At 59.3% G+C, this 67501-nt stretch overlaps 3 protein-coding genes and 1 long non-coding RNA gene across 24 annotated transcripts in view; 2 read left to right on the forward strand and 2 right to left on the reverse strand.

The window, feature by feature from the left end:
* The first annotated feature begins 1541 nt into the window (after positions 1-1541).
* CEL (carboxyl ester lipase) lies at positions 1542-9294 on the forward strand. The gene is made up of 11 exons (XM_036914029.2): positions 1542-1732; positions 3721-3871; positions 3957-4079; positions 4257-4454; positions 4932-5062; positions 5224-5331; positions 5422-5539; positions 6571-6757; positions 6911-7114; positions 7984-8181; positions 8476-9294. Exons 1-11 carry the CDS (start codon positions 1670-1672, stop codon positions 8987-8989), a joined length of 1995 nt encoding a protein of 664 aa, XP_036769924.2. The 5' UTR covers positions 1542-1669; the 3' UTR covers positions 8990-9294.
* Positions 9295-15199: 5905 nt separating this feature from the next.
* Positions 15200-55892, reverse strand: RALGDS (ral guanine nucleotide dissociation stimulator). Of its 11 annotated transcripts, XM_057499176.1 has the most exons (19): positions 34706-34979; positions 27632-27742; positions 26562-26755; positions 25902-26033; positions 24879-25072; positions 24406-24645; positions 24128-24357; positions 23234-23449; positions 22806-22909; positions 22422-22506; positions 21436-21504; positions 20976-21062; positions 20493-20525; positions 20096-20217; positions 19811-19906; positions 19282-19483; positions 18876-19118; positions 17596-17710; positions 15200-16241 (listed from the first exon to the last, which is right to left on the reverse strand). In XM_057499176.1, the coding sequence occupies exons 1-19, from the start codon at positions 34886-34888 to the stop codon at positions 16066-16068; spliced, it is 2832 nt and encodes a 943-aa protein (XP_057355159.1). In that variant the 5' UTR covers positions 34889-34979; the 3' UTR covers positions 15200-16065. The 11 variants fall into 11 exon arrangements, with proteins under 11 accessions (XP_057355159.1, XP_057355160.1, XP_036769337.2 ...); XM_057499177.1 differs by lacking the exon at positions 34706-34979 and adding an exon at positions 55634-55892 and having other exon boundaries at positions 24128-24645; XM_036913442.2 differs by lacking the exon at positions 34706-34979 and adding an exon at positions 41152-41387 and having other exon boundaries at positions 24128-24645; positions 25902-25997.
* Positions 55893-57980: 2088 nt separating this feature from the next.
* Positions 57981-66300, reverse strand: GBGT1 (globoside alpha-1,3-N-acetylgalactosaminyltransferase 1 (FORS blood group)). 10 transcript variants are annotated; one of them, XM_036913433.2, is made up of 7 exons: positions 66150-66300; positions 65487-65600; positions 64667-64732; positions 61154-61204; positions 61036-61071; positions 60322-60456; positions 57981-59302 (listed from the first exon to the last, which is right to left on the reverse strand). In XM_036913433.2, exons 4-7 carry the CDS (start codon positions 61198-61200, stop codon positions 58618-58620), a joined length of 903 nt encoding a protein of 300 aa, XP_036769328.2. In that variant the 5' UTR covers positions 61201-61204; positions 64667-64732; positions 65487-65600; positions 66150-66300; the 3' UTR covers positions 57981-58617. The 10 variants fall into 10 exon arrangements, with proteins under 10 accessions (XP_036769328.2, XP_057355163.1, XP_057355168.1 ...); XM_057499180.1 differs by having other exon boundaries at positions 65487-65879; positions 66150-66299; XM_057499185.1 differs by having other exon boundaries at positions 65487-65594; positions 66139-66292.
* Positions 66301-66420: 120 nt separating this feature from the next.
* LOC118926510 (uncharacterized) overlaps positions 66421-67501 on the forward strand; it is a 4032-nt gene continuing 2951 nt past the window's right edge. For both annotated transcript variants that reach the window (XR_005030495.2, XR_005030494.2), the window contains exon 1: positions 66421-66724. This is a non-coding gene — a long non-coding RNA (uncharacterized LOC118926510). The remainder of the gene's footprint in view (positions 66725-67501) is intronic.

The raw sequence follows: 67501 nt of genomic DNA on the forward strand, positions 1-67501 counted from the left end.
GTTTAGGGATCACCTGCTCTGCGCGGGCCCACGTGGAGCCGCTGGTTAAATGAGTCACCGCCCCCTATTGTTGAAATGTCCGCACTCCTCCCTCTGCTCTGCCTCCGGCCCACTGCCCCTTGCCTCCTGAGCTTCTATAAATGACACCGTGCTGAATACCCTTGAGCCCACAGGGTTCCTCCTCCCCCCGATTCAGAATCACTTCCTTTAGAACAGGTTCTCAGAAGTGGAATAACCAGGCAAAGGTGTGAGTTAACCGATGCATTTCCTTGATGGGGGGACCATCCCCATCTTCAAACCCTTTGCAGCCCGACTACAGCCGCATGGGCCCCACCCCACCGCCTGCTGGACCCCTCCTTCCCAGTGTCTAACTCCTCCCTCCCACCGCCCACTGCCCCTACCTCCTACTTTCTGTGGCCTCTCTCCATCCACCCTGCATCACAAAAGATCCAGCACTGGATCAGGCAGATGTGTGTCAGTAGATCCCTGTGGTCTTGGTGACAGTCGCAGTGGGGCTGTGTCCTGTGTTAGAGGCACTGGTTCCTGGACAACAAAGGGGCTGCAGGGCCCTGTCCGAGGGGCTGTTGGCCTGCAAGAGCTCTGGCTGTCCCCTGGCTCCTGAACGTGTCCCCATCACTGCAGTGGGCTGTGCAGTGGAGCATGAGTGTCCCCTGTGAGAGGCGACCTGGGACATAGCTGAGCTCAAAGGCGCAGTCTTTAGGCTTTGTCCGTGTGGTTTTCCCTTATAAACCACCTTCTCTGGTTACCACGGTAACACACATGCACAGAAAGGAGCAGTGGCCTTCTGCTATGTCTCACACCTCCGTGCTCCGTCTGCGCTCTGCCTGGGTCTCTGCTTGCCTATTTCTGTGGCCAGAAAGCCCTCCTTTCCTTTCCCTCAGTGAAGCCCTCAAGGCCAGGCTGGAGCCCCCACTCCCTGCCTCCCCTGTGTCCCAGGACTTGTCATGCTGAGGGTGAGGTCTCCCCGGCACCCTGAGGGCAGTATCGCCTGTGTTGCTCTGGGTCCCCACATCTAGCTCAGACTGCACCCCCAGTGAGCCCCTGGGAACAAGGGTCAGCTGCACTAGCTGTCCGGCAGCCCACAGTCATCTCTGACCCAGAAGTCACATGCCAGGTGCCCTATAAACTCCCTCTGTTGAGCTCAGGGGGCAGGCAGGGCATGGAGACGAAGCATGCCCATTACTCTGAGGGTAAACCCAGCCCTCGTAAATAAATGAGCCAGAATGCAGGACACCGTGCACCCAGCCAAGCCCCAGCCCTTGCAGCCCCCACCCCGGGCCATCTGCCTCTGTTCCCAGGTAGGCAGTAACCTGCACAGGTGCACTGTGGGACCAGGGCACCAGGGTCAGCCGGCCCTGGGAAAGATGGGACATCCCTGCACGTGTGTGTGTGTGTGTGTGTGTGTGTGTGTGTGTGTGTGTGTGTGTGTGCGCGCGCCCACACGTGCTCAACCTTGGCCAGCCTGAGCCCATTTGGAAACAGCAGGGTATATATACTGCCTGGAGTGCAGCCAGCCCGGAGGAAGGGGCAGAAGGTGGAGGGGGTGAAAAGGACACTCAGCAGGCAGCTGCCAACCCAGGCAGGCTCCCGGCTGCCCCATAAATAACCGCAGGCCAGAGAGAGGGCCACGCAGAGGCAGGCACACAGCATGGGGCGCCTGGAGCTGGTCTTGAGCCTTACCTGCTTCTTGGGGGCAGCAAGTGCGGCCCAGGTAAGGGAGAGCCCAGCAGAGGGGTGGGGGCTAGGGCAGAGGCCCCTAAACCAGGTCCAGGAACTGGAGGGACAGGACCTAGCCAAGGAAGACAGACAGACAGACGAGTCACCAGTAGAGAGAGCCAGCCTGAGACGGGGAGCCTAACGACAATCAAAACAGCATGTCTGGGTACCCACTCTGTGTGTTGGGCATTTTCTTATCATATGATGACTAAGGCTGCCAGATAAAACAGTGCCCAGTTAAATCTGATTTCATAGAAAGCATGAATAATTTTTGATATAAGTATATCCCATGCAATATTTGGGACATACCAAGAGTAAAAAAAAATTCATTGTTTATTTGAAATCCAAATGTAACTGGGCATCCTCAATTTTCACTTGTTGAGTCTGGCAACCTGACCTATAACACCCCCCTAGCTCCTTTCTCTCACCAGAGATGTCGATGTTGTCCCCTTTACATAGAAGAGGAGATGAGCCCAGAGCAGACAAGCAATTTCGCCAACATCACACAGCCACCAATGGCTGAACAGAAATCTGGAGCCCGGTCTAGTCCAACCCCAGGGTCTGGCTGCCAACCTAACCTCCAGGGGCCATGAGAGGAGTCAATGCCCACCTGCACAGGAGTGGCAGGTCCCCCTCCAGGGCAAGGGAGGCAGGAGGCCTCCTGGGGTGTCTATAACATCTACCCTCCCTAACAAGGTGGGGTAAGTGCCTCCAGGATAGAAGCCCTGACCACCTGCACAGGCTGGAGTAGGGCCCTGGTCCCCCTGCCACCGAGCCCCCCACACGCTGATGCTCCACCCCTCATCCTGCTCTCTCAGCCCTGCCCTTCACACCCCTGCTGCCCCTGGAGGTTCAGGCACTGGTGCTGGGCCCCTTCTGCGCCCCGGAGGAGGATACACTCTTTTGCCAGGGGAGTCTTTTCCGGGAGCTGAAGGACAGGGTTTCCTCTGTGCTCCTCCAGCAGGCAGTACCACCCCTGCCCATGCTGCCAGGATGGCCAGGGTCCCCGTGCCCTCCCCCCGCCCCTGAGGCCAATCTCATCACACAGAGACACTTCTGAGAGGTGACTTCCTAGTCCCCCAGGCGCTGACCCGGCTGGCCCTCTGCCTCCTCCCAGCAGCCTGGAGGCTGGTCAGGAAAAATGCCTGGAGACCTAAAACAAGGAGGCTGGCTCATCCTGGATGAGAGAGAGAGAGAGAGAGAGACAGGAGTGGGAGAGAGGGGCCAGGCCTGCGGCTGCCCAGGGCCCCCTGACCCACCAGAGGCACCTGGCAGCTGCTGCGTCTGGCGCCCCCCTCTCTCCACTTGCAGCCCTCCGCATCCCGTTAGCCCAGACCTTCAGGGTGTCTGGGATTCCAGCTGGGCCTGGGGAGTGGGGCTGTCCTGCCCCTGCCCCTCTGGAACCCAGCACAGGGCAGAGCCAGGAGGCCGGGACCCACACGAGCGCCCTGGGCAGGTGGGGGCAGGGGTTTTTCCCAGCAGGGAGCCCAGGGACTGTGAGGACTTGGCACTGGGCCACCAGCTCCAGGCCAGCCCAACCCCATGGCCGGGGACAAGGGGAGGAGAAAGAAGAGTGCCAGGCGCAGGGGGCTCATGGTCGGGCATGAAACATTCAGTGTGACCAGAGCGTCCGCACTGCTGGCGGCTGGATAAGCAGAGAGGGAAGGAGACACTGTCAGTGCCCATCTGACGGATGGGGAAACTGAGGCCCATGGGCCCGAATCCAGACCTCCAACCCCGCCTCTCCCGGCCTCTGGGAAGGCTTCCTGAGTGAGCACACACTGGCTGAAGCAGTTTCCTCTGAGACTGAGGAGGCAGGACCCCAGTGAGCTGCTCCCCCAGCAACGTGGGCAAGTGGCAGGGGTCTTGGTCTCAAGAGCACATTGGCCCTCCTGAGGCTGTGTCCGGGGAGGCTCTGGGCACCCCCGGGCCTGGCCCGGCAGACTAGCTGAGCCTCCTGAATCTGCCCACCTCTCACTCCAGCTGGGCGCCGTGTACACGGAAGGCGGCTTCGTGGAAGGTGTCAACAAGAAGCTCGGCCTCTTTGGCGACTATGTCGACATCTTCAAGGGCATCCCCTTCGCTGCCGCCCCCAAGGCCCTGGAGAAACCCCAGCGACACCCTGGCTGGCAAGGTAGGAGCAGGCGGTGCTGGCCAGGCCCACGGCCAGGGTGGTCAGGGGCTGCCCTCCTCACGCCCGCCCCTCTGGCCACCCACAGGGACCCTGAAGGCCAAGGACTTCAAGAAGCGGTGCCTGCAGGCCACTATCACGCAGGAGAGCACGTATGGGGAGGAGGACTGCCTGTACCTTAACATCTGGGTGCCCCAGGGCAGGAAGCAAGGTCTGCTCCTCTCCTGAGCCCCCTGCCCCTGGCACTCTGGCCTGCAGGAAGCCCCTCCAGGCCCTGCCCTCGGGTGTGGCCGGGGGCCCAGAGCTGAACTTCCCTGAAATCAGAGGGTGGGGAGGTGGGGGGGAGGTGGGCCTCTGGGGTCACCAGACCTGCTCCGTCCTGCCTCAGTCTCCCGGGACCTGCCCGTCATGATCTGGATCTACGGAGGCGCCTTCCTCATGGGGGCTGGCCACGGGGCCAACTTTCTCAAAAATTACCTGTACGATGGGGAGGAGATCGCTACGCGGGGCAACGTTATTGTGGTCACCTTCAACTACCGCGTCGGCCCCCTGGGCTTCCTCAGCACTGGGGACTCCAACCTGCCAGGTCTGTTGGGAGCTAATGTGCCCAACCCTGCGAGCTCTGAGCCCGGTGGGGATCCCCTCAGTGCCCCTGGGCCCCAGACAACTTCCCAGTCAGCCCCCAGGAAAGGCCCAGAATCTTATTTGCAGAGCCAGAAAGCCAGAGACAGACCATGAGAGGCAGGAGCACCTTGGCAGCTGTAGCAAAGGAATAGGGCTACCAGCCCACCAGAGACGCAGACAGAGGCCACAGCACAGATGCGAGGACTGTGGGAGGCAGGGATGGAGATGAGCAGGCTGCCTCCTGCCCCAGCCCCCACCCTCCAGCAGCCCCCCAGGGAACCCGCCACTTGCCATCCTGGGGCTCGGCCAGGTGTCCACGCAGCCAAGGACATTCTCATCCCACCCACGTGGCCTGCGCACCTTGTGTGGACCAGGCCCCTAGCAGCCCCAGCCTGGGCAGAGGGTCCCTGACGGAGCCCCTCCTCCTGCGCACCCCCAGGTAACTATGGCCTTTGGGATCAGCACATGGCCATCGCGTGGGTGAAGAGGAACATTGCGGCCTTCGGGGGGGACCCCAACAACATCACACTATTTGGGGAATCAGCCGGAGGCGCCAGTGTCTCTCTACAGGTCTGGGGACCCCAGGAGGTGGGGAGACCTGCCCTCAAGGGTGCGGGAGGGGGCCAAAGGGGACGGAGAGGAGCAGGGCTGGAGCTGACATCCAGTGGATCCTCGCCTTAGCTCGAGGTGGGCAGATGGGGCTTTGGTGACAGGATCTCTGTGTGTTGCAGACCCTCTCTCCCCAAAACAAGGGCCTCATCCAGCGAGCCATCAGCCAGAGTGGTGTGGCGCTGTGCCCCTGGGCCATCCAGAAGAACCCCCTCTTCTGGGCCAAAAGGGTAAGGAGGAGCTGCAGTGGGAGGGGTCGCGTCCTGGGTGCCACCTGTGCCCAGAGTGCCGACCTCATCTGCCTGCCCCCCCCCCCCCAGATAGCTGAGAAGGTGGGCTGCCCCACAGACGATACTGCCAGGATGGCCGGATGTCTGAAGGTTACCGACCCCCGTGCCGTGACGCTGGCCTATAAGATGCCACTGGCAGGCATGGAGTGTGAGTTGGGGCAGCTGGGTGGAGGCATGGGGGCTCCATGTGGGGGCGGGCTGGGCTTCTGGAAAAGAGGGAAATGCCAGGTCTCAGGCCTGGTTCTGTCACCTGCTTGCTGGCATCCCTAGGCAGCTCACTGCCACCGCCATCCTGGCAGACCTCAGGGGCCCTGGCTGCAAGTCAAGGAGGAGGGCCATTCTTCCTTCTCATCCTCCATGGGTCATGACCCCTTTGAGAAACTGATGAACCCCCACCAGTGCATACATACGCAGTCGTTTGCACATGATTTCAGGGAGATTCATGGACCCCAGGCCAAGAATCTTTGTACTAGGTGACCATTCATTCTTTCTTTTACTCATTCATTCAACAAACACTCAACACTTGCTGTAGCATTTCGCCCTCCTGGCTCTGCATCTCTGTACCCCAGGAAGGCTAGGGGGACACTCTCAGCAAAGGCCTGAGTGTCTGCGCCATCCACCCAGCGGGCTGGGCCTCCCTCTTGCCCGCGAGACCTCATCATTTGCATCTTGGCCTCATGTGCACTAGCCCGTCAGTGCTATAGGAAAGACAAGATGAAACCAAAGCAAACAGCACGGCCCCCAGTGCAAGCCAGCTGTTTCCCTGCATGACAAACTAGAGGGAAGATGTGGGCTGGGCCGCCACCTGGCCAGAGCCAGCTCCACGGTTCTTCCGGGCGAACGCACTAGTACACAGCCCCGAGGGGCACCTCTCTCCATTGGCCCATTAGTTACTTCTGGGTCTCCCTTCTTCCTGATTACGGCCCAGCAAGTAAGGCAGGGAGAGGAGGGGGAGCCCGCCGCTGCGAGAGGGCAGCTGCTAGACCAGGGGCACTCAGCCCAGGCAGTTTTGCCCCCAGGGAGCAGGTGGCAGTCTGGAAACAGTTTTGATTTTCCCAACTGGAGAGGGTCTAGATCCAAGCAGGCAGGTCTCCCCCATGGCTTCGTCGGGGTGGGTCAGCTGCCGCCCCGGAGGCTGAGAGCGATGGGAGTGCGAGACCCCGCTGCCCTGTCATCTAGACCCCTTGCTGCACTACCTGGGCTTCCTCCCTGTTGTTGACGGAGACTTCATCCCCAACGACCCCATCACCCTGTATGCCAACACCGCCGACATCGATTACATAGCGGGCACTAACAACATGGATGGCCACATCTTTGCCAGCATTGACATGCCAGCCATCGACAAGGACAAACAGGTCGTCACAGAGTAAGCACGGGTGCAGGGCCCAGGGAGTCCTCAGCAGAGTGGGGCTGTCGGCACCATGTTGGGGTGGCCACCGATGACCTCAGCTGGGTGGGGGTGAGGACACCCTCCTGCTGGCACTGGGTGGAGGGTCCAGTGCTGACACTGTCCCCACAGGGAGGACTTCTACAAGATGGTCAGCGGGCTCACCATTACCAAGGGGATCATGGGCGCTAACACCACCTTTGACATCTACACGGAGCCCTGGGCCCAAGACTCGTCCCAGGAGACCAGGAAGAAGACCGTGGTGGACTTTGAGACCGACATCCTTTTCCTGGTGCCCACAGAGATCGCTCTGGCCCAGCACAGAGCCAACGCCAAGTGAGGACCTGGGCAGGGGAGGCTGCCTGGAGAGACCCACCTGGGAGTATGCCCCTTCCCACTGAGGCCTCCCCTGCAGTGGTTCACAGTGTCCAGGGGGCCTGGTGCAGCTGTGTGCTCGGGGCCACCCCCGCCTTGTCTGCACTGTCCGCTTTGCCCTGACGAGACTTTAGAGGCCCCTCCTCACCTCCCCACTTCTCCTTTTATGGAGAGGTCTTTGTAAAGCCCCCCTGTGACCCTCTGCCCAGCCCGGCCCTGCACGCACCCCCTTGCCTGGCAGTCCTTCCTACTGAGGAGAGCTTGGCCCTACCTTCCACACCCTGATCTATGTTAGAGAAAACACCGCATGAGTCTCTGTTGCGGGTATCAACTTTGCCAACTTTCAAAATAACTTAAGCCTGTGGCTACATTAAAAACCTCCATATAATAATGTTTAAAAAGGAGGAAGATCAAATTATGTCTGTAAGTCCAGGATGAAAGCTATGCAGCTGCTAAGCCCTATGTTTAGCTGTGAGCTTCCTGTCATTCAGAGCAGAAAGAGAAACATCCGAGGGCATATACCTCGTCCCATCACATTAAGAACACAAATTCACTTGTAGAGAAAAAAAACAGTCTTTCTTGAGACTGAATTATGGGAGGAAGGTGCCTCAATATATTCTGTGGAGGTGAAATATCAATACAGTAGAAATCATAGAACCATGAATCCATGAATGTGGTCCACAGATTTCCATCCCCTGGTGTCAGGCTCAGTTTCTTCATGAGTCTCGTGGGGATTCCCAGGCCTTCCCTGGCCCCTGGTGGGCCCATCTCTGGGCCGGGTGGCTCCAGGCAAGCAACCTGCCAGCCCGGGTGGTCTCTCTTCTCCCCAGGAGTGCCAAGACCTACACCTACCTGTTCTCCCAACCCTCGCGGATGCCCGTCTACCCCAAGTGGGTGGGTGCGGACCATGCAGATGAGATCCAGTACGTCTTTGGGAAGCCTTTCGCCACCCCCCTGGGCTACCGGCTCCAGGACAGGACTGTCTCCAAGGCCATGATTGCCTACTGGACCAACTTCGCCAGGACTGGGTAAGGCAGGGGAGGGACGAAGCCAGGTCTTCCTGCCACCTGAGCCTGCAGGCCCCTTCCCCACACCCAGCCTCCCCGAGCCTTGGTTCCCCTTCTGCATGTGGGGACAGAGCTACTGGCTGGGCCGCAGGATGCGCACTTCCTGGGGCTCCACATATCCTAGGACACAGGGCGGTACCCTGATAGTTCTGGTCAGTGCAGAGGGCAGGGCACCGCCAGGCAAGCCAGGACTGAGCCTGGCCAGGGACATGGGTCTCCAGCCTCCCATGAACCCGCCCTTTCCTCACTCTGCAGGGACCCCAACATGGGCCACTCGGCTGTGCCCACACACTGGGATCCCTATACCATGGAAAGCGGCAACTATTTGGAGATCAACAAGAAGATGGACGGCAACTCCATGAAGCAGCACCTGAGGTCCAACTATCTGCGCTACTGGACGCTGACCTACCAGGCACTGCCCACGGTGGCTGGGGAGGGGGCTGCCCCCGCGCCCCCCGTCGAGGACCCCGAGGCCGCCCCCGCGCCCCCCGCCGAGGACCCCGAGGCCGCCCCCGCGCCCCCCGCCGAGGACCCCGAGGCCGCCCCCGCGCCCCCCGCCGAGGACCCCGAGGCCGCCCCCGCGCCCCCCGCCCAGGACCCCGAGGCCGCCCCCGCGCCCCCCGCCGAGGACCCCGAGGCCGCCCCCGCGCCCCCCGCCCAGGACCCCGAGGCCGCCCCCGCGCCCCCCGCCCAGGACCCTGAATCTCCCCCGGCATCCCCCACAGAGAACCCTGAGGGGGCTCAGATGCCCGCAGTAATTGGCTTCTAATGTCCATGGCCCCAAGAGGCCACAGGGTGAGCCCCACTTGCCCTCCGGAATAAAGCGTAATCTCTCTCTGTCTAGTGTCTTTCTTTGCTCCCAGCTGAGGAAGGAGGGCCCTCAGCTCCATCACAGCCCCAGGCACGGGGCTCAGCATGTCTCCGCACGGGCCCCTTCAGTGTTCAAGCTCCAGGAGGCGGACAGAACCATCCTCACTTTAGAGAGGAGGAAGCAGGGTTCACGAAGTGGAGGGCACCTGGACGGGGCTCAGGTGCAGCTCCCTGCACCAGGCTGCCGGCTCGGAAGGCTGGGCTCCGCCCCTGGGGGAGGGCTGGGCTCCGCCCCTGGGGGAGGGCTGGGCTCCGCCCCTGAGGGAGGGCTGGGCTCCGCCCCTGGGGGAGGGCTGGGCTCCGCCCCTGAGGGAGGGCTGGGCTCCGCCCCTGGGGGGGGTGGGCTGGGCTCTGCCCCTGGGGGAGGGCTGGGCTCTGCACGTGGACCAGTGGAGCCCAGCCACACCCAAGTTCTCTTGAGTGCGGGAGTGACATCTGTGTTGTGACCAGGGAACCGGCCTGGGAAGAGGAACAGGTTCTGCTTCCAGCTGCTCCAAGTCCAAGAGACAATAAAGCATTACAGTGGAAGGTCAGGGACAAAGAGCCAAGGGGACTGGGCATTGAGTGCCCTGCCAGACAGGGGCCCCTGGGCAGCACCTGATGGCTCTGGCAGAGTTGGGGGCAGGAGGCAGAGGTCAGAGGCAGGGCCATTCCCGCTTCTGGGAGTCTGGGCCTGGGCACAGTGCCGAGAGCTTAACCAGCCTGGCCTCACTGCTGCTGCATAAGGTGGGCACTGTGAACACCCCCATTTTAGACGATTGTAGACATTTACAGGGAAACAGGCCTTGAAAGGGGTTCAGGTGCCCCAGGTCATCAGAGCAAGGATTCAAATTCAGAGATTCCAAAGCCAGAGGTCAGAACAAAGTTGTGGGGCTTCTTGCCTACCCTCGGCCCTTTAGTCACACGCGGGGGTGGTAAGGGCTTGGAGGAGAGAAGATTCTGGAGTCCTGAGCAGCAGTCCTGCTGCATGTGGGGGGGAAGCAGCAGCACCAGGGACAAGCCGGCCACTCTCTGTCCCTTTCCTGCCAGAGGAAGACAGGCCTGGAAAGCCAAGTGCTGCAGCTCCGCACGGCGCAGCCGAGCCGGGGCAGACCCATCCACCGGGGAGCAGGGGCACCAGGCTGGCCTGCGATGCTGTGGCTGCCCGGGCTTCACAGCTTGGTCAAGCACTCCCAGGCGTGACGAGGGGATTGCCTGCCAAAGACTGAGGGGAACAGACCCACCTCTGTGCAGGCCTCTACTGGTGACCGTCCCTGCTCTTGGCCAATGGGAGCCCGAAAATATGAGGACTCAGAGTTGCCCCACAATGCATTTGGCTCTTGCCTTTACAGGCCGTACCCAGGGGGTAAAGCTGAAAAACTCACCGAACCACAGCTGGAGGCCATCAGGGTCCTGGGGGCGCCTGGCCGGGCCAGGTGTCAAGCATTTAGCTCCCGTCGTGGTGAAGCCCAAGGGGTGCTTAGGGGAGCTCAGGGCAGCGTCTGTTCAGCGCCGTTCAGTATCCGTTGGTAAGGCTGTTTAAACCCACAGGAAAGGTTTAGACCACCACCACGGCCTGACATAATCAAAGCACAGGCTTGGAGGAAGAACGCAGCGTCCCAGGGCCTGAAGCTCGAAGGGCTGTGGCCCAGCTACCCCGGACAGCAAGTCGGTACCAACGACCGAGTCTGTAAAGTGGTGACTGTCCCAGCCGATGAGCCTCAGAACCACACAGGCTGGGATTCATCTTGGCCAGAGGGAGAGGGTGGGGGTCTTTCACTGACCGGAATTAGCATTCTGATCCTGGCAAATGAGCACTCACCCAGATTCATCAGAGCCCGGCCCAGATGAGTGGCCATGCAGGCCCGTGTAGAGAAGATGGGAGTTCCTGTAGCGGGGATTCTCACCTGACCCTGGTCGGCTCGCCCACCGCACACCTGTGGGCAATACCTTATAATTGCCCTATATAAAGAGCTGACTCTATATAAAGAGCTCCGCCCAGTGCTCGGGCCGCAGGGGAGCAGAGGCTGGGGTGGTGGCGGCTCCGAGGACAGAGACTGAGATCCCGGCTTGCTGCAGGAATTCTTGCTCCGAGGTGGACGGGACTCTAGTGCTTACGGGCCACCCTGGAAATGAAGTTGGGTATAAACTCTTTCACCCCAAGAACATTCCATTGTTCCATTGTCATTATTTGGTCTCACCGAATCAACAGTGAACTTGCCTGGGGCTGAATTCACTGGCAGGATGGCCTGGCAGAGAGAGGGGAGCCTGCTAGCATGTTTCTGGGGGAAATCAACTGTATAGTGCTACAGCGATGCTGCAAACACTTGCCACAGGAAGCAGAAATGCTTGTGGAGTCCTAGCCTTAAAAGCTGCCTCATCCATCTTTCCTCTGGATACGAAACAAGCAGGAACAGGAATTCTGAGGACAGAGACCAGGATCCCAGCAGGATTCTGATCCAGGTAAAGGGCCAACCCTGGGCCCCTAGAGAGAACTGAGGATGCGCAGTCCTGCCTGGCCAGAGGCTAATAATCTCCCGTTGGCCTTTTCCTTCCTACTTCTGCAAATTTTGATCTGTTTACAATTTCCCTCCCCATAGTCGGCCAGAGTCTGACCTTGAAATCTACAAGTTACTAATTGATGGGCAACAGAAACCCCAAGACAAGCAGAAAGTTCCCTGTTCAAAAAGCTGTAGAAAGGTACCTGCTGTCCTGGGTCAGAACATGGTGTTTGCAAATGTTATTTTTTTAAAATCAGGGTAAATATAAAATATGACCATATAACCATTTTTAGGAGTACCATTCAGGGACATTACTTCCATTCACACTGTTATGCAACCATCACTATCTAGTTCCAAATTTTTGTGTATTACCCCAGACACTTTGTACCCATTAAGCATTAACTTCCCTTCTCCACACTCACCCTCATAATCTATTCTACTTTCTGTCCTAATCAATTTGTCTAATTTAGATAGTTCTCCTAAGTGGAGTCATTAGTTTTCAAGATCTACGCACATTGTTGCATGTATCAGAATTCCATTCCTTTTGGTGGCAGAATCATATTGGTGTATGTGTTGGCATAAGATTGTGCACAGTACTCTGTTACAAGCCCCTTGATTCCTGTGAAGTCGGTAGTCATGTTTCCACTTTCATTTCCGATTTTGAGTCTTTCCTGCTTTTCTTCCTAATTAGTCTTAGTTTGTTGATCTTTTCAAAGAACCAACTTTTGGTTTTGTTGATTTTTTTTCTCATGGTTTTTCTCTATTCCATTCATCTCCACTATCGTCTCTAGTATTTCTTTCCTTCTGCTGGCTTCAGGTTTAGTTTGCATTTTTTTCTAGCTTCTTAAGGTGTATGGTTAGGTGTTTGATTTGAAATGTTTCTTTTTTAATGTGTTTACAGCTATAAAGTGTTCTCTTAGCACCGCTTTTTGTTGCATCCCATTAAGACTTGGTGTGGGGTTTTTTTGTTTGTATTCATCTCAAGGCATTTTCTCTCTCTTGTGATTTCTTCTTGACCTGTTGGTTAGAGTGTTGTTTGATTTCCACATGAGTATTCCAGCTTTCCTTCTGCGGTTGGCTTCTGAGTTTATTTCTCTGTGACTGAAAAAGATACTTTGTGTTTTCAATCTTTTTAAGTTTATGTAGACTTGTGGCCTAGTAAATGGTATGCCTTGGAGAATGTCCCATGTCCCCTGTGAGGTGTCTTCTGCTTGCAGTGTTCTGTATACTCTCGCGGGGCCTCTCAGGTTGGAGGTGGTTCAAGCCCTCTATCCTTAGTGACCTTCCATCTGTTTTTCTTCTAGCCATTACCAGAAGTGAGGTATTTGTCTCCAACTCCCTTCAATTATGTCAATTTTTGCTTCATATATTTTGTGAACAGGTATGTTTACAATTGTTATTTCTTCTTGAACTGAACCTTTTATTAATATATACTGACCTTGTCTCGTGACCTTTTTGACTTAAAACCAATTTTGTCTGACAATAATAAAGCCACCCCAGCTCTCCTTTACTGTTTTCATGGATTATCTTTCCCTGTCCTTTTACTTCCAACCTTTTTATATCTTGTATTCAAGGTGAGTCTCTTTGAATACAGCATATAGGGAGAGCATTTTTTAAAAAATCCATCTTGTCAAACTCTGTCTTTTGATTGGAGTTTAGCCCACTTATATTTATAGTAATTACCGACCAGGACTTGCTTCTTTCATTTAGCTATTTGTGTCTGTCTGATATGCTTTTTGTTCAATTCTACTTTTACTGCTTTTTATGGATTTAGTTTATTTTCTACAATGCACCATTTTCATCCCCTTCTTTCCTTTCCTGTATATTGCTAAAAAATATTCCTCATTGGTTATCTTTGGGATTACAATGACCATCTTGAACTCAAAACCACCTGGTTTGATACCAACCTTGTTTCAGTAGTGCACTCTCGGCTCCTACGTACCACCATCTCTTCTTGTGTTGTCACAGATTCTATCTTTATTAGTGCTGTTCCCATTAACATAGACTTATACTCATTTTTTGTCAATTTGCCTTTTAAATCATATAGGAAAAAAGTGGAGTTACAAGCCACAAGTGCAACAATACATTTATAATTACCTATTGGTTACCTCTACTACAGTAGTTCTTTCATTCAGCCTGAAGGGCTCCCTTTAGTACATTTGACAGGTGGGTCTAATAACAAACTCTCTTAACTTTGCTTACCTGGGAGTGTTTAAATTTCCCTTCATTCTTAAATGTAAGTTTGCTGAATATAGACTTGTTTTTCTTTCAGCTCTTTAAATGTAAACACGTCATCCCACTGCCCTCTGGCCGCCTTCGTTTCTGATGAGAAACCTGCTGTCGATCTCATTAGGGAGCCGCTGTACGTGATGAGCTGCTGCTTGCTGCTTCAAGACTTTTTTCTCTCTTTTGACAATTTGATTACACGTCTTGCTGTGGCTATGAGTTTATGCCGGAGTTCACTCGAGTTTCTGAATGTGTACATTTATGTCTTTCATCAAATTTGGGGAGTTTTCAGCCCTGAACTCAAATCTCTCTGCTCCTTTCTTTCTGGACTCTCATTGTGTGTATGTTGTTGGATTTGATGATGTCACCAAAGTCCCTCGGGGCCTGCTCATTTTTCTTTTTTCCTTTCTGCTCCTCAGGCAGAGTAATTTCATTACTTTTTAATCAAGCTCATTAATTCTTTCTTCTGCCTGCTCTAATCTGCAATCAAACCCCTCTAATGAGTTTTTCATTTTTAGCTATTATATTTTTCAGCTCCAGAATTTCTATTTGGTTCCTTTTAAAATTCTTGTATTTTTATTCAATTCCCTATTTGTACCTCATTCTCTTGATTTCCTTTAGTTTCCTGTCCAAGTTTCCTTTAGCTCATGGAACATTACAGACAGTGGACATGTCTTTTTGACTAGTATTTTCAACATCTGGGTTTCTTCAGGGATAGTTCCTGTCAAATTCTTTCTCTTCCTGAAAAAGCACTGTTTTTCCTGTTTTTGTAATTTGTTGAGAACTGGATATGAATATAATCTGGAAATGAGATTCTCCCCCTTCTCAGGGATTGCTCGTGTTGCTTGTGGAGGGCTGTAGTCTTTCATTTCTATAGTGACATTTCCAAACTACTTTTGCAAAACCTGCGTTCCTTGCGGTGCACCGTCACTTTCGCCTCTGCCCGTTGTATGGTGGCCAGTGTGTGACCTGGCAAAGGTTTCCTCAACTGTAGAGGTCCAGCAGTCCTTCATCAAGTGGTTGTTTCCATGGTGAGAGACTGACCTCTGGAGCTTCTGACTCCACCATTTTCTGTCAAAAATATTATTTTCAAAGACACTGAAATCCCAGAGGTTGCTGCTATGCCCTGCAAAACCGCCTCTGACCTCTGATGCCAGGGGCTCTGGGGGGCTTTCTGAACTGTTGTCCAGTTTAGTGACACGCAGGGGAACACCTGCTCTCTGAAAGGCAGACTTACATGCTTCCATACGTGAGTCAGAGAAGGGCGGCCGGCCTTTCTCACTTTCCCTGCATAAGATCCAGTGAACTCAAATAGCCGCAGTTCCTGTTTGAACATGGAATGTGAGACTCTTATTGCATTTAAATTAGTACAGAAGGTGAAAGAGCAAAACCGTCCCAGGCTATAGTAGAAACAGGATTTTAATATAATATTCAAGTCTAGCATTTGCTATTTACAACAAATAAATATTGCCCCTCCCCAAGTGGTAAACATTTTTTCTTTTGTCTTTTATACAAATATTCAATCCCCCTCCCCTTCCCCCAAATCCCCTTTCCCACTGACCCCCGTCTCGAGTGGTCTCATGAAGCCCAGGATACAGTGGTGAACGGCACTGTGTTGTGAGATTCAACATCAACGGGCCTCAGCTGAGACCACCCTCACCCTCCAGGTGAAGAGTGTGACCCAGGGAGAGGGTCCCTCTCCACCAGGGGAGGCGGGGAGCGTGGGGGTGGGTGAGACTCCCTCTCAGTTGGCCCTGACGATGGAATCTTTGGTGCAGCCTGAGAAAGGCTAGAGTGGTGGGAGGAGGGACCGGGACCCCACGAAGGGCCTGGGCCGGTGCCCGTGGGCATGAGGAGAGAACTGCAGTGGTCAGACCTGGTAGATGAGGGGTGCCCATGGGCACAGGTGGCAGTGACTCACACCTGGGAAGGTGGAGGGAGTGCACAGAGGGCAGTGCCCGGCAGCATGCAGGGCTCCACGCCCATGGGCAGCGCTGCTTGGCAAAGTCAGCTAGTCCTCTGGTTCCAGAGAGCAGAAGGCACCTGAGGCAGCAAGGGGTCCACAGGAGGCCAGGTCAGCCTGCCAATGGGCAGGCGTCAATCCCGGCAGCAGGAGAGGTCGGGGTGAGATGAGTCTGGAGGCGGCCTGGGCTGGCAGGGTGGGCGGGAGGTGCCTGCCCGGCCTGGGCCTCTGGGGTCTAAGTGCTCAGCGGCTGGCCGGCAGACCCTGCAAAGGGCAGTCCTGAGGCTGGCCAGCACCTAGGACCAATCAGAAGATGCCCTTGGCGATCCTGAGTCCCTTCTGCTTCATTCGAGGGAGGGTCGAGCTGGCTCCATGCCTAACCTTTGTCCCTTTGCTGAAGGCCCGTTTCTTTAGGACAAAGTCATAGTTGGCGGCAGAGTTCATGGCGTAGAACACGTTGGCGTTCTCGGGGATCTTCAGCTCTGGTGGGGAGGGGCAGAGAGAGTCAGCGGGGTTTACAGGGGCCTCACAGGACACCCACCACTTGAGAGCCCCCCACAATGGCAGGCCTGAGCCAGAGAGCTGAGACGCCCTAATCCAACCCCAGGAATGTACCAAGGACCCCTCTGGATGACACCTGCCTGAGGACACTCTTCTGGAGCACTGCTTCTAAGGGGACCCTGGCTCCAGAAGTCCCCACCTCGGCATGGAGCTGGAAAGGGGCCGTGCGTCCCTCCCCTGCTGCCCTCACTCATCGGGATCTTGGGCTGGAACAGCCTTTCTAGAATCCAGAACACCTGCCCCCCTCATGACAAAGACTCTGGGGCCCAGCCAAGGGCAGGCCTTGCTCCAGGCCTCCTGCGCCAGGATCTAGGGGGGCCTCTGTGTCCCCTGGGTACCAGGCACCCAGCAGTCCTCACTCTCGGCTCCCAGTTTGCATCCATTTGCTCTGTACTGGAGTCTACTATAACCCCAAACGGCAGGAATTCATGCTTGGGCCTCCATGTGGCTCCAATTCTAGTTTCTCAGCCTGTCTGTAAGTGGAGGGACCACCTGCCCTGCTCACCTCACCAAAATGGTGCAAGAAGGTGAGAGAGGATTTAGAAAACGTCCAGGAATCGTGGAGTCGCTACACACTGTGCTAAGGGCTGAGGTGTTAGGAAGTAGGGCCTTTGGGTGGCACACAGGTCATGAGAGCAGAGCCTCAGGAATGGGATTAGCACCTTAGAAGACAGCCCCCAGAGAGCCCCCGCACCCCTCCACCACGTAGGACACAGGGGAGCTGGCCGTCTGCACCCAGAAGAGGGCCTTCCCTAGAACCTGACCAGGTGGCACCCTGACTATGGACTTCAGCTCTGGAACCGTGAGAAATACATTTCTGTTGTTAACAAGCCATCCAGTCGGGGCTATTTGTTACAGCGCCCAGGGCGGACTAAAAACAGTGTCATGTGTGTAGGATTTTAACACATTTGGTGCTTAGTTCATGGCAATCCGACTCTTTCCAAGGCACATGTTTCCCATCCTAGCCAGAAAGTGTCCCTTTGAACAGTCTGTGGCTTGGCTGGCTGGCTGCCTTATCCCAGGAGCAAAGCCTTCTCTCCTCGCCCCTCAATGCAGCCAGCTGTGCTCTAGGTCCCCCAGAGCCTGTTCACGCCCAGGGAAGGGCACAGGAGGGGGGTCCAGCAGCCCCCGGGAGGAGAGGAGACAGCGGGTGTCCAGAGCTGCCCCAGGGGAGGGTGGTTCGTGTACAAGGCCTGCCCCCAGCCTGGCGGTGCATTTTCTGGCGTGATGCTGACCCCTGCAGCACCCCCACCTCACTCCAGGACCCTAACTTACTACGTTCCTCCGAAATAACCTGCACCAGTTCATAGTCATCCGGCACATCCCCATCCAGGTTGTGTTTGTCCATGGCCTTGCGGATTACGGCCGGAGCCTTATCTTGGCTGGTTACCTGGATCAGGGCAGGGGGTAGGCCATCAGGGCAAGGGTGCTGGAGCAGCTCCCCCAGACTGCAGTGGCCAGGGGCCCTCGGGGCTGCCTCGGTACTGCATACAGGGGCTCGGCCTCGGGCTGGGTGCTGGCTCCATGGGCCTGGCCACTTTCTCAGGCCCTTGGGGAGGCCTCCATGCAAGTGAGGGGCCTTTCCCAATTGTACCCACCGCCATTCTCCCACAAGCCTGCCCCCTCCTCCCACCCCACCTAGGGAAACCTCCTGCCCCCAGGGGCTGCCCCCCTTGACCCTTCCCTCACAGGAAAAGGGTATCAAGGAGCCCAGGAACAGCGCTGAGGCCCGCCTGGAGGAAAGAGAGGAGGAGCGGGCCGGACACCCGGGGACTGGCTGTGTGCTAGGCCTGAACTGGCTGGCGGCTGCAGTGGTGGCCAGCAGAGCCCAACCCCTGCCCCCTTGACCCTGAGGGCCAGCATGCAGGCAGGCCTCAGGCACAGGGTCCCACAGGTGACTGTGTAATGACAGCTGGGCTTGCTCCTGGCGGTCAGCACAGGGTGGATATGTAACGGGGCACCTGACCCAGGGTGGGTGGACTGGAAGCATGTGGGGAGTGCAACTGGCTCCCCTGCAGCCTGGGGTCTGGGGATGAGGACAGTGCCCCCCAACATACAGTGCCTGTGGGCAAACTGCACTGGCTGATCTCTGCCTTCAGGTCACACCCAGTGTCTGAACACTGCTGGCCACCTGCTCGGCCGCCTGCCTGAAGCAGCCGCTGTCCTCCTGCCTGGACTGCAGCATAGCCTCCGACTGGCCCCATGGGGTTGGCCAGGCCACACGCCCCTCTGTCACCGCTCCGTCCCCCTCTGTGCTTCCCTGGCCCCTTGCCCTTCACCCTGGGCCTCCCCATTGCTCCTCCAGCCTCCAGGAAGCCCCTGCCTCAGGCTTCACAGCTCTCTCCTTCCTTGCCCCCTCCCCTCCTGCAATTTCTCCCTGAAGCCTCCCTGACCCTTGATCCAATCCTAAGGTCCTGCCCTTGGCACTGACCCTCACCAGCGCACGGGCTGTGTTCTTTCCCTGTCTGGCTGCCCACTGGTCCTTCCCGCCTCACTAGGTCGGCCCCAGGAGGGGGACAGGACAGGGCACCCCATGGATCTGCCCTCAGGCTCACCAGGATGCTCTTGTACATATTGCCGTTGTCCACGTCCAGGCTGACACGGATGATGCAGCAGTCGCCCACCTGCTGGTTGTAGAGGGGCAGCGATGAGCTGTGGCTGCAGACCCCTGAGAGGGAGCGCTGGTGGGCGCGTGCGGCGGCCACGGGTGGGGTGCAGGCTGAGGAGGAGGAGCTGCTGCTGGAGGCCGAGCTGATGCCAGAGGTCTCCGGGGACGACTGGGAGGCTGACTCCCAGAACTGTGGGGACGGCACCGTTAGCAGGAGCCCCGGGCCCTGCAGGGCACCTCTGGGAGCTCTGCTCGGGAACCGGGCTTCCTGGCCCCTGGTGGGTGTGCAATGGGGGACGCTAGCCCCAGGAAGGGCGGCTGGGGGCCATCAGGGAACGGGGTGGGGCAGTCACCTTCTTTTCCTGGCCATCAGGGGACTCTGGGACAAAGCTCATGTTGCTCTCTTCCACGTCAGAGCTGGAGGAGCCGGCCGAGTGGATGCTGAGAGCGTCAGCAGTGTCCCCGCTGCTGAGGTAGGGGCCGCACCTGAGCTGGTCGCAGGACTTGGAGTGGGAGCTGCCGCCGGTCCTGAGCTCCGTGCTGGGGGCCTGGCGGCTGCATGGAGGGGCCAGCTTACTTGGGGGCCTCCCCTGAGATGCATCCCACCCCTGCCCCCTGCACTCTGTGCTCCAGGCCCTGGACCAAGTACTCAGTCAGTCCCCAGCACCCCATTCCTTCTGGACGTCTAATCGATCACTTAGCATCACTCCACCTCCTAGGGAGGAAATGGAGGCCCGGAGAGGGAAGGCAAACGGCCCCAGACACAGGGCCGCTCAGCAGAGGGGCTGGGGTCCCAGTGCCCACTGTCTGTCCCCCAAAGCCCGCGCTCAGCCCAAAGCTTCCTTCAGCCCCCGGGGAGCCCCCGCCCGCCTGGGCACTTACTCGCTCCAGCGCTTGACGATGGCTGTGTTCTTCTTGGCCTTGAGGGTGTTGCTGGCTGACTCGGAGGGAGGCTCCAGCTCACAGGACAGGTTGTAACTACCAGGCAGAGCACCACTGAGCCACCGAGAGCCACATTCAGGCCTCCCTCCCCACAGCCGGAGGCCAGGTGCCCAGCCAACAGCAGGCAACAGAGTCCAAAGCTACCAGGAGCCTGTGCACAGGCTCTCTGGAGCGGGCCCCCATGGATGCCCGTCCGCACTGAGCCCAATTCCGGCCCGGCCTCACCTCTCAGTCTCGCTGAGCGGCTCCATGGTCCGGAACCAGGCCCTGAAGTGGTCCTCGGGGGCAATGCTGTAATTGTTGCAGGCCGACTGGAGCAGCTTGATCTGGGCGATCACTTCGAATTCCTGGGGCCAGAGGGAAGGACAGGACTGCGATGGCTTTTGGGGGGGGGCTGGGTGTGGCCTGCATGGGGGGGCAGTCCTGGGAGAGCTGGGTTCAAACAGCCCCTCCCCAGAAAGTCCTAGATCCCGCCCTCCTGTCCCAGCCCCCAGGGGGAGAGGTTCCCCCTTCTTTCCGTATCCAATGTCGCCACATACATATAATGGAAGGTGGGGAACAAAGTGTCCCGCACAGCTGGGTCTCTGGCCCCTGCCCCTGAGCAGGCGCTGCACGTACTCACCTTCCTCCTCTTCTCAAAGTTGATCAGCCTCCCCTGGAAGGCAGACAGCCAACACCCATCAGAGAGTGTCCCCTTGCCCATGGCCTCTCCCCCCAACTCAGGCTGCACTACTGAAAGCACACACCAGGGGGCAGGGCATGCACATGCGCCTGCACCTCGGTGGGTCCTGGGTCTGGGGGCAGGTGGGCCCAGCCTGGCCCCCATGTGCCTGACCCTGGAGGGCACGGCCTCTCCGTCCATGGCCTCTGCCTAGGGGAGAGCTGCGTCTGGCTGGGCCAAGCCCTCCTGCAGCTCTGAGCTCGCCCTGCCAGTGCCAAGCTCTGCTTACTCAGTGGTGAGATGGGCAGGTGCCCAGGCACACAGGTGTGTCTGGGGGCTCCCGAGAGGCCAGGTGGGCCTGAGGCTCCGGGGTGGGTGAGGAGGCGCTCTCCACTCTGGCTTCAGGGCCCGGCCCACCCCACCCTGGCCCCTGGGCTCACTCACATACAGATAGTCCTTCATGGCGGTGTCCAGCATCACCAGGTCTGTGAGGAAGGTGCCCAGGTAGGGGACGGTGCCCTGGATGACCCCCTGGGACATTGGGGCAGAGCTGATGAGCAACGCCCAAGGCCGCTCCCATGGAAACCCCTCAGCCTCGGTCTCATCCAGGCGCCCCTGGAGCGGTCTGGGACCTGGAGCCATCTCCCCCAAACCCCCTCCCAGGGCCCATGGACCCCGGCCTGCCTCTGGTCACCTTCCAGGCCTGGTGTCTGGCAAATCCCCGAGGTGACATGGTCCCTGGGCCCTCCCCGCCCCAAGTCCGCTGTGAGCCGCTCTTGCAGGCCTCTGCTCTGGTGACTGAAGCTAGGCCCCCGGGACGCCAGCTGGCAGGGCGCCGTGTGCTAGGGCTCCCGTCCCACCCCAAGGCCGGCTCCCTGCCCCGCTGCGGCCTCACCGCACTCACCGTCTCCTTGGGCCGCTTCTCGGCTCTCTTGGGGTTCATCTCCAGGGTGGCGAACTTGGAAGTCCCCTCCTGCCAGGGTCAAAGATGGGATCAGAGAGGCTTCCTCCCCTCGCCACTTACCCCTCCAGGGGACCTGACCTCGGGCCTGGGTCACTGGTACAAACATTGGGCCCACTTGGGTGGGGCTGTGCACAAAACTCCCATACATACCTTTTCTCCCCCATCACCTCCCCAGCAGGTGGGCACCCTGGGTCACCCCTCCTCCACTTCCCAGAGAGGAAATGGAGTTTTCTATGCCCCCTGCATAGAACTCTGCGCCCATCCACTGAGGAAGGGTCTCCTTGGGGCCACCTCCGGCAGCCAGGAGCCATGGATGGTGACTCTCTGCTCGCCCTTTTATATGGAAGCTTCTGCGGAAGGTGGATTCCTTACTCCCATACTGTTCCCACAAGCTGTCGGCATTCGTCACAGTTGACTTGAGGCTCCCAGGGGAGACTCCACCAAGATCCCCGGGGATTCATGTGCGGCACCTGCCCGAGGGCACAGGTGCTCCCAGATCTGCCTCCCAGGTGTGGTCGTGTGCACCCACCACGGCCCCCCTTGGGGACCTGCCCTCTGGGCATCCCCCGAAGTACACTGTCCGTCGGCAGGCGGGGCCGGGCCATTCCCTGGGAGGTGCAGCGCAGACGGAAGGGGCAGCACGACCTCGGCTGTGCGGGGGCAGGCGGCCGGGAAGGACGGGACCCCGACCCCTGACCCCAGCCACGAGGAAGCTAAGTGCCAGTGGGAGGGACCGGCCAGGACGACCTGCTAGGGCTGCCGGCTCAGCACCCCTGTGGGAGCACCCTGCTGCTCCCCCTCCGTCCCGGCACCAGGGCCTCCTGGACCAGACAGCCCACGCTCTACGGAGTCCCCACAAGACAGGGCTGGCGTTTCTCAGGGAAACTCACTTGAGAGGCCAGCCCCCTGCCCACCCCCGACTTTACCTTAATGAGCAGCTCTCTGCTCAGAGAGTAGTTGTTCTCGTCAGAGAAAATCTCAGACAGTTTCTGAAAGACTCGGAAGCTGTCCCTGGGGAAGGAAGGAGAAAGTTGGGAATGGTGGGAGGGGTGTGCGTGCAAATCCATTTTACTTTGAAACCAAAGACCCAAGCTGCCCGAATGGGTGGTTTTCAAATGGGGTTCCGCTGGGCCCAAGGACTAACAGATAAGAAACAGAGTCCTGCGGCAGACGGCAGGCCGAAGACGGTGGACCGTTCGAGGCCCTGCCCACTGGCGGGCCCTGCCCCGGGATTCCTTGTCTCCTGGGAGGTCCCGGCTCATGGCGGGGGCAGGGCCCACCCCAGAGCTCCCAGAGAGAGGCCTGCCCACCTGGAAACGTCTTCCCACATTTTCTTCAACCGGTGGATCGAGTTGCTCTGCAGAGCAGAGAGGATGGCGTAGAGGGAGGAAAAGTTCTTGAGGACTCGGCACTCCTGGGAGGGGACGGAACGGGCCATGAGGTGGGCAGGAGGCCCCCGCCAGCTCCTGCTGCTGCAGCCCTGAGCTGGGACCCTCCCGCAATGAGACAGCCGCCCGGGTTCCCGGACGGCACCCCTGGGCCGGACAAGCAACACTCTGTGGAGGCAGATCTGAGCCAAAGCCGAGGGAGGAGCTTGAGGAGGGAGCGAGCGGCAGGGCAGTGGGGTGCATGAGCCCAGGCCGGTGAGGCCCTGGCGAGGGAGGGGTGGGGTCTCCGCAGGGGCCTGGACCGGCCGTGACCCTGGGAGTGGACAAAGGCACGCCCCTCTGGGACCTACCCTGGCCACCTCGATCCAGTGCTCCACCACCCTGGCCCTGTCGCGGGCTGTGGCGTGCCGGCCCCTCAGGCAGGTGGTGATGACGCAGTTGGCCACATTGTTGAACTGGGTGACAGTGGCGCGGACGGTGGGTGCCAGGTGCTCCTTGCCCTTCTTGTCCCGCTGGGACCAGATGGAGCCCAGGCAGTGGTAGGGCACCACCCTTTTGAACAGTTCCTGGGGAGGAGGGGAGGCGTCACGCGGCCTGCCACGTCCCGGCTCGGCATCTGCAGTCCCCCAGTGCCAGGCAGGGGCCCCGGTCAGAGCGGAGCTCAGAATGCTGAGGATGTAGCTCAAGCCTTGTGGCGGGGGTGGGTCTCTGGGTTTTGCTTCCCCCCACTGTGGGCGCCCAGCACACGAGTTACCCAGGATGAAATGCGGGCGGGAGAGAGTTCAGCATTTTCACCAGCCTGGCCTCACTAACGCAGGGCAGCTCCCACCTGCACACACCAGGTGGCGCCTTTAGCCCCCAGCACGCCTCAGGTCGCCCCCCCACCCTTCACTCCGGGTGCTACGACGAGAGGCTTTGTCCTGTGTCTGCCACGGACCCAGCACACATCAGGGCCAGGAAGTGACGCGGCTGCTGAGGCCTCCTGGGCAGATGGGGGGGCGACTCCTGAGGCTGGTGGCGCCTCAGTGAGCTCCCCTCCCCCACCGAGCAAGCCCCCTCATTTAATCCCATCACACTGTGTGGGGGCATGGGATCGTCACCTCCTCGGTCTGGAGGTGACACGGCATGTAATGGGGGAGCTGAGATCTGGGCCAGGATGTCAGCTGTGGACCAGGGATAGGTGGGTCTGGGCAGATGCCAGGGGCAGGTGCACCTGGCCCAGCAGGCTGAGAGGAGCTGCTCACCGCATCCATCAGCGTGAACTGCTCGGCCACCAGATCGGGAGGGAACGCCAAGACGTGGGGCTGCTCAGGCAGCTCATTCTCTGCAGCCCCAGGCGAAGACCAGGAAGGCTCTGGGGCTGGGGCTGAGCCTGACTCGAAAGTTTGCAGGAGAACCGGCCCCGCCTCTGGAGTGGGTGCGGGAGCCGCCGGTGGGGCTGGCAGTGGCTCTGGCTCCGGAGCTGGTAGTGGGCCTGGTTCTGCAGCTGGCAGTGGCTCTGGCTCCGGAGCTGGTACCGGACCCGGTTCCACAGCCGGCAGTGGCTCTGGCTCCGGAGCTGGTAGTGGGCCTGGTTCCACAGCTGGCAGTGGCTCTGGCTCCAGAGCTGGTACCGGACCCGGTTCCGCAGCCGGCAGTGGCTCTGGCTCCGGAGCTGGTAGTGGGCCTGGTGCTAGAGCTGGCAGTGGCTCTGGCCCTGACACTGGCACTAGCTCCAAAGCTGGCACAGGAGCTGGCTCTGGAACAGGATCTGGTGACAGAACTGCAAGAGAGGTTCAGAAACATGCCAGCGCTTCCAAGACAGAACACGCGCCACTGCCTTCCAGAGATGCCAGCCCAGGAACCCACCCAGGAACCATTCTCTGGCTGGAGCCCCAGATGGCGGTCTGACACCAGTCTTTCCTGCCAGCCCTACAGTAGCTTCTAGAGTCTCCTTGCTGTGTGTCCAGCACCGCCCCTCCCCATGCGCTCATGTGCACGCAGCCCTGCTCTCACCGTCTGGCTCGGCCCCAGTGAGCTCCGCGTGTTCCAGCTGGGCCAGCAGAAGGTGGGCACGGCGCTCCAGGTCAGAGCCAGGCATGTTGAGCTGCACGTAGGCCACCAGCTGCTTGAGGCAGGGGAAGTCCGGGGGCTGACAGAAGTCCTCTGAGTACTGGTCCAGCCAGGTGCCCAGGATGGAGGAGATGGCACTGGAGGTAAGGGAGGGGCAGCAGAGTCAGAGGCCTGGCCTCTCCTTCCACGTGGCCCTCTCATGGTGGCCCTGTGAGGCTGGGCTCCTGGGCCCTCTCCACCCTTCCGGGGCCCCTTGGCTGTCCAGCAGGGTCAGGCCTGGTCAGCAGGCACGCTGGGAGTCCCCGCAGGAGGGAGTCCTCCACCAGTGGTGACACCACCTCTCCCTTCCTCGGGGAAGCCTGGCTCCTCCCACTGGACCATCAGCTCCAGGGGGGCAGGGAGGTGCTGGCCGGCTGCCACTGCCCTGGCTGGCACTCAGTGGGTGCTGCATAAGTACGTGAGGGTGGAGGGATGAGCAGAGAGCATCCGTCCTGCCCCCGAGCCTGCCTGGGGACTCAGGGCCTCAACCTGCAGCTCATTGCCTTATGCTCTGGGGGCACATGGCGGGTCTCGTCTTCCCACTGACACTCTTCTCAGCAGTTTGGGTCCAGCCAGCACAGGCCCGTGGGCAGCTGGGCTCAGGAACTGAGGTACGAGGTTGATGTGGGAGCAGGTGGCTCCCACACCTTCTGGGGCCCCCAGATTGGGGCGGGGTAAGCAGTGCTGGCATGGGCCATGGTGGGACAGACTCTCAGGGGCCAGGGACTCTGCTGCCTGGGTCCCGGGCCTGCAGTCTCAGCTCTCTGACTCCCTTCCTCCAACAGGAGAAACCCCCAGTCCTCAGCCCTCTAGCAGGAATCACAGGATGTGTGGGAGCTGATGTTCTACTCAGGCCCCCACCACTAGCCCTAAATTCCCCCCACCTTGGAGACAGGAGGCCCTCCCATCAGACCACAGCCCACTCACTCCTTCAGCTGGTCCTGGGGTCCACCGTCCTCGCTGGAATACGGGAGGATGCATCCGTATCTAGAGGGGGCCGTGAAGGTGTCACTTCTACTGTACCTGCTATGATGTCCAGAGTCACTGGCTGACCCCCGACTGGAATGGAAGCCGGGAGGGCAGTGGGTGTTGTCTGTCCTGATCACGGATTTCTGCTGAATGTCAGGAAGTGCCGTGCGGAGGAGGGGCTCTGTGTGCATTTGTCCAGTGAATGAAGCCCAACCAGCCCTTACAGACATCTGAGTGGGCCTGGGGCCCCTCTGCCAGCCCCCGGGACCCCTGCTCTGGGAACTCCCAGGAGGGGGATCCCCAAGATAGAATTGGCAACCTCAGAATGGAAGACAGCTCGGCCCAGGGCCACAGGACATGGAGCCAGAGGCAGACAGCTTCCTCATGGGCGAGGGGAACCCTGAGGAGCACAGCCTGGCCCTCGGCTCTCTCCCCAGGCCAGGCACAGGCTCGGCTCTCTCCATGATTGGTCCCATCATCCCCACAACCCACGAGGGGGGTTCCTGTGGCACCCAGAGTTCACCGGAGCAACCTGAGGCTCCGAGAGGCGAGCGGCGTCCCCAAGACACACAGTCAGTGGGTGGTGGGAGCCGTGTGCACGGAGGGCTGGGCGCTCACCTTCTGAACAGCAGGTCCAGGACCTGCTGGGTGGTGGTGAAGGCCCGGTAGGTGCACAGGAAGATGGTGACGTAGGAGAGGTCGCTGCCCTGGAAGGCAGGCACCAGGTGCTCCACCAGCTTCTCCAGCGTGCCGGCCTTCACAGACCGGACCTTGCAAGTCTCATACAGGCTCAGGCCTGACTCATTTTCACACTGGGGTGGGACAAAGGGGGACGCACAGTCAGCGGCAGCACCATGGGCCACCAGGAGGGTGGGGGCTGGAGCTCAGACCCACTCCCCAGGGCTTGGTGACCTGTGGCAAGAGCTAGGACATGACGGTCCCCAGCAGAAAAGTTCTTAGATTTAAAAGCAGAATTTGAGGTGGGGGACGGTGACATTCTGACACCTTTGGGTGGCTGCTGGCTGAGTTCACTGGCATAGTGGAACCCTCCCCCCCACCATCCCCGGGAGCACACCCACTCCAGAGAGGAGGGAACAGCCTGGCTGGGGACAGCAGGGGGCACTCTGTGGGGACACTCTGGAGGGTCAGAGCAGCACCGGGCACACAGCCACAGAAAGGAATCACGGCCAGGTCCCAGGGCAGTGACAGCCTGCATCTCCGTGGTGACCGGCCTCCCTTCTGGAATGTGACGCGGCTGCAGCCGGCCCAGCTTGGACCCTGGAAGGGTCAGGGCCTGGGCCCCGCAGGACGGTAAGCTGCAGAGAACTGTGTCTAGCAGCCTGAGCCCCTGCCCCTTTCGGGGGGAAACAGCCCTCAGCGTAGTGTGGGGGAGGCCGGGAGGTGTGGGAGGACAGTCAGGCTGATGGCTACATGGGCAACAGGGGCCAGGAGTTAAAACAAGAAAACGGAGGCAAAATACCAGCTACTCACTACCTGGTGGGAAGTGACAACACTGTAAAAGGGTCTTTTTATGTTTGTACAAATGCGTGAACAGCGACTTTGCACCTGGCCAAGTCCAGGGCTGAACAGTGGAGGAGGGGTGGGGGCCAGACACCCTGGGGAACAGGACTCTGGGGGCCCTCAGGCAGGAAAGCCATGGGGTGGAGGCCTCCCAGCCCTGCACTCACTGCGAGCCAGCGCTGGCCCTTGTTTGCGCCGTGGTGCACCTGGGCCTTGCGCAGGGAGATGGAGTAGATGACCCCGTTGACCAGCTCCTCGCCAATCTCCTGCGTGGAGCTCTGCAAAGACAGTGCCCAGCCACCGGGCAGGGCGTCAGGGGCCTGGCCGGCCCTCGCTGTAGAGGAATACCCCCACGCAAACTGCCACTCCCCAGGTGAGGCACAGAGCAGCGGCCACACAGACCTCCAGATGGGGACTAAACAGGGATGACACCTCGAGAGCCTGGGATTAACATCAGGGCAGGTGGGCATTGCACCCAGCACTCCCCTTTCCCCCATCAGCCACAAGCTGGCTGTGAGCAGACCAGCCCTCCTCTCCCCACAACCTGCTCCTGCCCAGGGCAACCCACTCCCCACCACCCCCAAGTTGGGTACTGTAATGCAGTCATTTTTCAGATGAGCCCATAGAGGCCAAGCAAAGGTGATCTGAGTGAAGTCACACCTCAGGGGACAGCCAGGCACGGACATGCAGGGTGCTGGGACCCCAGAGAGCATCTCCCCAGAGCTCGAGGCCCCCTCACCCTCATCCCTCCGCTTCGCCCAGCCCTGGAGCCAGCATCACAGGTTCAGGTAGGCACGGGGTGCCCCCGAGGCCACGTCGGAGGCCACTTCCTTCCCCTTCTGCTCATTCATGCCCTTGTGCTTTCTTGGGCAACAGAGGATTTTCCAGTTCCCCGTCCATCATCACGTGCCCGGGGAAAGGGTGAAAATAGTGACAGTGCTGGTATCTTGGTTGATAACTGGGGTTTCCCAGAATCCCAGAACCATGGGAAGTTGGCTGAGACAGGAAGGGGGGTCATCTGGCTGCTTCCTGGACTCCAAGCATAAAGGCAAGGCCCTCATTTTGAGGGCAGGCCCGCCTGGAGGCTGCATCATCAAGCCCTAGCCAAGGCCACTTAGCCACATCACACTGGGCAGCCACGTGCCACCTGCCCAGTCCAGGTGGGGAAAGCAGCCTGAGAGTAAAGATGCCAGCCTCTAAGAGTTTAGGGAGGAGCAGGGAGGCACCAGCCAGCACAGGGCCACCAGTGGACCTGTCAAGGCCAGCAGCTGGGACCCCAACTCTGGGTGGGCCCAGGACTCAAAGAGAAACCCAGGTGAAAGCACCGACTCCCCCTGGGCCCTACCAACAGCCTCCCTGAAGCCCCTGGGCCCCAGCCGGGCTGCTGAGTAGGGACCAGGTGCCCAGTGTCTGCTGGGCTGCACCCCCAGATGTCAGCACCCCAGGGGGTGGAGACAGGGGCCTGTGCTTCTCACCTGCCCACCGTTCAAGGACTCTGGGAGGCCTGGGAGCCATGTGGAAAGTCCACGTCCTTTGCCCTGAGTGCGCTGCCCCCACGGTGGGCATGGCACCATGGGGAAGACCGCTGCAGCTGCACTGGGCTCCCGGCCCTTCTCTTCCTCCAGAGAGAGTCAGCCCGTTTCTCGCAAGTCAGCAGGGAGCACACAGGCAGAGGTCCCCATGAACAGCACCCCCACACCCAGACCCACCAGCAGCCCACACTTGTGGGTGTCCAGTCCTTCTACTGAGAGATGGGACTCCTCCTGAAGCAGAAAACCTGAAACATGCTCACTTTCCCTCCCCTGTCTGGCTGAGCGCCGTGGAGAAGGCAGGCCGGGGTCTGGCTGTCCAGCCGGCATCCCCTGGGGGTTCTGAGACCACTCCCTGCGCAGGCCGTCCATCTGGCTGACAGGCCTGTCCCTCTCTAGAGGATTTCAGTCACATCTGGCCCTGCTGGGAGCCAGGGTCCTGAGTACCCAAGTTGACAGCAACAGTTCAGAAGCCCCATGGAGGACTAGCCTGCCAGAGGGCACTAGACTTGAACACACAGCATGTGGCTCTTGTGGGGCCCCACCAAGGCCTGCTGGACAGAAGAGCCCTGGCCAGCTGGCCATGGGTAGGGCTGCGGCCAGGCGGCTCGCCATCCCCTAGCAGGTCTAAACAGTGGCTGCAGCTCTGCAGAGCCAGGGGCCTGGCGGGCAGAGCAGCTGGCTGGCCGGGGAGTGTCATGTGATCCCTGAGCCCATCCCCCACTGGAGGGGCCCCTCTGCCAGCTGGGGGGCAGGACGTGACACTGAGAGCCACACATGGAGATGGGGAGTCACCCTGCCACACGGACGCAGAGCTGCTGTATCCACATGGCATCCCCCCCACCCCCATCCTCTCTGGTTCCTCTTCACGGCAGCGGGGACAAAACCAGACATCAGAGCAGGGCTGAGCATGGGCACAATTTAATTTGTTCACCAAATGATGACAGATGGTGGGCCCCGAAGTAAGCTGCCTGGGGCCCTGGCAGCAAGTGGCAGAGTGGGACATCTGTTCCCTGCTCCCACCCCTTCCCAGGGACAGAGAAGGCAAGCAGCCCCCAATTCCAGGATTTGCCCCCAGACCTTCTGGGGCAGGAAGGGCAGGCCACCCTGGGCCATCCTGTTAGGTCCAGGAACACGCAGCCCATGTGATCAGTGCCAGGCCCCCAGGGATGCTCTGGCAGGGACTGGGGAGCCCTGGGGCAGAGAAGGGGGCATCCACAGGGCAAAACTGAGCCGATTGTTAGGGAAAAGAAAGCCACATGGGTGGCTGCGTCCTCAGGGGACAGATCCTCCTGTCCCGCCAGAGGCAGGCAAATGCAATGTCCCCTGTGCCTCAGACTTGCTGCCTGGCCTTCCACCAGCTGGGTCAGGTAGAGTGCGGGGGTACTGGCACCCCCAGGCCCTGTGAGCAAAGGTCAGCCCCATGCCCAGCTGTCCGTCAGCACACAGCTGGGGGCCCCAGATGCCAGGAGAAACAGTCCAGGGGCATCTGTCAGTGTGTCACTTGACTGGCCTTCTCTAGGTGTGCAGGATGCTTGGTCCCAGTGACTGCAGCTGAGTCCTGATTCCAGGGCCTGGTCCCACCCACTTTGAGATAGATCCAAAGGGACCTACTGGGTCTTTCCTCAGCCCTGTTGCCTCACCCAGTGATGGTTCATGCCTGCCCATACGGAGATGGCCCCTCTGCTCCCACCCAGATGTACGTCTCTCTGGAAGCCACAGCTAGGGATGGCGAGGGACAGAGAAGGGCTGGAGCCCACACCGTGGGGTCCTCCCGCCTCCTCCCCGGCTTCCCGTGGGGACTCGGCCCCTCTCAGGTGGTGTGGGGTGGTCATAATGCCTCTGTGTGCAGATCGCTGCTGCCCAGGCCCGCCGAGTCACAGAGGTCACCCCAGCGCCCTCACCTGGCCATCCTTACTTGGTAGATAAGGAAAGAGCCTACTGCCAGGCACTCTGGGGACTGTGTGTCAGGCCGCGTGTCTCACTCAGCCCTCACCAGAACCCTATGGGGAGGAACTGCCATCAGGTCCATTTTACAGATGAGGAAGCTGAGGCACGGGGAGCGGGAGCGGCGCCAGAGCTGCAGGGGGCTGAGCTGGCGTCCCAGGGCAGCTCTCTCCCGCTCAGGCCTCAGCTCTTGACCGGCACGCAGCACCTGCCCCTTAGTTCAAAGGACATCATGCCTTCAGGGGCAACTGCAGGGCAGGCCATGCGGCACCCAGAGGTTCCCAGAGCAGGAAGAAAAAACGCCAAGGTGGCAGCTGGGCCTGAGAGCTCCCCAGACATAGACCAGGGCCAGATGCCCCTGCCCTGCTCGCCGAGCAGCCCTCTGGCGATCGCCTGCTCACGCCCAGCCATGCGCTGGCCAGGGGATGGAGGGCAGGGTGGTGGGGAGGGCGTCTGTTCAAGGTCCTGCTTCCCCTCCTACACTAGGCTGCAGGGTTCAACTCCCACCTCCTCAGACGTGGATGGGGGAGTTGCTTCGCCGGAGCTGTGTGTCCAAGAACACGGAGTTTCTGGGTCTGCGAGGGTGGAGGCCTGAGCGTGGGACAGGGTGGCCACAGCACAGTGTCACACTGTGGGACCCGTCTGCGCAGCCAGCCAGCAGCCTCCTGACACCACCACCTCCACTGGCTTGCTCAGAGGCTGCGGAGGGCCAGTGCTACATCTACTCCAACCTCTCTCGCCAGCAATGAAGACAGGGCCGGGAAAGGCCTAACTTCCAGGCTGAGGACTGGACCACAGCCCTGCCCGCACACTCCCAGGGTTGACCCCCACCCACATTGCTGCTCCAGGGCAGCCCCTGTGCCTCCAAGCAACCAGCCTAGCATACTCAAGTATCTCCCAACTACAGCGGGACCCAGGAACCAGCACCAGCCAGCCTGGCCTGCTCCTGAACCGAAAGGTCCTGCAGCTGCTGGAGGCTGCCACCTTGCAGGCGGCTGAGAAGCCCTCCTCGAAGATCACAGTATATAGACACAAACGTATGCACATGTCCCTAGGGCCATGCCTCTTGGGCCTCCAGTGTCAAAGGCTAACAATCCCTAGAGGTTAAACTGAAGACCTGCACACAGCGTAATCAGGGTTCGAGACAATCTGGAAGGAGGCAGGGAGACTCTCCCCGGTGCCTCTCCTCCCGAAGAAGAGAGAGGCCCTCTGCATTGTCCGGCCCACTGACGGCGCTCTGACCTTGCAGCCATTACTGCGTGGGTCAGATAACTGCCTCTGCCACTTACTCGCTTGGTGAGTTGTGCAATCTAATGAACCTTCAGTGCCTTGGTTGTTTCATCTGCTAAATGGGTGGTGGGTAGTCCTGCCTGCTAAAGGCCAAATGCAGGCAAATTAGTTAGCACAGGGCTTCCCACAAACTGCTGGCTCACATTAGCTCTTACGTTACACCTCTGGGTTCCAGCTGTGGGCTTGGTTCTTCCAGAAGCCTCTCCCTAGTGTCCCCCAGCCCAGAGCAGTTCCACCTCGCTGTCTACAAGCATCCCTGCCCCCACTCACCCACGGGGCTCTGGGCGGCCTGGGCCTGCTTCCAGCCCCACAGCTCCTGTCCTCACTGCGCGCTTCTAATTGCCTCTGCAGTGAGCTCTGTCCTCCTCCTCTGATCCCTGTGAGCTCCTGCGCACAGTAGGTGCCCAAAAGAGAACAGCTCATGTACAAATCCTGGCTGCGTCCTTCTCGGCTGTGTATACATTTCTATCAGGAACTTCACTTCGAGGAGCTCCTGTCTCCAAAAAGCGGGGTTGGCAGCTACTCAGGAGGGTTGGCGAAAGCCAGCTGGAAGGAGGCGTCTGCAACCAGTAGGCACTCCAGACACGAGAGCGGTGGCCTGCCTGGAGGGCGGGGAGGGGTCGGGTGAGCTCCAGAAAGCACAGGACTGGGCAGGCCAAGCTCGGCGAGCAGCAGCTTGGCTTAGAACCAAGATGACGCGAGGATGCCCAGATGTGCGAGGACATCTGGCAGCCCAGAGAGGGAAGGCCTGGGTGGAGGCTTGGTAGGGAAATGGGGACGGGGGAGGGAAGGCAGAATCTGCCTGGTGGTTTCCAGGCAGGACAGGGACCACAAGCAGGGCCGCCTCGGCTCTGGCACACTACAGTGACCAGGAAATCAGCCCCAGGATGGCGGGGGGGGGGGTGTTGGCAGGAGGGACAGGGACTTCCCCGCCCTCTCCTCCAGCCCATGGTAAATGGTCATTGTGTTTGGTTTCCGGCAGTGGCCTCCTCTCCTGCCAGGACCCTGGTTTTCCTGCTCCAGCCAGAAGCTTCCCCTTTGATTTCTAAACAGCGGCCATGGCCTGGCTCTCAGTGCTGAGGCCGGGTGAGGGAGGGCAGCAGCCGCCACCGCAGCAAGGGAGGGACAGAAGGCAGACCCAAGGGCGGGCACCTGCCTCTCTCAGGTCCTCAGGGGTGCAGACGGGCAGAGAAGGAAGAAGCGGCTAAGTAGCCCACCCTGGCCAGGAACCTGCCCAGCCCCTTGCAGTGCTCGAGCCAGACTCTCCCAGCACACAAAGCCCGAGTCACTGCCAGACATAATGAAAGTCAGATGAGCCCTGGGCTGGTGTCAGGCTTCCCCCCAACCCTCCTGGGGGTCCCATTCCAGCTGCCAATGAAGACAGAGCTGTGGGTGGGTAAGGATTCTGGGAAGACGCCTGCCTGGGCCACCCGCCAAGCTCAGGAGGAAAGTACCCGGGGCCCAAGGTTCCCCCACCAAGAGCTCCCCGACTCCTCACCCTCACCCTCCGCTGAGCAGGGAGATGTGCTTTATCCTCTGGCAAATACTTATCCAAGCTCTAAGACCCAGGAGCACAGAGGCGCAGGACCCACGCTGGCAATTACAACGTACTGGGGCCTAAAGTATAAAGCAGGGGAGCAGCACGGGGGCCCTACCCAGCACAATGGCTCAGCCTTGAATCCCTAAGCCCCCCAACCCACAGACAGCCTCTGACCCGGTCTCATTCCCAGGCAGAGTGGGGGGAGAGGGCTGGACCCTGGATTCTACCCCCCTCTGGTGCATGGAGTCAGGCGCACAGGCAGGAGGTGGAGGGCAACCCCATGACCGACTGGGCCCCGCTGCCCCGAGGACACCAGAAACAAGTCCCCCCAGCCCGCCCCTTGCCACCCCATTCCCACCCGTGACAGGCATTCCCCCTTTTCTGAATCCTCCCAAATCCTTACAAATATGGGGTGTGGCATATTTTCTAATCAAACAGAAGTGAGTCACCCCCTTAGCCTGAGAGGCCCTTGTCCCAGTCTCATGGCCCCGACACCTGGCCCCACAAGCTGTGGGCCCGCCTCCCTCCACCCCCTCCTGGGGACAGCCCTGCCCGGAAGGCCCCTGTGGTCCCAACTGCCTGCAAGGACTCTAGGAGTTCGCCCCCTGATCACCCGCTCACCACGGGCACTGGGAAGCCTAACCAGCTAAGCGCCGGGCCCCTGCTGTCGGCAAGCTCGCAGATGTAAACAGTGACAGCGGCGGGAACAGGTCTAGCTGGGCTGCCGGGACGCGGCGCTGGCCCACCTGGGCTCCGTGGGGCCGGGCGCTGCGCTGGACGGGCGGGCACGAAGATCCGGCTCTGGTCCCTGAACCGGTGAGCCGGTTGTGCGGCAGCCCCCACGCCCGCCGCGCTGCCCCGGGGTGGAAGGAGCGGGGATTCCCGCGGATAGAGGCCCCCGCCCGGCCGCGGATCGGCCGCCCTGGCTCACCCACCTCCAGGCGCGGCAGGTCGGGGTCCAGCTGCGTGAAGCTGTGCAGCACCACCGGGCAGCTGCCGGGGCTGCCCACCTCCAGGCGCACCGCGTCCCACACGCTGCGGCTCCGCCAGGAGCCCGGAAACAGCGGCTCGGCGCCGCCCGTAGGCCCGGCCGCCTCGGCCCGCATGCGCTGCACCATGGGCGGCTTGCGGCGGCCGCCGGGCCGCGGGAGCCGGGGCGGCGCGGGGGCGGCCCGCGCGGCTCGGCGCTGCCAGCGCTCTGCAGCTGCCGCCGGGCCGCGGAGAGGTCAGGCCGGGGGCGGGCCGGGGACGGCCGGGAGGGGCGGAGCCCCCGGGCGTGGGCGCGCGCGCGCGCGCGCCCCGTGCGGCGCAGGTGTGTAAGTGGGGCGCGTGCTGACGCGCGGCCCAGCGGCCCTGGAAGCCAGCCCCACCTCCCAGGAATCCCAGGGAAGCCCCTCCCAGGCTCTGTGCTCTCGGACAAGTTGCTCCGCTTCTCTGGGCCTCAGCTTCTTCAGAGCGGCTCACAGCAGGAACTGTGTCTGATGTACAGCGCTCGCGGCGGGCGCGTGCTCCTGAGTCCTGGGACATGCGTCCTTGGTGCACCGGCCCACTTGGAAGTCCTCAGCGTTGACGTGTGTTTGGTGTGGAAAGAGGGACACTACCCTTGGGGTCCTGGCCTGCACTGTCTCGTTTTGGTCCTGTCTCACACACCCCTCCGCTAGAGGAGGTGGTACAGGCAGAAGTGAGGCAGGGAGAACGGAGACTGCACCGCTGTCATCAGGGTTGGGGCCTACAGACAGACATTCAGGAAAAGGTAAGGGACAAATGCCAGCAGGGGCACCTTGAGTGCTCAGGGTGCCAGGGCAGCCATCAGGGCAGAAGTGGGGCTGCTGATGCTGGGGAGGGACAGGGCTAGGGAGCCTCAGCTACTGTCTAGAAGCAGGTAAGGAAGAGGGTCAAGAGGGTGTTTGCAGACCAATGAATGCCCTCCTGCATGCCCAAGCCACTGCTGGGACCTGACTGGCCTCAGCCCTCAGGCCTCACAGAGACTGGCCATCTCCGTTAGCAGCCCTGGCAATGCCACCAGCCTCCCCAGAACCGGTCCCGTACCACTGGGCCTCAATTTTTCCATCTGTAAAATGAGAGGGCAGGACCAGACTACACACATCCCCTAAGCATGTCTTGCACACCCACTGTGTGCCAAGCCTCAGATATCCACGGGCAGTGGGGTCCCAGCAAGCCCCACCCACTGGCGTGCCCATCTAGGCAGCTTGTTCACCCACCAGGAAGTTTTCCACCTGGGCATAAGGCAAGGCCTTGACAATTTGCCAGATTCTATAAGGGGCATTAAAAACACTCACGCCCTTGGACTTGATTAATCCCAGTCTTAGAAATTCACCCCAAGGAAGCAATCAGAGGTGTGAACATGGATCTCTAAACACGGATGTATATGGAAACCTATTATAGCTCTTCTAATGGGATCCACTCAAATGCGCCCCGTGCATTTCTCGCCCCAGGAGAACCGGAATGAGGGGCACCCTCTGCTGTAACTGAGAAGCGAGAGAGCCAGGATGCAGACCGGGCTCAGACAGACACGCGCACATGCATAGGGGCAGGGGGACCTACTGGGCAAAAGTAAAGGTGGCAATTTCTGGGTGGTATTATACACTTCTTTTTACTTCCAGAATTCTCTGATTTTTCTAGAATACTTTAATAATCAAGAACATGTAGTAAATGCTGAGTTTTGTTTTGCAAAGCAAGGTGAGTAGATTTGGTTTGGGGTGGAGACCCCTAAGAGGCTGCTTAGGGAGCTTCTGGGCCCTGCCCCCAGGGAGGGGGTGGTGGGCAGGGCACATCCAGAGGAAGGAGGTCCTCAAAGAGCAACAAAGGGTGACCTAGACACTGGACACTGTCCTCTGGCCAGAAGCTTCTCCCACTCCTCCTCCCAAGGCCAAGATCTCAGCGCCTCTGGGAATTCAGAACTTGCCCAGTGAATCCAGCACTTGCCTGGCGCTCCCTTGTCTCTTTGCTGTGCTCTTTCTCTCTTTCTCCCCGGGAGGAGCCTGAGAAGCGAGCTCATGCCCATTTTATACCAGGGAAGGGGCCCGTGCAGGCCAAGTGATTCATGAGAGCCGGCGGAGAGCGCCCAATGTCACCACCTCTCTGACCTTGAAGGTCTGGGGTGCCAGGGTTGGGGGGCCCAGGTAGGTTGGAGAGGGGAGGGTGGGGAATTCCATCACTATGCACCCCCAACACGGCTGGCCAGGCTGCCCCCCAACAAACTGCCTGGAAATAATCTGTGCAGAGGGGGCAGGGTGGATATCCTTTACCTAACCAGTCCCTCTGGTTAATGTCTGTCTGTTTTTATAAACATTAGGCTGTGGGAACCATATGGTCTCTGTTCTAACCACTCAAGTCTGCCCTTGCAGCATGAAAGCAACCACAGACAATATATGAGTGTGGCTATGTTTCAGTAAAACTTTATACATAACGACAAATGGGTTTTTTTTTTTTAATACAATTCATACAAATGTATGTGACTGTGTTTCAGTAAAACTGCAGGTACAAAAGCAGTTTCCCTTGTTTGCCCCTTCCTTGGGGCTCCCGTCCTGGGGCCCTGGCAAGCCTGCTAGCCACTCCAGTGGCGCCCCCCTAAAACACTTAGTTCCCAGGGGGTCAGAGTGGCATGGAGGTCAGACTCAGGCACTGAAATGCCTGGGTTTGAAGCCCAGCTCCACCCCTGTGTTACTTCGTGACCAACTCTCCCCCAGACAAATCATCCCACCTCCAGGGCACCGTTTTCTCCTGTGTGAAGGGGGCATAATTATAGAGACAGCACAGGTTAAGGACCTCGCATTTGTGCTCGGTGACCCCAGCCAGGCAGGCCAGAGACTGTCCTCACTGTCAGTGACAGGGGCTGCCACTCATGGGTGCCTCCCATGCACAAGACCCTCTCCTGAGTACTCATGTACTTCCCCTCATAATCCTTCCCCAGAGCTGTGGGGTCGAGAGGACCAGGACAGCAGGTGCCACCTGACAAAAGAACACAGAGCCCCCCATGAAGTGTTCTTGCCAAAACCCAAATGTGATTCCAACCCAGCCTCTGCATGTAGTGATCATATGGGGGATTACAGGGGACAGAGGAGCACGTTAAACACACCCTGCGGATGCAGTCCCCAAATTCCAGCCTGTGGGAATCTCTGTGGGACAAACCACCCAGTTTCTCCAACAAATACACTTCAGGGAAAAAAATAAGGGGGGAAATAACTGACTAAAAGAAAGGTAACAGACATCACCAAACGCTACATGTAGATCCAGGATTGCATTTGAACAGGGCAACCATTAAAAAAACAAACAAACCTAAGATACTATTAAGATTATTTTGAATAGCACTGGATTATTTGATGCAATTTGCTTTATTCTTTGGGCTTGATCATCGTATTGTGGTTATTAGAGTAACATACTGGAATATTTATAAAATAATGCGCTTGGGATTTGCATAAACATTATCCACTAGGGGAGAAGACGGTGGGGCAACAGGAGCAGAAACAAGAGTGGCCCTGCACTGGGGTCGCTATTGCTGAGGCACCTTTATGCCATTACCCTCTACTTCTCTACTTGGAATTTTCCACAGTAAAAGTTAAAAAAAGAAAAAGGACACAGTTTGAGATTCATCCTCAAAGCCATTTAGACTCCCAGCAACCAGTGAGGGAGAACAATGATCTTCAGACCCTGGGCCGTGACAATGACAGCTCCATTTCCCGTGCTCCTCGCCCCATGCTCACACGCACTCCGCACGCACAGAGGCACTGGGCTTCCTTTGGGGGTTGAGGCTGTGGGCAGCTGGGAGACTGAGTCACACAGCTCATACGGGGCTGGAGTGACCTTGGGCGAGTGTGAGGATCAAGGCTGGGATATGCCCCTGGAGGGTCTGCTGGAGAAACGGGGCCCAGAGCCCTGTAGAAAGGGTGGTGTTCCCTGGAATCCTGCTCCCAGCTCAGCCCGCCGCCCCGCCGTCCCAGCCCCCAGCCTCTCCCGGGGGAAGCCCCTGAGAACGGCACCGGGCTGTGCAGGCTCTGAAGCTCCTCGCAGAGGCGGCTTACAAGGCAGGCTGAGAACTGACAGCCGGAGACGAGAACCAGGCCAAATCCAGCCCACATGTGTGTTTTGCTTGGCTTACAAAGTGTTTTTAAATTTTTGAGCCAACAGTAAAAGGTCAGGTGATTTCATATAAAAATCCACATTTCCGTCTTCTCCTGCAACTTCAGACAACCTGGCCACACTGGGTCTGCGTTCCCACATGACAGGATGCTGGGCGGGGGCTGGCAGGCAGCTGTCCCCTTAGCCAGGGCATGTGCTCGTGGGTTCACCACAGCCCCCCCAGACCTTCAATTACTCCCTGGATTAGAAGCCCCTGAGCAGCCACCCCACATCTGTGACTCAATCCTTCCCACCATTGGTCCCCAAGGTGCATGGCAGCCAGAGGGGTCTTGACCCTTCAAAGGCCCCCGGCACTGCCCTCAGGCCAAAGACCAGCTGCTGGCATGGCCCCAGTTTGCCTCCCGGGCACCCTCTCACACCACGCCCAGCCAGGCTCACTACTGTCGCTACAGAACCGCTACAGTCCCTGGAGCCACAAGTCCCATGCTTCCAACCTTCCACCCATCTTTGACCCAGTGCGTGACAGGCAGCTGCTGCTCCAAAGGCCGTTCAGATCAAGATACAGCCATGCCTTTGCACAGGGCCCTAGGGAATGGGGTGTGGGCTCTGGGTGCCGCTCTGGGGAGGTCTGCCAGGCACACAGCAGCTCCTCCAGGCAATGCCTAGGCAACCACAGGCCTGGCGGGCCCCTCCTTCAACCTGGGCTTGGCTGAGGCATGGAGGGAGCTGGTGGCCCAGTGAGGAACTGCAGCCAGATACCCCGGCTTGGGTCAGGCCTTGGCGGAAAACCTCTCACCTCTCTCTGGACAGGTAGAGATCACCCGGTCTGTCTGTCTGTCTGTCGTTTGTGGTCTATAATTAGGGTTGGGGGAGGATACTGAGAGGGTGTGGCCTGGCCAGGCTCCTCAGTCATTTCCCAACACCCCCGTCACCATTCCTGGCCTGCCTGGGTCCTGGGGTGGCCCTCTGTGGGCAGATGAACACACCCCTTGGCAGGAGGTGACGTACCTGGGGAGGGCGTGGGAGCTGCTGGCTTAGCCCCGCCTCTGCCACTGGTTCCTGGGAGCCTTCAGGGCTGCCCCCTGCCCCCTCCTCGTAGGAAGGAGGGGGTTCCTACAGGCTGGAGGCTGAGCTCAGAGGTAGTCAGGAGGCGGGAGGTGAAGCATCCCAACTTCCAGGAGGCCATCCTGGGTGGAGGGAGGTGATATCAGCATCACCCCAAACCTCTGATCTCACAGGGCGTTGCTGTCCCAGGGCAACTAGAGCAAGAATGCGTGAGCCACGGAAGTAGCCCTAGATCGGGATGCCGAAGGCTCTGGATCAGCCATGAGCTTGCTGGGCGGCCTCACTGTCCTCCCCAGAAGCAGGTGCTCGTGGCCCCTGACTTATTTAACCCCCTGACATTGGAGGGGGGGCACTCACAGGGGCCTCTGTGCATCCAGGGTCACTGTGATAAATGCTGTCCACAGCAGGAAGCGGGGCCACTCTGACAGCTGTCCCCCAACTCCTGGGGCTTTCAGTGCCTGACACCCAGGGGTCACAGACCCCTGCCACCTCTGAAGGCCACCAATCCAATGTGTGATGGTCTGAGGTGGAGGGCGGCAGAGGAGAGAGGAAGGGAAGCAGAAAAGGAGACACAGACAGACAGATGGACTGAGACTCTGCCACTGAGCCCTGAATATGGAGAATAACAGAGACAGGAACTGTGGGAAAGGGGAACGGTCGGAGCCGGAAGGTCCCAATCCCCCAATCCCTCCCAGAGCCGTCACCGGCGGAGCCCTGGGCACACATGGCCCGGAAGGGAGCCTAGGTTTGGGAAAATCTCTCCAGGTTTGGAGCCTGGGTTTGTGTTCAGGTCCCAGCTCTGCACCTCCCCAGCCTCAGTTTCCCCATCAGTAAGACAGGAACAATAAGAATACCAATAACAGTACCACCACCTGGTTTTCGGCGTTCTCAGGGGCAGATGATAAAACTATGTACAAAACCCTCGGTAACTGCAAAAGCACCATGTGAGCAGGAGCCGCTAGGACAACACACAGACGTCTGCCCCGACGTGCCCTGGCGAGGAGCAGGGAGAGAGGCTGGCCGGGGCGGACGCACCCCCCCAGCCCCCACTCACACCCAGAACGGGAGATGGAGACTCCCCGCGGCTCCTAGCCCAACTCCTTCAACCAGTTCTGAGAGCAGGCCAGAAGTCACGGGAACCATCCCTGGGGTGGCGGGCGCTGGCTGTGACCCACCCAGCCTCTCAGCAGAGGCTCTGGCTGCCCCGGAAACTCACCTCAGTGGCCAGTACCGGCAGAGGTGCCGGGCAAGGCGTGGGGCTCCGGAGAGTGGCGCGACGGGCGATGGCCCTCCGCCTGGCAGTCACCACAGAGACACAGGCAAAGAACACCCAGCCCTTCCTGACCCTGGGCCCGGTGGGCCCGGCTTCCCAGGCCATGGCAGGGCAGGAGCCAGGGTGGGCTCCGAGGGAGGCCCTCTGCCAGTCTGCCCGTCTGTCCACTTGCCCCAGTGGAATTGAGCACCTGAGTGCCTAGGCCTGGTGTCACCCGAGTGGCTGTCATACCTGTCCCCGTGATGGGCAGGGCCAGGAATTCACACATGTACCAGGCCATGGGCTGGTCAAGGATGTGTGGACAGGGCTCTGTCCCAAGCTGGGCAGCAGCTCCTGTTCAGACCTGCCCCTCTTGGGGTGGACCCAGCTGTCTCCTCTGTCACCCCAAGGACCCAGCCTCATTGCCCCTGCCTGCGAGGAAATCACGAGAGTCACAAAGTCGCAGGTACAAGTCACTGAGCTCACAACAAGGCTCAGCCAGCAGGGTTCCCCTGTGGGTGCAAGCCCAGCCAGGTGCCGTGGGGACAAAGGATTCCCCTGGCTCACTCCAAGCCACCCACCTCATTCCTGAAGCCTCCCCTGCCACTGGACCCTCAGAGAAGCTCCACCTTGGCCCCCAGACAAACTTCATTTTAAACTGCAGGGACCAGCCTAGGGTTGCCAAGTATTTATTTTGCCAAGAAAGGTAGTAAAAAAAAATAATACCATCACCACCACCACTGTAATAATTTCTGAGAGACACGACATGCCGTCGGAAAAAGGGCGTCACTAAGGAATGCGTTTGGCTCCAAGAACTCACCACCTTGTCCCCATTTTCTCATTTCACTGCAAACCAGACATAGGAAGCCATCAAATGAGCCCAACACGCCCATTTGGCAAATGGAAAAACTGAGGCCCGGGGTAGCAGGGACTTGCCCAAGATCTTGCAGGGAGAATCCAGGACTATCTGTCCGAAGCTCTGCAGAACCTGCGGATGCTCCTTCCATCACTGTTCAGAGCCTGGATCCCCAAACCCAGAAACCCCGGGGCAGACAGAGCCTGGGAGGCTGGGCTGATTCCTCACTGTCCTGGGACCCAGGCTGCAAGCAGACCACAGAGGCTGGGAGGAGAAGGGAACAGGCAGGGGCTCCAGGGCTGGCCCACAGGCACAGCCAGGGCCCTGCGGGGTGGCCAGGACCCGGGTGCCGCCCTCACAGCCGCCCTGTTAGCACTCGCTCCGCCTCTCCAAGCGTCTCACTTCCTCTTCCAGTGGTTTTGTGGGCCCCAGGGGCCCCAGCTGAGTAGGTGGCTCAGAGCCCGTGAGCTGAGACCCGGCTCCTGTCCCCACCAGGGCTGCCTCCCTGTGGGACTTACAGGTTCCTCTTTTCTCCGAGCCGTTATGGAGATGCAGGTATACAGGTTTTCACACTCAAATTCCTCCCTATCTTTGGCCACACCTGGAGCTCCTGACCTTGACCTTTTACCACTGAGCTCTGGCAGAATTTATTTCATGGAAAAAAAGAGTCCATGCACCCAAGTTAGGAAGCCCTGGGGTGGGAGCTCTCTAGGGAGTGTGGATAGACATGCACTGGTGGGGGGACCGGGGCAGGCACCAGAGAAAGGCGGCGGGGGTTCTGGCCTGCCTTCCTGTCCACCCTCATGCCTGCAGCCAGAGCATGTCCCCCCTGCAACCCCCTCCCAACCGCTCGTCCCCCACCTGCAGGAGAAGCCCAAGTCCTCTGTGTGCCCAGCTCTGGGACCCTGGGCCAGTGACTTGTTGTCACTCACTGCCTCCGTGTCCTCCTCTGTCAGTCACATGGGCCACCGGAGGATCCTACAAGAACTCAGCACGGGCCTGGCTCATGGTAGGCAACGGGGGACATGCATTCTGGTGTCTCATGGTCACACACCTGCCCCAGCGCCTGACACGTAATACACACGTAACAAATGTTGCTGGGTATTGCCCATTCCAGGAGAACTGTGGCCCGGCTCCATCCCTAAGAGCCAGCTCCAGGTGGCTGGCTGGGTCTGTCCAGTACTGGTGTGGGCCCTGCAACCGGAACCCAGGGGATGACTCGGAAATGGTTGTCGTCTAAAAGCAAGGCAGCCGTGGTCCCTGGGGAGGGAAGCCTAGAGGACGGCTCAGGTGCACATCCCAAGGCTAGGCCAGCACAGTAGGCCCCTGGGGGCTCCAGCAGGACCCGAGTGAGGCAGGGGTCAGGAGACTCCCAGGACAGGGGCAGCCCTGGGTTGCTGGGCCATCCACAGCCCTGGCCTCTCACCCCCACATTACCAGTCACTTGAGCACATTGCTTCACGCCGTCAGATGGCCCATTACATGTACCGGTGAGCTCTCCTGAGCCTTTGGGGGCACGGATGAAACGGGGGAGGTGGAGGGCCTGCACATCTCCCTTCTGGAACTCCTGGGCACCAAACAAGTCTCCCTGGCTCTTCCCCAACGACCCCATGAGCCTCCCACACGCACCGCCCCCACATTCCCACCCCCCAGCCTCCAGCACAGTCAGCCTGGTCTCAGAGCCCAACCTGGGGCTATTCCTTTCGGAGGGAGCCACCAGGCCCAACCCAGGCAGGGCCGCCCCAGGGCCGCGGGCAGGGAGCTTGCTGGCAAGGTTCAGGCGCAGGCTGGGACTAGCTGCGGGCAAGAAATGCAGGAGCCCCGAGGAGGCGGGGCGAGGGAGGGGAGAAGTGGGCGCGGCACCACTCCCACCGCCTCGGGAAGGCAGAGGCGCCTTTGTTGCCCGTCTGCCTGGCGTCACGTGGCGCGCCACGTCACTGTCACCGCCCTGAACGGAGACCCGGCACGGAGAGCCAGGGGCTGGGGGCTGAGGACAGTTCGGGGGATCCGCCTGCACCCTCACCACTTTGCCCCTTTCCAGGGCTGGGCCTTCTGAGGACCGGAGTGTGCACGACCACTTTCTGTGCACAGCGCTCCGTGCGGGCACCGCATGGGGGAACACTCGCACCAGTCGCACAGGCTACCACCATCCCCGTGCTTGTCCCAGGACGCTGAGGTCCCAGGTCCCAGCACAGCCAACGGCCCCGCAGTGCTCTGTCCACAGTCCAGCTAGACCTGGGATGATGCACCTGGCTGGCCACACACAAGCCCAGACAGAGCAAAATGCCACTCCTGGACGCAGGGCTGCTCATGCCCCTCTCCACCCAGGCTCGAGGGCGGGTGTGAAGCACACTGTTTATAAACACTGCGCGGCTGTCGCTAGGGGCTGTGACTCAGAGCCAGAGTGGGACTCCTCTAGAGGCTGTTTACTGGGCACAACTTCCTGTCCAGGAAGCAGACAGGAGAGGCCGGCCTGCCTTTGCTAGTCTTTCCTGCAGCCTCCTGACCTGACTCCGGGTCCTGGTAGAGACAGGGGTACAGCCAGTCCCTCTTCCCTTCGTTTCTGGGACCCTTATCAAGTAGCCCAGTGCATGTAGTCGTGGCCAGCCTGGCTCTGCTAGGTGGGGATGATGCAGCAGCCAGGCACAGGAGCAACCCAGTCCTCGTGCTCAGGAAAGGGCTTAGGTCCGGGGAGCAACTACTCTGGCCTCGCGTCGGTCTTTGGCTCTGAGAGATTCCCAGGGACCAGAGCACTGCAAACACCTACCACCTTGCAGCCCAAAAGCAAATGTTTGCCCACATTTAGAAGCCTTAGAGGTAGGAGAAGCTCCTGATGCCCCTCAGCATCCAGAGCCCAGCCTGGCCCTGCCTTTGGTGCTCCATGGAGACAAAGCACTTTTTCACTGAGTATCTGTAAAACAGATGCAGCCACGGTAATTATCTCTGCTCTAAAATGGAGCAGATCGAGGCCCAGAGAGGGCAAACCACTTGCCCAAGGTTGCACAGCACACCAGTGCCAATGCCAGGTGCACACCCAAGCCTGTCTGGCCCCAGGGTAGCTTGCTTTCCTCCACTCTGCAACGGGTAAGTGGATTTGTTGCCAGCAGCACAGGCAAGCTTGGGGGCTGCTGGGTCCCTGCCAGCAGGTGGGTGGTCTGACCCTGCGTGTGGCCCAGCTCAGGATTCTGACTCCCATTTCCCCCGTTCACCTTCCCCCCAGTCCAGTGTCTAAGCTGGAGTCAGTGGTCCCCCAGTACCTCTACAACTCAAGCGATGTGCCAGTGTGGATGTCATTTAATTATCAGGACGTGTGAGGCGGTCTGCAGGTGAGCTCAGGGCCAGCGGCTGGGAGACGGCACCGCCGTCTGGTCACCCACGGCCACACAGAGGCCTTGGGGCTGGAGCTCCCAGCGGCTCCTGGCTTTCTACAAGAGCGGAGGGTGATACTACCCTCATGGTGCCCTTCCCTGGGCAGGGGGCCCCTGCTCTGCAGCAGGGCCGATGGGGGCCAGAGACTCGGAGCGCCACATGCTTGAACAGGGAGGCCCCCTCCGCTGCTTGAGGCTGAGGGCTGGGGATCCCCGGAAAGGGGGAGCGAAAGGAGGGGCCTGACGGGGGAGCTGTCAGCTGTTGGCTGAGGCTGGGTCCCGCCCCAGGGCAAACAGCAAGCCCAAGGTCACCTGCTCCAGCTGCTGATTCACCCACCACAGGGCTCCCCTGCGCTAGCCGCCAGCCCACTGGCCCCTTCCGCCAGCCACTGAGTCACACAGGTTGCCAAGAAGCTGAGGACCTGAGAACCTGGGCCCAGCCCAGCCACTCCTGCCGGCTTCATGCCCGACACCAGTGCCCCCCTTCCGCGGCAGCTCAGGACAGCTCCCCACCCCTTTGGGCTCAGAGAGGAGCCCAATGCCCAACTGTGGGATTAGAGAGGCAGCTATGAGCCGGGGGTCCTGCCCCTTGCTGGCTGCGGGGATCTGGCCGGTTACCTCCCCCACTGAGCTTCGTCCTGGCCCGTACATGGGGGTGATCTCTGCCTCCAAAAGCATGTACAAGTTGAACGGAATATTGGGGGCAAGCACCTAGGATGGGGCCTGGCATGGGCCACATGTTCAAACAAGTGTCACCCCAAAGCTGCCTAGCATGTTCTCTGGGAGGACTTAGCGGCTCTCCTTTTTAATTCCCAAGTCAGGGATGAGTGAGACTTTGTACAAAAGCAGTCGAAATGTCACAGCAATGGCAAATTACCATAGAACTCGCTAGATGATTTAAATGTATCTTATATCCCTGAGGACCAGTAACAGAGCTTGTAGCCCAAATTCCGCAGACCAGCACTCTGCCCCAAAAGACCTCTCGAGACAGGCTGGGTGCCCGCCACAGAGTACGGAACTAAACAGAGAATCACCTTCTGATCCTGGGCACACTAAGGAAGATGCCTCTGAAGGTAAGGATGCAGCAGGAGAAATCAACAGAACGGGGACGGGGCTGGGTGTGTGGGGTCGGGTCACTGGTAGCGCAGGTGCGGAGGTGCAGCCAAAGACCAGGAAGGGCCGTTAAGGAAACAATCCATCTACGTCGGGGCACCCCCACCTCCAACTGCCCTCGAAGCTCCCTGGGGGCGGCAGCCACATCTGTCCTGTTCACCCCTCACACCCGAATGCCTGGAATGAAGCCCGGCTTGAGGCAAGTTCTAACTGCTAACAGGTAGGTGGTGACTATGCCACTCGCTCCTGCACACAGCCCATCACAGGAGCTTTGCATCCCAGTGCTTTTTCAGTCCTTAAAATTGGAAGGGCTCGATGCTCCTTGAGAGCAAAGACTGTTCCCTCATGTACTGACACCTGCAAAGGTCCCTGGCACACTGTGGGTTCTCCACAGATACCGGGATGAACAAGTGGTCTCGGTCCGGAGTGATCCTCAGCTACAAAGTTCCTAGACTCAAAAGTATTCAGAGTTCAGGGATACGGAGTTCTTCATGGGGAGATCACAAGGAAAGCTTTGGGGACGAGGCTGTGAGGCCCCAAGAGGAGCCTGTGGGATGGCAAGGAGGAAGGGTACAGGAAGGGTAAGGCCCTCTCTGCCACCCCGCCATGCAGGAGCTTTCCAGAGAGCTAGGCCGGGGGCAGAGGTGGGCGGCAGGCCCAGGCAGGGCAGTCAGGGCAGGGAGGCAGCCAGGCTTTCTGGGAAGCAGAAGCCTGGATGTTCCCAGAAGCCAGGCTGCTTTGGGATGCCAGTGGGGGAGGCAGGCAGGCAGTTCAGCTCTGGTTCAACCTGGTGTTTTCCTCCTTCCTAAATGCCTGGCCTGATGATAATTCTTGGGGAATGGGTCTCTGCTCATCAGGTAAGTAGAGGTGCTCCGGTGTGGTGTGGCAGGCTAAGGCCCTCCCCACAGCACAGCTGGGGCTGCTGCCGCTGAGGCTGGGGGCAGGGAGCTGAGCCCACAGGCAGGCCCCTGTGCCCAGCAGGGCCTGGTCACTCACAGCCTCCGGACCAGGGAAGTCGGGACAAACGGGCCCTTGTGGTGAGGAGGCTGCCCGCCGTGCCAGGGACGCTGTGTGCCCGGTGCCACCACCCGCCTGCCTGTGGGGGCCCAGGGCCTGGGAAGTAGGGCTGCCCTTTCAGAGGGGGGCCCTCTGAGGTGCCCTGGCTTCTGGGAAGGATCTGCGGCTCCAGCTGGCTGCCGAGAGGCGGTGGGGCTGGTGCCTGCTGCCCTCATTCCCACAGTCCTCCTCCTAGGAAGTTCCCCCGTGGGGGTGGAGGGCAATGCCTCGCGTTTTCAGGGCTCTGGGACCAAGTGCGTTTCAGAAACACCGCCTTTGCTCTACTGCCCCTCTACAACCCCCTGGCCTTGGCTCGCTCCTTGCTTTCTCTTGCGGAAGGCAAGGATCTGGGGCCTCTCCTCTCTGCCTCTGCCTGCTCATGGGCGGCACGCATGATGGGGACAGCAGAGCGCAGGTGGCCCCCCTGCCCAGGGACCCTCGAAGAGCAGCAGAGTTTCTCCATGCCACCATCAGGCAATAGAGCACCTGCCCATGCCAGGCCCCGTGCTGAGCACAGATCCAGCACAACTCTGAGCTGGGCACACTTACTCACCCATTTAACAGATAAGAAACCTGACACTCAGAGGTTGAGGACCATGAACACTCAGGCCTCCCAGGGTAGAGGCTCTGGCCTGCTGCTCTGAAGGGGCAAGATGCAAACACACACATGTACGGGCCTTCACGACCCACATGGCACTCCCCCAACCCGGGAGCCAGTCGTGTGTCTGGTGGCACATGATGAACAAGGTCATATATGCACTCAAACGTGTACAGTCAACAGGGCAGGGAAACACTCCGAAAGCATGCACATTTACATGCATGCTCCAGAACCCACACTCAACCCCAGGAGCCCAGATATACCCCCCAACTCCCTGCAAGTCTGCCAGACAGCGTTGGGCACCCCGGGTCGGAGACCTGGTGAGCATGCTCCCTCAGGCCTGCCCCGTACCTGCTCCTGGCAGGGCTGGTGAGAGGGGACGGAGGCGCATGTTCTGTGCAGAGGTTTCCTGGCCCCAAGTAGCTGGGAAGGAAAACTCTTGAAATCCTGAAGAACTGCAGCTGTCCCCTGCTGCGAGGGAGCACGTGGTGCTGCAAGCTCCCCCGGGCACTAGCCTCCGCCTGCTCCCCACTCCAAGCACACAGCCCTCACCTCCCTGGCCACCCAGGGCCGCAGGCCAGGTGACTGACTGCCTCTCCCTTGAGTATCAGCCCTGAGCAACTAGAGGGTCAAAGGGCACCCTCAGACATCTTCCTGTGGGGGGCCAGGGGCCTGGAACTCTGGCTTCAGTGAGGAAGGTGATCCAGGTGGGGCTCACCTCCAGGCGGGGCACACCATGTGGCCTGGGCAATTTACTCAACTTCTCTGGGCCCCGGATTCCCCACCTGGAAAAATGAGCAGATCCAACTTAGGGCCCACGCCAGGTCCCCAGGGGCAGTCAGTGATGCCAGTCTCCACAGCTGGCAGGCCACACAGCCATCTCCTTTCTCGGCAGGGAACAGACATTTCCTGCCACCGAGAAGGGCCTGCCTGCTCTGGCCAGGCGCTGCAGGGCCATTTCCCACACTCTGACACCCACGTGTCCACAGGTGGAGAGGACCAGGCCGGAGAAGCTAGGGAACCCACCTGCCACTGGTCCTGCAGCCCAAGCCAGGCCTCCCACTCCCAGACCTCCTTCCCCGTGACCTCTACACAGCCCACCTGCCGCCCGCCCTGGGGCTGCCTCTGTGATTGCTGCTGTGGAGATAATCTGGGCTGGGCTCCCCTTCCCTCCGGCCACAGCCCAGCCAGATGGGGGTAGGGGGAGCAAGAATCCCGCTGGGAGGGACTCACTCAGGTGGTGGCCGCCCCGAGGGCTTAGACACCCTCCTCCTCCCCTCCATTCTCACCCTCCCAGTTTTGAGCTGGAGAGCTGCAGGGAAGGGGCCTCCTGAGACAAAGGCCTGTGGCCAGGATGGGGTCCCTCTTGTTCCACAGGAGTGGAAGGCAGGGAGGTTCTTGGGCTCAGGGCCATTCACTGGCCAAGGATCCCTCCCTCCCATGTGCTCTCACGGCCTAGGACCACCCCTCCACACCCCAGCTCACGCACACCTGCTATCTCAGGTGGTGTCCGGAGAAGAGCCCTGTGCCTTCCCCAAGGGAACGGATTCCAACCTAGAAATGGGGAGGTAGGTGCCCTCCAGCCCCCTCTTATCCTGCCTGGAGGGGGCAGCCCTCTGCAATGTGGCCCCCTCCCAGGCCTAAGGCCTCCTGCCTCCCCTAACCCACCACTGCCCTCAGGGCTGGGCTCACCTCTTCTGCCTGCACCCCGGGCAGGACCACCAGCATGAATGCCACAGGGGCTGCACCTCAGCCTGGGCCCGTGGCACGGAATTGTGCCTGCTGTCACCAGGCACCCAGTGCTGGGCACTGTTGTGGCCACCGGGCGGGCCGTTGTCTGTACTGCCCATGCCCCACCCCTCCCCCTGCTGGAGACAGGGAGGCAAGGGAGCAACCCGAACCCACCACTGCCCCCAGAGGGAACACGTGTGCTGGGCACAGGATGGAGGGTGCCACGGGAGCCTACCCCAACTCTGGAGCCGGGCACACCTCCTCCCCACTTGACAGGTGAGGCCTAGGAGCCTCAGAGGGGTAAGGTTATGGCCCAAGGACACACGGAGAGTGAGTGGTCACGGTCAGATTAGGATCCAGGCTCCCTGATGGCACCAGAAAAGCCGTGGGTTTGGTGTGGGGGGCACCGAGAGTCCCATCCCTCACTGCTCGCCCAGAGAGAACACCCTAGGGCAGCCAGGCCTCACACCCTTCTGCACCCCCAAACCCCAGGGGGGCAGTCTGGTCCCCGCCCTCCTCTCCTCCATTCCTCACCCTCTCCTGGGGTCGGGGCTTCTGCATCTCACTCCCTCCCCAACTGACACAAGCCCCGTGTCCTCAGTGCCCACAAACGAAAGTCCCAGAGCCCACAGAGCTGATTTCCTTCCATGCCCACCTTTTCCTCAGCCAGGAGAACAGTGAAGACCCGATGGGTCTGGTGCCCATTCCAGGACACTCGGCAATAAGCCCTGAGCTGGGACACAGACACAGGCATCCAACTCCAGAGCTAGTGGCCTTAAGCCGAGCGCCAAGGTGGAGGCAGGCAGGTGGACGGGCCGGCATGGAGGCTGGCCTGGTCCCGGCCCCTGCAGCCCCAGAGCCGCAGTAGGTGGCGTGTACAGGGCAGTGTCCAGGTGCTGAATGGTGAACACACCGGGCAGGGGGTGATGGGAAACTGAGGCTAGTGAGCAGGGACACACGAGGCTCACACAGCCAGGGAGTCTCAGGGCTAGCCCAGGGCCACAGTGCATCTGCCCTTCCAGGGGCTCTACCTCTTGCCTCCCGTAGCCGCACCCTGCCTGGCCATCCAGCCCCCAGGCCCAGCTTGCTAATGGCTGCAGGATGCAGAATGAGACCCACAGGGTGCCAAGCCAAGCTTCCCCCACTCTGGCTGGCATATGGTGCCATCTGCTGTGCCCTCTCACCCTGTATTTCCTGACATTCTGCCACCATCAACTGTCACTCAGGCATCCAGGAAATAGCCTCCATTGCTAAGGGACTGGCCTAATGCCAGGTGGCTGGCAGGCAGGGTGGGGCAATGGGGAGGGCTGAGCAGACTGGGGTTTCCCTCAGGAAGGATCCAGGGGGCAGGGGCTGCTGGGTGGGGGTGGATGAGCTGCGAGAAATACCGAGGCCAGGTCCCCACACAGGCCCTGGGAAAGCCCAGCCCTGAGCCTTCCTGAAAGCAAGTGTCCTGGGGGCCTGTAGTTACCAAGCAGCTCCTCCGCGTTGCCATGGGAACTCTCCCTTCTTCTGGGGCTTGCCGTTTTTAGGGGGATGCCTCTCCTCTCTACCTCCTCACCCTGCCTTGGCTGCCCCAGGAGGAGACACGGAGGTTCCATAAGCTCATCCCCTCACCTGGACAGAGACCTACCAGGCACACGCCTCACAGAAGCCTGGGAGGATCAAACACCGAAAACCCCAAGAAAATGCCCAGGTCAGAGCCCAAGGCCTTCATGAGGGCAGGGAGAGGATGACAGGGGCTCATCAGCTCTGTTTATGGCTCCACTCCCACTGTTTACCACCACCTTGGGGCCTGCCAGGCCCTGACTGTTGGAAGCTCACTGTCCTATGCCCAGTCCCTCCCAGGCTTGTTGGCACAAAGGGCTGTGCCCCCACCAGCCTACCTAGCTGCAAAAGTCCCTTTGCCTTCCAGTGCCTCGGTTTCCCCACCTACAGGTGAGGAGGGTAGTGGTGCCTATTTCATAGGTACAATGAGACACTGTAGCCCAAGGCTGGGCTCAGGGAAGGCGCTACAGCCTGGCTGGCGTGACCAGGCACGTCCTCAGCAGGGAGAGAGATGTGGGAGTGGCCTGGCAGGTTTCTCTGCAGAGCACAGTCCCCTGCTGGTGTGCCCCTGATAGCAGAAGACCACCAAATGCAGACCACTTACTACCTTCTCCCTAGGATCAGCTGCTTGTCCCACACCCTGTGCCTACATTCCTTCTCTAGGGTCCCTCGGATTGAAGCCAATATGCTCCACTGGCCAGGCGCTCAGCAGAGGCCCTTGATAAATATCTGTTGTGCAAATCAGTGATCTGCTGTCAAGCAGCCTCAGCCCGTGGGATTCGGAAGTGTCTGGGGGGCCACAGCAGGCAGTGGCTTCCACTTCTTGGGCCAGCGCCACGCTGGGCACTCTGCTTCATTACACGGATGCCCATGGGGCCCACTGCCTGGGGCAGAGCCCAGGGTCTCTGCTCCTCAGCTCCAGATGGCATCTCCACTCTGTGTAAGAGGACAGGGCAGAACCCCAACAGAGGAGCAGTGGGGGAGACCCCCTTGGGGCAGGGTCTCCAGGGCAGGGGCCCCTCAAGTCTCAACAGTCCACCCATCCCCACAGCTGCCTTCTACGTGCCCCCCCCAGATGTGGACATGCAGCTGCCATGTCCTACAGTAATGGGAGAGCCGTCTGGAAACCACCAAGAAGGGCTGGCTTGGCTTGCAGGTGAAGGAGGACACACGAACTCCGGGCCTCTGTGGGTCTGGCCCCACTGGGCTCCCCGGCCTCCCACTGCAGGTGCCACCCAGTCGTTGCCCCTGGTCCTGCCTTGCTTGGTTTCCTCCATGGTGCAGGCAGTGCCCGGGTGCCTGTGCTCCTGCTGTTTACAGCTCAGTGTCCTCGGCAACTGAAAGCAGCACTGGGGCGGCCACAAAGAGGTCAGAGCGCCCCCTGCTGTCCCTGACAGCACACACCCCAGGCTCCACGACCCAGGGCTGCGGCTGAGTTCCCCAGACCTCCTCAGACCCCAGCTGCTCCCCCCAGCTCTGTGGGCATCTAGGTACCTGGTCTTGCGGGGGAGCATCATTCCAACCCCCCTGTTGGCAGACGTATGGCCAACATATGATCTTTGGGACGCATGGCCCAAAGATATGTTGAAGTTTAATCCCAGGCACCTGTCAACGAGACCTTATTTGGAAACAGGGTTTTGGCAGACATAATCAAGCTGAGATGTGGTCACACTGGATTAAAGCGGGCCATAAGCAAACAACTGATGCCCTTATTAGAGGAGGGGAAATAGGACCAGACACACAGAGGAGGCCACGTGAAGACTGAAGCAGAGTTTGGAGTGATGCACCTACAGGAAAAGAAACACTCAGATGTGCTGGCAGGGCCAGAGGGAAGGCTCCTCCCCTACAGCTTCAAAGCTGCAGGGTACGGCCTGCCAGCACCTTGGTTCTGGCCTTCCTGCCTCCAGAACTGAGAGAATAAATGTCTGTTGTTTTGAGCCACCCAGTTTGTGGTCCTCTGTCACAAAAGCTACAAGAAACTACTAGAACTTTGCCTCTGCTCCCGCTGGACACCCACCTCTGCTGCCTTGACCAAGTGCAGCCCAGCCTCCCAGAGGAGGCTGCAGAGCCCGGGAACCTGATGATGCAGGTGGTGACCTGGGCAGTGAAGACGGAGTGCACATGGGCGCCCTAGATGCCAGCCTCAGCCATCACCCTGTCTGCAGCACCACACCTCCCTCCTCAAGTCAACTGACCACAGGACACCTCCTTCTGGAATACATCTCCGTGTCTGCCCACTGCCCAGATGATCTCAGAGACAGACCCCCATCCCAGTCAATACCCCAGCCCCAGCCTCCCAGGAGACCTTGAGGCAGAGGCTCCCAGCTGAGCCCAGCCTGGATCTTGGTACAGAAACTGAGATGGTCAATGTTTGCTCTTGTGAGAGATGTGTCCCGCTGTGTGGACACCTAGTGACTGGTCTAGCCCTGCCCTCTGTGCCTCTCCTCCACAGCTCTCTCCAGCCACACTGCTCATCTCAGCCCTTCTCTGACCAAATGCTCTTCTGCCTCCAGTGTTTGCGCCTCTCGGACCCGGGCAGGCTGGCTCCTCTGTCCTTCCAGTCACAGCATAGATGTCACCCTGGAGGCCGTTTAGGCCCCACCTGGGCGTTCCTGGCCCTCCCTCCAGCACTCTGCTTCACTTCCTGTAGCACCTGCTCTTCTCGTTCACATGGGTTTGCTTTCATGCCTTTGTCCAGGTCCCCCTCCAGCCTGTGAGCTCAAGGAGGGCAGGGACCATGTGGGTCCTTCTGGCACCGCCCCCAGTTGCCTACTATGGCCCCTGCTCAGTGGGAGTAGGGCAGCAGAGCGGAGGCACTGAACGAGACAAGAGGGTCTTGGAGACGATCCACCACCCCCCGCCTGCCCTGAGCAGCTCACACTTGGGAGATGGACGCTAAAAATAAAAGGCGCATGTGCGGTCGGAGGCAGGGGTCGCCAAGAATGACCCCTGGGTGTCCTTCCATGCTCTAGTTGCTCCATTGAGCACAGTGAGCACAGCCTTCCACCTGGTGGTCGGTACCAGAACTGCAGCGAAAGGCAGGAAAACCAGAAAACAAAACACAAAACCTTTGTTTGGGTGTAGTCAAGGCAGCCGCTCTCCCTGGCCCCAGAGGAGCAGAGGGCAGGACCTGCAGGCTCCAGGGGGGCCAGGTGGCGGACCTCAGAAGCCTCCTTCATACCCCGGTTTCCCTCCCCTGCCCTGGTGTCCAGATCACTCACGAGGCCTCCTTACCCTGACCAGTGCAATGATTCCAAACCCATTTCCAAATTAGGACCCACAGCCTACAACAAGGAGGGTCTTGCCCATGGTTACCGGATGAGGGGTCCAGTGCTCTGGCATGCTCTGCGCTACCCAGGGCCCCAGGCCTTCGGGCTGCCCTCTGCTCAGAAGGACCTGGAGGGAGTAGAAAGCACTTTCCCAGGACTGGGAGGACAGTGGGTCATGCATGAGGACCAAGGCCCACAGCCTCTTTCACAAGCCTGTGGGACCCAAGGCGTCAGTCACCCTCTCTCTGCACCCACTTTACAGAGGAGTCAGCTGAGGCGTTCGTTCCCCTTCCACACTACAGGGTCCCTTGCTAATTCCAGGCGCCCAGAGTGGTGGATGCAGGGCCCCAGCACTGTGCTCTGCAGTCCCTGCCCATCAGCGGGGCAGTTCTCCGCTTACACTGCTGCGGGCCCCCAGCACGTCGGGAGGAGACAGATGTCCCCGCCCCAATGCAGAGCTGCCGCCACCCTCTTTCTTCTTTCTCCCTTGTTACCCCCGCTGTATCCACTCTTCCTCTGACCCTATGCATGGTCCCCACGTGTGAAGTCAATGTGTGTCTGTACCTGTGGGTGCCTGGGGATGCCCAGAGGAGACTGTCCCTCCTGGGAGGGTGTGGGCAGGGGTGTCCCCATGATCTCAGGGGTTCTCGTTCCCAGAGAAAACCCCATGGGAGGGTTGAGCCCTGACATAGGACGCTGCAACCCCCCCTGCTCCTCTGGACTCCGCTGCCTCGCTCCTGGCCTCAGTTTCCCAATCGTATCAGGAGGAGTTAGACGCGGAACTGCGTAAGCGCGCGCTCCCTTCGGGCCGGATGGAGTGTGGGCGGGTGGAGGACGGGGGGAGTGCCTAAGGTCCTCCCTCCACCCCGAACGGCGGGGAGGGCGCCGGGCCGGGCGGGGCACTCACCTGGCAATCTACCATCATCCTCAGCCCTGGCAGCGCATCGCCGGCCCTAGGGCGGGGCCCGGGGCTCGCAGACGCCGTTCGCCTCGGCCCGCGCGCGGCGCAGGGGGGCGCCCGGCAGCGGGGCTCATAGCGCGGCCTCCCATCCCCGCCGGGCCCGGGGCTCCGCGGCCGCCGCCGCCGCCGCCGCCGCCGCCGCCGCCGCTCCCATTGTCTGCGCCGCCGCGCCGCCGCCCGCTCGGGCCCCGCCGCTCGGTTCCGCCCGGGCTCACGGGCTCGGGCCGGGTGGGCGGGCACAGCCGCGGTCCCGCCCCCGCAGGTGTGAGGGGCGGGCTCTGGGCCGCGTCGGGCACGCGCCGGCCTCCCTCCCTCTGGCGGACGTGGTGGGCCCTGCGGAGCAGCCGGGCCTCGTGTCCACGGCCGCGCGTGCCTGCGCGGGCTCGCGGGCCGCACGTGCACGTGAGTGCCGCCTCGTCGCGCGCTCGCGCGCAGCGACCCCAGGACTCAGTCCGGACCCTCGCCCGCGCCCCAAGCCACTACTGCCTGCTCTGTGCCGTTTACTTCCCGCAGGACCTCCAGTCGCCCGAACCCAACAAGGCAGGGTCGCCGCCGGGCGCTGGACCGGGTTGTCACAGAATATACACCCCCATCCTTCTGTCCTGGTCCCCATATGCCACCTGCAGGGGCCAGCACCCTGCATGGCTGGGTCAGGGAACCCGGAGGCGGCAGTGGACACTGAGTACAGGCAGGGAGCAGGTCAGGCTGCCCCTTCCCCCACCTCCTCTACGCGCCCTCCTTGTTTTCCTGGCAGGCCTCAGGACAGGAGGTCCAGCCTGTCCCTGGATGCAGCCTGGCTAGTGTAAGAGGGGCTGGAGGAGCCCAGGGAGGGGCCATCCCTGGGATGGGTGAGTGTTAGGGGTACTTGCTGGTTATCAGGGGTCCCCCTGCAGTCTCAATGACTTCACCCCATTCTGCAAAAGAGCAATGGCCCCAGCACTCAAGGTCACTCAGCTTGGAGTGACCGACTCAGCCACGAGTAGGGCCTCAAGAGTCCATGCTCTTCACCGTCACTGAGCCCCCACCCTGACCATCCGCAGCCTAGGCCCCGTGTCGGGGCTACCCCAGCCAGGCGACCTCCCAAGTCCCCAGCACACGTTCCCAGGGTGAGTCACTCCCCATTCTTCACGGAGAAAATGAGGCCCCAAGGAGTCAGCCCAGGGGCTCGCTCCCACAGCAAAGTAGCCTGGACCCTGCTTTGGGTCCAGGAATTGGTCCTGCCATTCACACAACTCCTGTCGGGGCCAGGCCTCAGGACGGGAACCAGGGTCAGACAGTCCCCAGGGGCTTGGGCCAAGGCTGAGAAGGCCCATCAGCCAGTCAGGAAGAGGCTGGACCCGGAGCTGGGCTGGGCCTGAGGTGGAGACTCCTCCCCTGAAGGCTAAAGGTGCCTGGGTGTGGGGCCGCCGCCTCCTGAGGCTTCTCCAGGCTCTACGCGAAGGGGCCTCCCCCTGCTCCAACATGGAAGCTCCCAGAAGGCAGGGCCTGCTCTTCTACATAGCCTGCTTCATGGAATCACCCTCCCCCAGGGTGGGTGCCCATGCCCTGGGAAGGTGCTCCCCACTGGGGCTCCATGGGCCCATCCGTGCCCCTTTGCCCAGGAACCCACCAGGGCCTCTCCCTGACTCATTCTCTCCAGCCCAGTTTGTTTCCTCATACTGGTCACCTGGTCTTGCAGTCTCGCTCACTGGCCAAACCACAGGCTGCAGGACAAGTAGGCTTGGGGCTGGCCCCCAACTTTGCCAGGTGGGTGGCTGCCTGCTCATCCCGTTATGGCCACAGAGTGCACCCACCTTCCCTCTCCCTCTCCCTTCCATGGCAAAGCTGCTGCTGCTCCAGGGGAGGGGACACCAAGCCACCAGGCCCTAAACCCACTCCCATCTCTTTCTGCCAGGCAGAGAGAACCATGGGACTCTGAGGTCCCTCTGGGGCCATGCTGGCAAGACTGCCCAAGTTGGGCCTGGGCCTGCACCATGCCTGGCGGTGGCCACCCAGGGGCTGAGGTTGACGCTGGGTACAGGAGTTACACACTCGGGGCCTAGGAGCCCACAGGACCTCTGGCAGACAGGCTTGGCTCCATCTGCTGTCCGCAGTGTGGCATGTCCCGCAGCAGAGTTCCACCTCGACTGTTTCCCAGATCAGAATGAAGTCCTGTCACAGCAGCCAGCTATGGCCCAGGTTTTCTGGAAAACTGTATCCTTCCTCACAGATTTGGGGACTGTATTTGAAATCCAGGCTACCTGGATCCCCAGTGGATGGCAGCACAGACACTCGGATGTACAGGGGAAAAATCCCTGGTTAGAGTCTAGCACACACCTTTATTAACAGCTGCCCCAAACCCTCTTACAAAGGAGGTAGCTGGTGCCAGGGTGTGTGGTCCACCGTGGGGTGCAGGCTGGCCTTGAAACCAGACAGAGCCTAGACCCCCTCCATTGCAAAGGCTCATTCTGGGGTCCTGAGTAAGGAACTGGCTCCATGTGGCTGGGGCACATCACAGCCAGAGAAAAGGGGTCTGGGCCGCCTTTCATATAAGGGTGTTAGAAGTGCAACTTTAAGGGCAAATAGGCAACAAAGGGGTGTCAGGAGTGGGATTTCAGACACTGAGTGGGGCTGACTCCAGAGCCTGCCCCAAAGGCACATCTGCTAGGTCAGGCCCATCTGCTTCAGCCTCTAGCCTGCCTCCCTCCTGCCCGACCATTCATACATGTGGTACTGTGTGATCTATGTGTTCTCATGTGGGTACAGCCCTTTACGGTTTACAGAGGCCTTTCCACATCCATCTTCTCACTGGATTCTGCTAACAGACTGAGAGGTGGGCAAGAAGTGAGGCATGACGCCAGGTGGCTCTGCTGGGATATGCTGGGGGCCCCACTGGGGTGAGCAGGCTGCAGGGACTGTGGTCCCCGACCATGGCAGCACTGGCTTTGCTGTCAGCTCCTCAGCCAGCTGGTATCCTTGTCCAGTGTAGAAAAGCGGATCAGCTTCAGGCTGGGTGGCTGGGGCCTCCTGCCATCCCAGAGGTACTCGGGGGACAGCACTTTGGAGGGTTTGTGTGAAATGAAGCGGCGGTTCAGGTGGCTCTCCTCCTGCCAGGCTGCCATGATGCCGTTGGCCTTGTCTGTCAGGATGGCCATGTGGCAGCCCCTGGTAAACTCGTACACACTGGCCACCCGACCCCCAAAAACCGCCCCACCATAATAGAAGTCCCCCTCACTGTTTGCTACAAAGGCAGTCGAAGAGGGCCTGCGCTCATAGGGGAACTGCCGGCGGGGTACAGAGTAGTAGCCTGGGTGAATGGCAGCTACCAGGTCCCCCAGGGTCTCAGGGCCCCACGGGTTCTGGAATACCATGTCCACATTGACACTGAAGACATAGTCCACCTCCCGGTGCGCCGTTTCGGCAATGTGCTGGCTGATGATCTCCATCTGGCGTGTGGAGATCTCCTCCCAGCGGGAGTACTTCTGGATGTGGAGGACGCTGAGGCGGCGGCCAGGGCCCAGCGGGACCCGAGGAATAGCCGCGGGGCTGTCGGTGAAGATGTAGTAACACACCCAGTAACCCTGCATGAAGAACTGCTCGGCTGACTCCAGAAAGGGCTGGACAAAGCTGGTGTACCTGGTGGTCAGGACCCCATCACCCACCGTGGCACCAACAGGCCCACAGCCTGGGTCCCCACCACATGCTGTAATCACGCAGGGCACAGGGCCCGGCAGCGGCCAGACTACTGTAAGAATGATACTTAACAGTGGTTCTTACGTCCATGAACTGCGCTGGCCTTTCCTGAGCACTTACTAGGTGCCAGGCTGTGTCCTAAGGGATCCTATCTCCTTCAAGCCTCATAAACTTCCTAGAAGAGGCACCACAATCCCTGTTTTATAGGCAAAGACTGAGGTTCGGAGAGGAAAGTAACCAAGCAGCAGCAAGTGGCTGCATCCAGGCATGGTGAGCTGGGCAGGGGGCCAGCGGGGCTGAGCTGGGGGAGACTGCAGGGCCGCACCCCAGGCCACAGCTGATTAGACAGGGGTCACCTGACCCCAGGTGGGCCCTCACCATCTGGCCAGCACTTTAAGCACTGGGACCCCAGCAGGATCCCTCTCTCAGGAGTTCCAGAAAGGGACCTAGAGGGGAGCTGCCAGGTGGTGGCTCCTAAAGGAAAGGCCGGGAAGTGGGGATGACAGGTGGGGGTGGGGCAGGTAAGCAAGGAGAGAGGAAACAGGCATCCAGAGGGTAAGCGGGCACAGGGGGTGGAGGAGAGGGTCCCAAGGGCAGAGCCAGGGGGTTCTGACCTGCCTGGGACCCAACTAGGACCCCCCACCTATGTGAGGCAGTCTGGGGGATTTCTGTTACTTCATACTTCCTATACTGTTCAGGGGAAGCAGAGAGGGGTCAGGAGTCAGGGGTTTTCCTGACAAAGGCTGCCTTCCCTCCCTTCCACGCCAGGGTTAGACCCCCTTCCTCCAGGAAGGCCCCTCCCACACCATACTCTACCCACTACCTTCCCAGCTGCACAGCACCTGGCTGGGGTTGCCCTGGTGCCTGTGGAGCAGGGGCCTATGTCCACTTCTTGTATCTGCCCCAATGGTAAGATTCTGTGGCTCAGAGAACCACCCTGCCCCGCCCAGCCCACTACTCACCTCCCCACAGCAAACATGGTGAGCCCGATGGTCAGGTTCAGGGGCTGGTAGATGTGTCTCAGAAGCTCAGGGTTGAAGGTTCCCTCGGACACAATGGGTGCCAGCCAGGGCGTGAGTGTCAGCAGCTCTGTGGGCCTGGCGGCAGGGGAGGCCGTAGGGCTGAGACCCTCCCCTTGGGAAAGCCTCAGTCTTACCTTGGCCCTGCCTCTCATAGTGTGCGACTCTCGGCAGGTTCATCCCTGTCTCTGGTCTCATTATCCTCATGTGGAAAGTGGGGATAATAATAGCTACTTCCCAGCATGGTCAGGAGCACCAGGACTTAATGCACATCAAATGTGTAGGGGAGCCTGGCATTTCAGGTCCCTGCTAAGTGCCTAATAAATGCAGGTTCTCAATCTCCACTAACAGTGAAGGAGGCCATGCTAGGCAGCAGGCACAGTGCTGTGCATTTTGCAAACACCACCTCACCTAGTCCTCCAACCTCCTGTGAGGGAGGCATTATCACTACCCACCTAAACAGAAAAAGTTCAGAGCAGTTGGGAAATCTGCCCAAGGTCACACAACTAATGACAGAGCTGGACTGGAGCCCAGGTCCCAGACTGTCTGGACCCCAAGGCCACCTGACACCACCAGCACCCCAACTTGCAAGCCAGAGCTCTGTCCCCTCCACGCCAGGTCTCTCCATTCTGAGCCTAGGCTCTAATCAACACCCACCTCTGTTCCAGCAGCTTGGGCTGAGGGTACTGTGGCCTGCAACCAAGAAGGGCCAGTGGTGAGGGGAGGCCGCCCCCGACCCCCAGAGCCACAAAGGGGGAAATGGCAGTCTGCTTACCGTGCCACTGGCTGGAAGGGCTTCTCCCCCTTGTACTGCAGCTTCATGTTGCTGGTGACAGAGGAGAGAGCGGCCTTTAGTGCCAGGGCTGGGGGCAGGCACCCCCTCAGGTTCCAGGCAGACACCTCGAAACTTGCTCACTGCTCTGCCCACCTGCAGGGGCTAGGCTCCCACAGAGCCATCTGTCCTGGGTCCCTGCGTGACAGGGTGGTCATTTGAACCCAGTGCCATCTGTCTCCAAAGCTGATGCTCTTTCAAACATGTCACTCTTAGGAGCCCCACACTGGGTAGGTTTCAGAAGCTGCAAAAAGGCCCAGTAAGCCCAGTTCTGCCACTTTCTAGCTTGGAGACCACGGGCGAGTTACTCAACCTGAGCACACAGTGATGGTCAGCTGTGGTACCCACACACGCAAACACCAATCAAGGTGTTGTCGTAAAGCTGTTTTGTAGATATGATTCATGTCTACACCAGCTGACCTTGTGCAAAGATTAACCTGGGTAATTTGGGTAGGCCTGATACAATCAGTTGAAAGGCCTTACGATCAGAACTGAGGCTTCTCTGGAGAAATTCTGTAGGCGGACTGCAGTGCCAGCTCCTGCCCAAGAGGTCCAGCCTGCTCTTCCGGATGGCCTGTTCTATGGATTTCAAACTGGCTCGGTCACCCCCACAACCTCATAAACCTATTCCTTTTATTCAATCAATCTATCTGTCTCCTCCCCTCCGCCTGGTTCGGTGTGTTTAGTGATATACCCACTTTTCCTCATCTGTAAAATGAAGAAGTTAACCACCCTTAGCCTTAGCGCTGCCCTGAGAATTAAATGGGGAATGTGAATCAGGGCTCTCCGCACGTCCAGCACAGAGCAAACGCACAGACTGTATGGTCAGCCCACCTGCCTGGAGTAAGCAAGGGGACTGAGGGAGGAGGTGGCGGGCTGCAGGGTCAGACGTCGGAGGTCACAGGTTACAAAGGGCCTCTGGCTCTGCTACCCTCTGGTGGGAAGGACATGGGCCAGACATTTGACTCCTTGGGGCTTTAATGCCTTCACCCTTAAAATGGGGACAATCGAGTCATGGGTTGGGGGGCGATTAGGGTCAAAGGCCCAAAGAAGGGAATGGCCTGCCCAAGGAGGGATCAGAGCCAGCTCCCTAATTGCCCTGAGGTCAGCTGTATGGCTCACACCATCTGAGGACGCAGTGCCTGTCACCACTTGTGAATTTTGAATATGGTATATTCAATGGGCTGGCTTAAACCTCCAGGTGTTTTCCTACCTTTTTTAGGGTATGCTTTTTAAAAAATGTGGTAAGATATATGTAACAAACATTTACCATTTGGACCATTTTTAAGTGTACAGTTCAGGGGCATTAAGTACATTCCCCGCCACTCATCTCTGGAACTTTTTCATCTTCACGAACTGCAACTCTGTCCCCATTAAACACTCACTCCCCACTCCCCACCTCCCCCAGCCCCTGGTGACCTGGGAACTTCTGTCTCGGTGAACTTCACTATTCTAGTGGTCTCACAGAAGTGGGATCCTATTATATTTGTCCTGTGATTAGTCCATACCCTTGAATCAACAGTTTTTTGAAGTCTACCTGTCAAACTGGCCCTCTGCCCTAGTTTCATACAAACAAGCACATGTCTGGTCCCTACTCAGAAATGGATGGCCTCTGAGAGGACAGCGAGAAGTGAGAAGTGAGAAGCGGGAAGCGGGAAGAGCCCTCCCACCCCCAGCGGGCCCAGCGTCCCACACTTCCCTGGCACTTAGCTCCACCCCTCTCCCCACAAGCCCAGACACACTCCACGTTAAAGAGCTAGCTTACTGCATTCAAAAGTGAAAGGCCTTAAGTCAGAACAGAAACCGCAGATGAGCCTTGACCAAAAAAAAAAGGAACTTTTTATTCCCAAACCTCTGAAAGTAATAAAACTAAAAGAAGAAGTCCAAATGAAAGGAGGGGAAGATGTAACCCTTTACAAAAAAACACAAAAATTTGCAACTTCAATCTGTTACAAAATAACTCAGCAGAACCAAAAGACAAACTGGAAAGAAAAAAATATATATATATACTAAATACCTCTGGCCAAGGGTGATGATGGAGAACCCACAAGTGGGCCAGAGAGAAGGTGGCAGAGGACATGTGTCACGGAAGAGGAAATTCAATAAATGGGAAGGTGTGGGGGAAATGAGGGCCTCGGTAAGGGTCCAAGAAATTGAATTTACACCACAGAGGTAGCATTTCCCTTCTCTCAATCAGCAAGGCGGCTTGGCTTCTGTGGTTCCTAACGCCTAACACCTCCGGCACTGGCCCAGGTTCCCTGCAGCTGCTGGAGAGGGAGCAGCGTATGTGTGATTTTGAGTGCGTATGCGCCGTGGCCCTTCTGGAAAGTAACTTGAGGAAACGGATCAAGAACCTATCCTCTGGCTCTGGAAGGGGGCCTACAAAACGAAGGGATCTTGAAGATGGGAAAAGCTTTATATCCAAAGCCGCTCATTACAAACTAATTTAAAACACCGAGAAATTGGAAACAGTCTAAATGCCACACAGTTGTTGCTGGAAAAGGGGGGAGGACTTAAGAATTATGACCCAGCCTCTGGGTGGACTAAAATGATAGTGACCGTGAAGAGTATGAACACATGCTAAAAAATAAAACCAATTCAGAAACAGGACAAAAATCACTAATACAGTATGATCAGAAGTATTTTTAATAGCAAGCATTCTTTCTGCTTTCAGAACCAAGTAAGTACATAGATGTTTAATTAGAAAGCACAGCAACCAAGCTGACAATGAACTTTGGAATCAGAGTGTAACTCAGACCAGTAGGAATCAGGAGGGCTTTTTTCCTTTTGTCTTTTCTGCGTCCCAGTTTCCTAATTTACTATGTTCTGTGTCTATGATAGTAAGACACGCCTCGTGGTTAATTAGTAGCCTATGATCCAGATTTTAAACTTTCCTTTAGTGATCATGAACATGCAAAGATCCTGGGGCCAGATGCCGTCTTGAGACCGCCCAACCCACTTTCTCACTCTTAACTGTCAAAAAGTCATTTATTATGTGGGGAAGACTGGTCACCTTAATTTATTCCTTGAATCCACAGAGAACACAAAATTGAGCAAGAAGGGCAAATCCTAAAAAGCACTATTTATGGAGCACGTCCTCCATGCCAGGAGCTACACCAGGATATTTATAGGTATCACATCACTTCATGCTCCAGGTGGCCCTGGAGGGGTGCCTCTACCATCCCATTTTACATTTGCAGCAAGTGAGGCTCAGAGCTATGCAACATGCTCAAGGTCAATCCACAAAGCGGGAGCTACAAGGACACCCAAGTGCTGAAACAGGAATTTTCCTCCACATTTGTGGTAGCTTATCAATTACCCAAACCTTATCACACTGACCCGAATAATGAGCTTAGGATCTAGGAATCTGCAAAATAACCTTATAAAAAAAACTCTCCCATCTCCCCAACTCTGGGCAGCCCATACGACCCCCAATACTCCTGGCCCCATACTTACAAGATCTCTGGGCAGGGGAGATAATAGGGGACATAGGAGACTGGCAGCCAGTTCTCGACATAGACCCTGGGAAGGAAAAACACCTGCTGATGTCACTCAAGCCCCAAGACTAAAAACCCATTTGGTGCACAGCGGTGGCAGGGAAGAAGGCCCACAGTGGGGCATCTGGGAGTCCCCCATCACTCCTTGGGTCTGTGACCTCGGAGGGCAAAGCCTCCTGGTCTTCCACAGTGCAGTCATTGTTCACCCATGCAGTCATTCATTCCTGGGGCAGGAATGTCCTTGACACCAGGACCCACACACAGCCCAGGGAGCTTTGCATAAGATACACGGGGTGTTATTTTGTAGCCTAGACAGGAGTTCCTCATCAAGTGGCCAGAAGAATAGTCAAGGCAGAGGAAAGATCAACTGCAAAGGCCAGGAAGCCAGCATGAGGCAAATGCAGAAGCCAAAACTAGTGCGGTCCTGCTGGGGTTGGGGTTGGGGTCAGGTGTGCAGGAGAGGTGGGTGGGACCTGGAGATTTTTGAAGGGGTCAAGGTTTGGGGGTTGAGATGCCAGAGAGGAAGGAGTCTGGGATGAAGGGAGGTAACGGTGGGGCTGCTCACCGCAGACAGCAGAGGGCGATGCCCAACAGCAGGCAGAGCCCCAGGGCCAGGGCCAGGGCCAGTCTCCTGCAGCGCATCACTGGGTGCAGCGTCTGCGCCGGACACCTGCAGGGACTGGGCGTGCCCTGTTGAACCAGCTCACCTCTCAGGGCCCTCACACCCTGAGCCTGTGTCTCCGGGGTCCAAGGAACACCTGCAAAGGAATGCTCCTTACCAGAGGATAGTGGCCCCATCCTTGCTGCCCTGCCCTCCCCTGGGCAGCTCCAGCAGGCGACTGTGGATCCCAGATGTATTCCAGGGTCCTGCTGGACTTGAGGCCCAGCTCTGGCTGCCCCGGAGGTGAAGGGAGGGCAGTAGCTCAGTGCTCAGCCGGAGCCTGCAGGGGTGCTTTGGAAGACGCGCTCGGACGGGGCCTGGCGGTCCCCGGCCTGGCCTCTGAGGCTTCCCTCCCTCCCTCCTCTCGCCGTGGAGAGCAAAGGGCCCCCGCCCAGCAGCGATAGGGCGGGGCGCTTGGGCGGGGCCTGAAGGACTCCCGGGGTCCACAGCGCGGGCCCCGTAAGTCAGGTTCCGGGCCGGCGGGCGGGGATGCCCCAGGCCTGGGCAGGGGCTGCGCAGAGAGGGCGGCCGTGAATCTCCCTTAGGGCTGGGGGACGTGTGGCAGCATGGGCTCTCGGGGGGCCGCGGGGAGCGCGCTCGGCTCTCACTGGCTCGGTAACCCTGGGTCGCTCTCCTCCAGCGTCCGCCGGCCTCAGTGCCCTCCTCGGCTACAGGGGTCCGCACCCGGAAGCCTGGGGCCCAGACGCGCACCTCCACCTCCGCCCAACACTGCGGGCTCCGGGCTCGGGGCGGGGACTGTCCCTGCGGACAGCAGGCTCACCCTTTGCTGCCACACCCGCGTGAGAACGGACAGAGGGGCGCAGCCAGCCGGGAAACCAGGAACGCGACTCGCCGGGTGGTGGCCACAGCGCGCGGGCCTGGCCCTGACGTGATCCGCAGCCCGGCGAGGGCAGGGCGGGGGCAGCAAGCAGGAAACAGCCGAGCGCCCCGCCCCGCCCCGCCCACCAGCCTTCGCCCCCGCCCTCCTCGCGGCTCCGCCCCCGTCCCGCGCGCCTGCGCGCCCCGCCCGCCGGCCCTGGGACCGGCTGGGCCCCTGGCTTGAAAGCAGTCGGCCGGCAGCTGGCCGGTTTCGGGAACTGTGGGTGAGGGCCTGGGCTTGAGAGGCGATTTGGGGGAAGAACTACAGTGTTTTTAGAAAAGCGTCTAAGCAACCACAGGAAGGAAAAACTAGCTGGACGCCTCAGTTACCGGTTTCGGATCCTTCCTCCTTTCCTTGGGGTTTGCTAGCTGGCACGCTGGGCCCGGGGGACTGCGAAGGCTCCCCAAACCTCCGGAGCCTCTGTCTCCTCCCCGGTAAAAGGAGTTGGCCGCACTTTGCTTTCATGGCCTGTCCAGGTAGTATTGACGCTTGCTCGTCCCAGGGAGTCCAGGAGCCCCAGGGGGGACCCTTTAACATTTCCCCATGGTGGGCCAAGCTCAAGAGTGGAGAACTTGGAGGCAGAGACATCTGCCCAGACTTGGTGAGAGAGGGAGCATGCTGAGGGACAAAAAGGAGCTCCTTGATGGTAAAAAAAGAGTAGAAATAAGGAGAAACAGCATGGAAGAGAAAACAAGGCTCAGAGACATTACAGGTTTGCTTAAAGTCACAATGATGGACCTCGAACTTGCAACCCACATCTTCCTGGCACCTGAGCACAGCCTCCCAGGTCCTTTGGGGGTTTCCCTCGAGGACTGCAGGGTCCTTTACGGCAGGGCTTATTTCCTGAGTCTGCAGAAGACTGACCCAGGCCCGTGGGGAGTGCTGCCTGGAAGGTTGTGCTTCCATTTTCAGCTGCAAATGCTAAGGTCCCTGGCATGTAGTCTGGGACTGATTGATTGGTTTTTCTCATTTAGCTTGTTTTTGCCAAGTTCCTGGTGTATCTTCTGGACACTAGTCCCTCCCTGTTAGTAAAGAGGTGACCAAAATGGGGCAGACCCAGTACTGCCCACAGGCCACAGTCCTCTTCTGGCCTGACCACATTCTATCTTCCCCAGGAAAGGACAAGGTCAGTCTAAGGTCAGCCTCAGAAATATAGCAACCAAAAACGGGTGGGAAAGGGAAATGGGAGAAAGAGCAGCGTGGACGTTTGGACATCTCCCGAATTGGGGAGTATAGGTGGACTGAACTAGGAA

The sequence above is a fragment of the Manis pentadactyla genome, chromosome 3, assembly GCF_030020395.1.
Source record: "Manis pentadactyla isolate mManPen7 chromosome 3, mManPen7.hap1, whole genome shotgun sequence".
In the NCBI taxonomy this organism is placed as follows: Eukaryota; Metazoa; Chordata; class Mammalia; order Pholidota; family Manidae; genus Manis; species Manis pentadactyla.

Coding starts and splice junctions, on each gene's coding strand:
- GBGT1 (XM_036913426.2), bottom strand. CDS start 65,349: ATGCGCTGCAGGAGACTGGCCCTGGCCCTGGCCCTGGGGCTCTGCCTG. Junction 64,733..65,272: donor ATCGCCCTCTGCTGTCTGCG/GTGAGCAGCCCC, acceptor TTTCCTTCCCAG/GGTCTATGTCGAGAACTGGC. Junction 59,303..60,321: donor ACCATGTTTGCTGTGGGGAG/GTGAGTAGTGGG, acceptor CCTGACCACCAG/GTACACCAGCTTTGTCCAGC.
- RALGDS (XM_036913438.2), bottom strand. CDS start 34,888: ATGGTGCAGCGCATGCGGGCCGAGGCGGCCGGGCCTACGGGCGGCGCC. Junction 25,073..25,901: donor CCCCAGGACCAGCTGAAGGA/GTGAGTGGGCTG, acceptor CCTTACCTCCAG/TGCCATCTCCTCCATCCTGG. Junction 20,526..20,975: donor CCATGAAGGACTATCTGTAT/GTGAGTGAGCCC, acceptor TCTGCCTTCCAG/GGGAGGCTGATCAACTTTGA.
- CEL (XM_036914029.2), top strand. CDS start 1,670: ATGGGGCGCCTGGAGCTGGTCTTGAGCCTTACCTGCTTCTTGGGGGCA. Junction 5,332..5,421: donor CCCTCTTCTGGGCCAAAAGG/GTAAGGAGGAGC, acceptor CCCCCCCCCCAG/ATAGCTGAGAAGGTGGGCTG. Junction 8,182..8,475: donor ACCAACTTCGCCAGGACTGG/GTAAGGCAGGGG, acceptor CTCACTCTGCAG/GGACCCCAACATGGGCCACT.